Source organism: Polyodon spathula, chromosome 27, assembly GCF_017654505.1.
Source record: "Polyodon spathula isolate WHYD16114869_AA chromosome 27, ASM1765450v1, whole genome shotgun sequence".
In the NCBI taxonomy this organism is placed as follows: domain Eukaryota; kingdom Metazoa; phylum Chordata; class Actinopteri; order Acipenseriformes; family Polyodontidae; genus Polyodon; species Polyodon spathula.
The window spans coordinates 4,884,577-4,952,755 of record NC_054560.1 but is presented as its reverse complement, the minus strand read 5'-3'; the positions used below and the strand labels follow the sequence as shown (position 1 = coordinate 4,952,755).

The 68,179-nt window shown below is 44.8% G+C and overlaps 9 protein-coding genes across 10 annotated transcripts in view; 6 read left to right on the top strand and 3 right to left on the bottom strand.

Annotated features, from left to right (window-relative positions):
- The window catches only part of LOC121301177 (MARVEL domain-containing protein 2-like), a 6,688-nt gene extending 5,370 nt beyond the window's left edge, over positions 1-1,318 (top strand). The window contains exons 6-7 of the mRNA XM_041230316.1: positions 339-389; positions 908-1,318. Coding sequence (XP_041086250.1) covers positions 339-389; positions 908-1,033 — 177 coding nt within the window. The 3' untranslated portion in view covers positions 1,034-1,318. The remainder of the gene's footprint in view (positions 1-338; positions 390-907) is intronic.
- Positions 1,319-2,426: 1,108 nt separating this feature from the next.
- LOC121301410 (occludin-like) lies at positions 2,427-16,697 on the top strand. Its single transcript, XM_041230786.1, has 8 exons — positions 2,427-2,680; positions 6,129-6,876; positions 7,132-7,296; positions 11,347-11,492; positions 11,794-12,015; positions 12,518-12,689; positions 13,965-14,006; positions 14,297-16,697. Exons 2-8 carry the CDS (start codon positions 6,151-6,153, stop codon positions 14,396-14,398), a joined length of 1,575 nt encoding a protein of 524 aa, XP_041086720.1. The 5' UTR covers positions 2,427-2,680; positions 6,129-6,150; the 3' UTR covers positions 14,399-16,697.
- A 1,945-nt stretch (positions 16,698-18,642) lies between these two features.
- Positions 18,643-23,733, bottom strand: LOC121301547 (nuclear receptor subfamily 2 group F member 6-like). The gene is made up of 4 exons (XM_041231035.1): positions 21,838-23,733; positions 20,804-20,898; positions 19,755-20,285; positions 18,643-19,179 (listed from the first exon to the last, which is right to left on the bottom strand). Exons 1-4 carry the CDS (start codon positions 22,101-22,103, stop codon positions 18,905-18,907), a joined length of 1,167 nt encoding a protein of 388 aa, XP_041086969.1. The 5' UTR covers positions 22,104-23,733; the 3' UTR covers positions 18,643-18,904.
- Positions 23,734-33,901: 10,168 nt separating this feature from the next.
- LOC121301538 (BRISC and BRCA1-A complex member 1-like) lies at positions 33,902-38,634 on the top strand. Its single transcript, XM_041231026.1, has 9 exons — positions 33,902-34,011; positions 34,753-35,104; positions 35,497-35,555; positions 35,881-36,001; positions 36,114-36,192; positions 36,666-36,690; positions 36,994-37,123; positions 37,405-37,491; positions 37,944-38,634. The coding sequence occupies exons 2-9, from the start codon at positions 34,769-34,771 to the stop codon at positions 38,142-38,144; spliced, it is 1,038 nt and encodes a 345-aa protein (XP_041086960.1). The 5' UTR covers positions 33,902-34,011; positions 34,753-34,768; the 3' UTR covers positions 38,145-38,634.
- A 769-nt stretch (positions 38,635-39,403) lies between these two features.
- Positions 39,404-46,977, top strand: ankle1 (ankyrin repeat and LEM domain containing 1). Its single transcript, XM_041231025.1, has 10 exons — positions 39,404-39,461; positions 40,060-40,195; positions 40,909-41,061; positions 41,544-41,649; positions 41,756-41,882; positions 42,001-44,853; positions 45,221-45,383; positions 45,572-45,734; positions 46,052-46,184; positions 46,407-46,977. Exons 2-10 carry the CDS (start codon positions 40,089-40,091, stop codon positions 46,577-46,579), a joined length of 3,978 nt encoding a protein of 1,325 aa, XP_041086959.1. The 5' UTR covers positions 39,404-39,461; positions 40,060-40,088; the 3' UTR covers positions 46,580-46,977.
- Positions 46,978-47,174: 197 nt separating this feature from the next.
- On the bottom strand, positions 47,175-56,394 carry LOC121301339 (protein ABHD8-like). Its single transcript, XM_041230647.1, has 5 exons — positions 55,985-56,394; positions 51,886-52,636; positions 51,486-51,656; positions 50,887-51,103; positions 47,175-50,325 (listed from the first exon to the last, which is right to left on the bottom strand). The coding sequence occupies exons 2-5, from the start codon at positions 52,626-52,628 to the stop codon at positions 50,155-50,157; spliced, it is 1,302 nt and encodes a 433-aa protein (XP_041086581.1). The 5' UTR covers positions 52,629-52,636; positions 55,985-56,394; the 3' UTR covers positions 47,175-50,154.
- Positions 56,395-57,277: 883 nt separating this feature from the next.
- Positions 57,278-58,417, top strand: LOC121301624 (39S ribosomal protein L34, mitochondrial-like). Its single transcript, XM_041231176.1, has 2 exons — positions 57,278-57,440; positions 57,960-58,417. Exons 1-2 carry the CDS (start codon positions 57,379-57,381, stop codon positions 58,291-58,293), a joined length of 396 nt encoding a protein of 131 aa, XP_041087110.1. The 5' UTR covers positions 57,278-57,378; the 3' UTR covers positions 58,294-58,417.
- Positions 58,418-63,381: 4,964 nt separating this feature from the next.
- LOC121301623 (DET1- and DDB1-associated protein 1) lies at positions 63,382-67,064 on the top strand. 2 transcript variants are annotated; one of them, XM_041231175.1, is made up of 5 exons: positions 63,382-63,720; positions 64,659-64,739; positions 65,327-65,378; positions 65,786-65,847; positions 66,140-67,064. In XM_041231175.1, the coding sequence occupies exons 1-5, from the start codon at positions 63,712-63,714 to the stop codon at positions 66,242-66,244; spliced, it is 309 nt and encodes a 102-aa protein (XP_041087109.1). In that variant the 5' UTR covers positions 63,382-63,711; the 3' UTR covers positions 66,245-67,064. The 2 variants fall into 2 exon arrangements, with proteins under 2 accessions (XP_041087109.1, XP_041087108.1); XM_041231174.1 differs by lacking the exon at positions 63,382-63,720 and having other exon boundaries at positions 64,149-64,739.
- Positions 67,065-67,476: 412 nt separating this feature from the next.
- Positions 67,477-68,179, bottom strand: part of LOC121301473 (anoctamin-8-like) — a 22,186-nt gene continuing 21,483 nt past the window's right edge. The window contains exon 17 of the mRNA XM_041230915.1: positions 67,477-68,179. This exon is cut by the window's right edge and continues 4,950 nt beyond it. The gene's annotated coding sequence lies outside the window, so the exon portion shown is untranslated.

Below are 68,179 nucleotides of genomic sequence, written 5' to 3'. Positions count from 1 at the left end.
ATTAAACCCTTTTTGGGAGTGTGATAGCTAACAGTATGACAGGCTCCAATGAATGCCTGCTTTAGATACATTCTATTAGTAAGACCCATTGCCCTGGTGGTAATACCAGTGGTAGTTACAGGTCACTTGAGGTTTGCATTAGCAGTGAAGCCATGAGAATATAATAGGAATTCCACTGGTTGCATCTGTAGTTAGGCACATGCTATGCAGCTCTGCTTCGGTTTTACGATCTTGTCTTTTTGTCATAAATGGTTTCTTTTGTTTGTTTGTTTGTTGTTATAAACTTCAACAATAATTCTTCCTAATTCATTTTCTTAATTCTGTCTCCGCTGATGTAGGAGCACGAGAGAATCAAGAGAGTGCTGAAGGAGTACCAGAAGAAAAAGAATGTCAGTTGTTTCACGGTTACTCTTCAGATCTACTTTGTTGGAAAAGCTGGAATTCTTGGGGGGGGGGGGCATTACTGAGTGGGTTTAAAGCAGTAAAAATGTTTATAGCTTTGAAAGGAGGACTGTGGAGAAACGGCTTTTGGCCAAAAACGATCCGAAAGAAATCTTTTTTTTAATCATTTAAACCTTTTGTGTACATCCCAAATTTTTTCCATATATATAACTCCAGTCAAACAAAACTCCACACAGGGTGAAAGTCAACAACAAACAAAATATTTGGGCACTTTTAGTTTGTTTTCAAAAACAATAATGACCGTTTAATATCTATTTAAACACTACTTGGCCTGTGAACTCATAAGGTAGGTTTTGTCACACTTTACTTCCTTCCTTGTGGACATTATTTTGACCTCAATAAGCACTGAGTCGTTCGTGACATTTGGACACCCCCACCCACCCCCCCCCCCCCCCCCCCCCACACACACACACACACACAATTGACTATATCTATTTGTGTACAGGACTCTGTTGTGATGGAGAAAAAGGAACGCTGTGAATACTTGAAGGAAAAGCTGAGCCACATCAAGGGGCGGATCCAGGAGTTCGATCGGAAGAACATGGATGGCAGTGCCGCGCAGTCACTGTGACCCGAGATCTGACTGTCTCAGCCAGGCTCCTCGCCCCAGGGCCGTTTATTTAAAAACTACAGTAACAACATCCACCACTGACCACAGACATGCCGAGAACCAGCAAGCGCGCCCACTGCACACGCTTATGTTAGAAGCCCTGCATGCAAGCGCATTTGATGTAAAGAAGAGCTGTCTGAAAACTCCACAAGATTTAAGTTTTTATGAACAATCAAGCTGAAAAATAAACTGTATGACACACTGCAATGGCATAAATGTTAGATTTCTTTCATTGTTATTGTTGATGTTTTATATTGTAGCATGTCAGAAATATATATATCTATATATATATATATATATTATCTAAGAAAGTAACCAATAACAACTTTATAGTAGATATAATATATATAATATATATAGATATATATATATATAATAAATTTTTCAGACAAACTGTTTTGCCGTTGAGTTCTCAACGCTGCTTGGTCGAATCAGCAATAGCTGTTGGATCTTTTTTGGTTTGAAAGGTTTAGTTTTCCAAATCAAAAAATACCTGGAGCTGGATCTCGACGTAGAATTGCATTGCACCGTTTTGTTTTATATGTATATATAAATTATAATACATATGTATAAATTATTTAAAAATTTTTGTTCATGGTTTTTTTGATGTTCACAACAGTTGCATTAAACGGTGAATTTGCCAATAATACAAAATTATGTCTGTAACAGTACATTGTAATTTTCATTAACATTTGTATTATAATAGTACTGGGCTGACGATTTACCATTAATTTACGTCCAGGATGCATACTTAAACAATTTGTTCACACGCTTAATATATATAATATATAATATATATATATATATATATATATATATATATATATATATATATATATATATATATATATATATATATATATATATATATATATATATATAGACAGACACACACACGCACACTGGCGTTAGGATCCATCGCAAACTCTATAACGCATTCGTGCATATCAAACCGTTCCATTGTTTCATTCTATCATGTTGAATGAGTCGCGATACTTCAAACGCTGAAAGTACCGTCACCTTGCCCGGTGAGGACGTGCTGCAGTGGAAATATATAGAAAATGTCGAGCCTGTCTCTCTCTAACACACACACACACACACACACACACACACACACACACACACACACACACACACACAGAGTAGAGTAGAGTAGAGTAGAGTAGAGTAGAGTAGTAGGCAGGCAGAGGGAGTGATCGATGCAATGCTGTGCAACCTTCAGCCCCGAAGGCACACATTGAGTTCCTCGTAGCGTGTCATTGGTGTACACAGAGGCCGTTGTTTCCAGTTATGCACCCTAGAGAGAGAGAGAGAGAGAGAGAGAGAGAGAGAGAGAGAGAGAGAGAGAGAGAGAGAGAGAGAGAGAGAGAGTGTAACAGCCACTTGTTGCTTAGCTGAAAGCAGAAAGTCGTCGAGTACCGAAAATAATAATTTTGTGAAACTGTTGAGCTCCGTCGCGTGGCTCCTCCGGGGCTGTAAAAAGGGATTTCACGTCGAGGTTATAAGAAGTAAAGTCATAGGAAGTTTTTAAATGCTTCTGTAATCCAGAGGAAAGGAGCCTAACCTAACTCGCCTTGTTGTGTCACAGACACTGCTGCATGGGAGCAGGTGAGTGAGCGGAGACTTCTTGCGTGTTAATTATGATCGCCAGCCCAGCCAGCCTCTTCCAAACGCGGCTTCCCGTGGCTCCGGTGACTGAAACCGAGTAAAGATGCGTTGGTTTTGAGTACATTTTGACCCGGGAGTTTTGAAATGCCGAGTTGTAATTGTGTATTATTTGACCCTGATGTAATGTAGGCTATGGACGGTGTAAAGTGACCGTGTTGTGAAATGTAAAGAAACTGTTTAGCAGTTAAAAATGATGGCAAGGCACACACCCTGTCCTTGGAGACCAAGAAAGCAAACGATTCCCCGTTATACTGTACAACAAATAGCAACTACCCAAGAGACTGAACATCGTGCAGGAATAATGCAAACAGATTAGAGTTTTTTCAGAAAAGGGTATTACTGTTGTTGTTGTTATAAAACATGGACATACATATTATTGTGGCACAGCCCAGTTTGGTTTTGAGAGGCACAGCAAGTTATAACCAATTACCAAAGAAACTTAATAATGCTCAGTTTAACATGTTCTGTGTTACTGGAAAGAGGCTCACTTCATCGCAATGGACACACACCTCTAAGAGAAACACCTCAAACAGTGGATGTGTATACAATACTGTGTGTGTATATATATATACAGAGAGAGAGAGTGAGAGAGAGAATATATGGATAAACTCAATGCCAGGGGGTTTAAATTTAAAGGGATAGTAGGTTTTTACATCTTTACTATGTAGTAAATGACGTCACAAACACATTGATAGATTTAAAATGAAGTGAGTATAGTTGCCATGGCATTCCAAGCCTGTAAATACCTAGTTTGTTTTCATACACACTTTCCTTTACAAATGCATGTTAAACAAATATATATACCGAAATATTTATATATATATATAATAAGCTGTATCTCTCACCTTTTAAAAAAGAAAGCCATCATCCTTTTATATACCTATTTCCTGTAAAGCGAGGAAAGGTTTTGTCCCTAACCTATGTACACAAACACACTGTTTTTCATAACACACTTTCTACTTTATGCATGTTATATGTTGATATTATATATATTATAATCATATATATATATATATATAAGAGTAAGCCAAGGACTAGATATACGATGACTTTCAAGACGGCCATCATATATATATATATATTCTAATATATAATATATATATATATATATATATTATATATATATATATATATATATATATATATATAATATCTATAATCGACCAGGTGTATATCCTTTTTAAAATCTTTCTTGTTCTTCCGTTAAACATCCTTCTTGTCCTGGAGTCCACTGCATTCCCACTCTCACAGCCCAGCATTGAGAGAAGCATGGAAATGGCAAAGCCACTCAATTATTTATTTCGAGGGAGATCAGTTACAACTTTCATCAGACAGAACCCTTATAGTGTTATACTGCAGCACACCGAGTTCCTCTTCTCGTGCAAGCTTATCACTTACTGGGGCGTTCCACTGTATCGGAAAGAACCCGTACATGACTTGTTTACTAGTTTAGGGACATCAACAGTTTTATTTTCCAACACCTTGATTAAGTGGGATTTTTCACAGTGCATTTTCACAGTGCTTCCTCCCTGTGTTCCGACAGCCCACGGAAGTAAGAAATATCACAGTGAGCCATTCCCAGGGAGGTGAGCACATGTTTGAATAGTTCAGCCTTTGTTCTTCTCTGAAGAATGTCTGCTCAGCTATGACAAATTTTCTGTGTTTGTCTGAGAGCACAGGTGGGGGTGGGGGGGCTGTTGCTGGGAGGGGAGGCAAATAAGGAGGACGTTTACTGCTGGTAATACGACTCCAATTGCATAGCTGTTTCACTCATTCTATGTTTTACTAGGAGCCTGATTAGCCACAGTGTATAGGTAACAAGCTCAGGTGTGTCTTATTAAACTCGTAGTAAAACCAGGAATGGATCAAACTGCTATGCAGTGGCAGTCTTATTTCCATCCCTGAAACACAAAACCAAATTACCCTGCTTTACAAAAACACCTTCCGTTTATTTAAAAAGTTTCTGCTTGTGAGGCCCCACCTTAATAACTTTTTAAATGTCTCTGAGTGTTCAAAAGGACACCCTTAGAGATACAAAATAATAAAATACCTACCTGGGCCTAAGGTCTTGCATAGCGTTTTGCGTCCCCAGGCTTTGCTTCAGCTGTTTAAATAACATGCCTGTCGTTTTTCTTTTCATTGTTAACAACCTGACAACTTTTCACACTGATAACTTAAAAAGAAAGTCTGTCTCAAAGCTCTTTTTGGAGTGTCAGCTCTAATGCACTGGGGGTTGAGATCTGTCCTCTAAATCACTGCAGGAAGAGCGATTAAAAAAAAAAAATAAAAAATAACAAGTGCTCTGGCTTTGCTGTGTTACCTGCTTGACACTATCGGTGCACTAAAACGTACATTTTGAAAAGAGCTTTGAAGCAGACTTTAAAGTTATAATTGTAAAAAGCTGTCAGGATGTCCACCCATAGCTTTGACTTTCCGGACTCAAACAACAAGCACAAGGAGGAACCTTTTTTTTTTCCTCCAAGTGTAGAAAGCTTGGAATTAGATATTGTTAGGCCCCATAATGGGACATTGTTAGAGCGCCCTAATCTGTGTGTGTGTGTGTGTGTGTGTGTGTTTGTGTGTGTGCGTGTGCGTGTGTGCGAGAGGTAACTTATCAGGGGCCCAGGCAGGGTTGTGAAACAGCTAAAGGAACCAGAGTACTGTGAAAGCAACAAACTAGCTGGTGGTAGAGGTGCAATGAAAAACCAATCTCCTAATCAGTCAGGTAATAATCGACAGGGGTTGATGCATTGAGAATGCTTTGTCATTCAAAAGCACAGATGCCTTGCAACAGAAAGAATGCCTGTGCTGGCTCCAATTAATCAATCCCCAAATGTTTGAGGCAAATTAAAGTCCATGGCGATCAGCAATCAGTTTATCGATTTAAGTTGGGATTGTATTATTTAATGAACTAGAGCACCAATTACCTTTAATCTCATGCTAACTTTGAAAGAACCAGGTCACCCTGCAAGAGCAAAGTATTCAGCATGCATTTAGCCCTGCAAAGGAAATGTGACATTTTGGTGTACATTTATAAAAGAATCAGAATTTTAGTTTTTGACAGAATTGCGTATAGCAGCATTTAAGGGTTAAGACAGTCCCACAGCCTGCATTGTTTTCTGTTCTCTACTTTATTTACTCTGAGACAATAATAATTTGTTGACTTTTTAAAGGCTTGCACTGTACCAGGCACCCAGAATACTGAGGACTTCATGCTTTTATGAATTAGCTGGCTCTTTTAATCCCAAGTATGAAGCAGAAAACCCTGAAACGCTGGTCATTGTTTGCATTGTATTCCCTGTAGGAGGCTGTAACAGGATCTGAAATTCAGCCGCCCTGTATGTCTTGAGGGGGGTGTTTATTGTTCTGTATTGTGTTCCCATTTCAGGTCATCCTTTCCCACAACCTGAATGATGTCGCGCTACGACAGCCCGCCCATGTACAGCCCCCCTTACTCCCCGAGCGGATATGGACCCCCGGGGGAGCTCCTTGAGCCGCGCTCCCTCCCTCCCGATTCCTTCTACATTCAGGAGAAGCCCCAATACTTCTTCAAGTGGACCTCCCCACCAGGGGTCTTGAAGATCCTGGAGGCCATCAGCCTGCTGCTGTGCTTGGGGATATTTGCCTGCGTGGCGTCCACCCTGGCCTGGGACATGGGGTACGGCGGGGGCATGGGCCTGGGGATGGGCATGGGGGGTTACGGGATGGGGGGTTACGGGATGGGCGGGTACGGGATGGGGGGGTACGGGGGCTATGGTATGGGCTATGGCGGGGGCTACGGTATGGGCTATGGCAGTTATGGAGCCTCCACCAGCCCCCAGGCCTCCAAGGGCTTCATGATCGCAATGGCGGCCATCATTTTCATCGCGGCCCTGGCGGTCTTTGTCGTGATCACCACCAAGTCTCAGAGCTCCCGCAGCCGCAGGTTCTACCTGCTGGTGATGGTGTTCAGCGGCCTGCTGGCGGGGCTGGAGCTGATCGCCACCTTCGTCTTCATCATTGGTGTCAATCCCATGGCCCAGAGCTCCACCTCCATGTACTACAGCCAGGTGATGATGATGTGCCAGTCCGTGTACAACTCAGGGGCCTTCGTCAACCAGTACCTCTACCACTACTGCGTTGTGGATCCCCAGGAGGTCAGCAACCTTTGTTTCGGGGGTTGGGTTGGGGTGGGGGGGGGCTGCGAAAGTACAATCATAAATGACATGATGCAGTATGAGAAATATTTGGTTATTATGAAAGTTGGTGCAGTAAACCTGAATAGCACAAATACCAGGCCTCAGAAGATTGAAATCAGGAGGGATATTTTCGAGACACTGGGGTTGACTGCAAGTCCAGGCGCTGTAGGAAGTGGGTTTGACTCTAGTTGTTGTCCCTTCTCTCACCTCCAGGCCGTGGCTATGGTGGGTGGTTTCCTGGTGGCTTTTGCACAGGCTCTTATCATCTTCTTCGCCTACCAGACGCGCAGCAAGATCTGGCGCTACGGCAAGCACAACATCTACTGGGACAAGCCTCTAAGCGCAGACCCGGAGGAGGGGCGTGATGTGGAGGACTGGGTGAGTGTGTCTTATTGCAGGCTGGCTCTTCTGAGCTACTGTGCACAGTACAGTCCAACTGAGATAAGCTTGAGCAAGAGCTGGTGTCAGTGTTGGGGTTACGGCAGGAGTTCGGGTTACTGTATGTACTCTTATGTTGTGAAAGCACCAATACCAGCTCTCAGGAAACACCGTAGAGAATATGCTGTAGAGCTGCATAATGTGTAAACATGGAAACCTGTTGTTCCATTCTGAGTCTTTCAATTAGCCTGACGGGTTGGTTCTCGCGAGGTTTGTAACTTTGCCAAACAGGTCCAAGTTGCAGTGAAAATAAAAGCGTAGAAGCACAGTCCGTTGTGTAAATGCCCATGTTGGTGTATGCAAACAGTGTATGCAGACAGATGGCTTGAATGTAACTGATGGTGGAGCAGCAGCCTTAAAGAGACACTCTTTTTTCTCGCTGCTGTATCTCCCACAGTCGACACAGTGTAGAACATAGAGATTCACAGCACTGGTGTAAAACATTCACGGGGGCCTGAAAGTCGCAGTAGCCCATCACTCCTGTTTCGTTGCATTGTTGAAATTACCAGCAGGAGTGTGAAACTGTCAGGCTCCTGGTCAATCTGAACTGATCTCACTTTTCACAGCATGAGTAAAGCTGTCTGTAAGTTTTCTAATGGGAGTTGTGAACGCAGCTATATGGGAGACTATATATATCTAGCTATATATCTCCAGACCATTTCAATAATACACTTAATTGTAGGTAGCTGTGAATCCCAGTGCTGGGTGCAGTGCTAGTATGATTGTAAAGGCCAGGGTTTAAGCATATACAGATGTATCTAATCCATCAGTACAGACATAGCTTTGTGAAAAGGGCCTAACGTCACAAAACTAATGGCAAACTAACTTCAAATCAAACTTCATATTTTTGTGCTATTATTTTGGAACACCTGAAGGTCATTTAGGGTCCACACCCTCTTTTAGCAGTTCTGCCAGGACTGTTAGACTGTGGGTGTGCCTATTGTATGTCTCTGAATGAGAGTCAGATGGCTTACGGCTGTTGGTGGCTGATGGATTATTTGCTCATGATATGATTTGGTTTCAGTCTATGCAATTATTAACCAGGGAGACTGTAGCGCTTGGTTTCTGCATGGAAATCCAATACCTGCCTATGTGTTTTTTTTAAACCTATCCCACTTTGTAATAGTATTATAAGAGGGGGTGGGGGGCAAATAAAACAAATACATAACTGTGCATCTAGCGCTCGGGGCGTGTGAGAGATTAATATTGTTTGCACAGGATGGCAATACATCTTATTGAATTCAGAAACAAGAACTTGGCTGCAGGAGGCAACTTTAAAAGTTTTCTGTACAGACACAGGCCGTGTTTTTCCCAAGAAGGTCGTTTTTGACCGGTAACCCAAACGATATCTCCTGTAATAGTCTATGCTGATTCATTCTACAAGAGCACATCCCGCACAGTTCTGACAAAGCCTCTTCCCATCTATGACAGTGCTGCAAAATTTATACTGAATGCAGATTACACCCAGATTACTGAGTCAATGTGTCAGATTCTGGCCTCTCAATCTCCAGCTACTGTAGGTGGAAACGCAGCCTCAGTAACAGACCAGCTCTGTTTATATCACTGCCGGTGGAATATTAACAGTCTACTCTTCTGGTTTATTTGCCTTTTGATAATTTTTATTTATTTTTTTGGCTCGGTTTAAGTTGCTGGTGTGGTGGAATGTCAATTTCAAGTCATAGCTGTGCTTCGTGTTCCTCTTACTAATTCCGTGGCAGTCAGTTCCTTGCCACCTGCTGAAAACATCCTAAACATGTCTTGTTTAACATCTTACTGCCCTGTGTAAGAAAGGTGTGTAGTACATACAGTGTGTTTGCCATTACCAGCAATGGAAACTCAATGGATCTTTATCAGATATTCCACACAGCCCCTGATATGCTTCCACTGGATTGCTTGTCTGTATTAATATCATTGCTACGTCACAACCTCATTGCGGTACCATGCTAGTGGCTTGTACAGTTATAGCTGTGCTACCATTGCCCCTGTAAGGAAGAGAAAGGCAATAAAATGACCTCACCTGACCAGGTGCAAGATGCTCCATGAACACACACCAGGGCCACATCCAATGCTTCCTCCACAAATCAGTAACTGATATCATTGCTTATTTCTGTTAATAACTAGTGGCCTCGTTGTTGTGAATAATGATAATGATTAAGCTGTGAAATTAAGACTTTTGATTATTGGAATCAAAATAAACATGTACCGTTCTGCTTAGATCCTTGTCGTGTGCGCTCCTTCACACACAATTACAGACATCATTTAGTTTCCTTTCACTCCTTAGTACAGAACTATGGCATTGCCACTGTGCTGCGTTACTATTCCAGATCATTTCTGAGGCGTTCGGGTACATCAATCCAGCTGCTCCTTCATGCTGCAGTAACTATTCACTGCCATCTGTATTCTCTATTAAAACCCCAGGAAGCCAGACAGAAAGCCGGTTTCCCTTTCTTCGCATAACTTCTGCTTCTGCTCTGATAACATCAGCAGGAAATTCCTACAGATCTGACATTTCCAGCATGGCTTCATAACCTGACCACCTTCTAACCCTTCCAAAACCTTTATTGCTGTAATCAGATGTCTTCATTGTGAGCAGTTGTGTGATTTCGGGTCCAAAGTACAACGCACCCCCTTGTTATAAATCCTGTATCGGTTTCAGGCACTATTTTAACCCCGTGGTACCCAGAGCGCCGCCCCAGACACAGAGAATTCATCATTTGGAGTTAAGCAACATCATTTTGTTCCATCCTTCATGTATACAATTAGGCAGGGAAAGATGAGACATCTGAGCAAAAATAACTGAGACGGAGAATTAAGACAAGTAGTGTTCACTTCGACTGGCTGAGATCACAGTGTGATTACAGGGTGCTGGTGAAGAACAGGCTTGCCTGTGCTGGTCCTCAGGACACACTTGACGAAGTGTTTGTGTGCTAGGGGTTTAACAAGGAAGGTGTCCTGACCTAAATGCACAGGGGAACGCATTGCATAAGCACGAGGAAAACGTGGTCAACTGCAAAATGCATTTACTTTTCTAAGAGGTTTCGATACAGCTAAAACAGCCATCATGGATCATAAACGAACTGCTCAGCTGTGCCGTTCGCACTGAAGGCTTCAGTTTGGAAGAATGAAGTAAACAGACATCGAGGTGCAGTAAAATCCAAAGGGAGACACTGCTAATCTAAGAGGACCCTCACATCGCTAACATGAGCAATAATGCCTTCCTGTTCCATGAAACGGATGACAAAAGTCTACTGTAACGAAATGTTTTAGGATGCGACGAGTCAGAAAATTATGCCCCAAACGGCAAAAGATTAAAAAAAAAAAAAAAAAAAAAGCTCTTAACAACAACAATGTCTCCGCTCCTGCTCCTCAGATTAGTCGGCCCACCGCTGGTATTGTTCAAACAGCAAGGTACGAAAACTTGAAGCATATATGGGAGCTACTGTATATCAAGGTACGTCCATTTGGTCTGTAAAGTGTGCGTTAGTAACAGTGAGTATTGGTAACGAGGGCCCCTTGCAGAGTCTGAAACATTCCCGGGGGAACGTAATTAGGATGACCTACAGAAATGATGCTTCTCCGAATTTTAATTGCAAGGTGGAGTCCTGTGAGGAATTACAAGGTTAATGTAGGTCACAGACAGGACATCACAGAGCAATTTCACACTCCGCTGGGCACCAGAGCTGGACGTGACCTTTAGCTGTGCCTGAGCAATGTGGAGGAAAGGTGGAATGAGCCTTTCAAGTCCTTGAAGCTTAAAGGACCAGGAGACTTCGTTGGACTAACCCTTTCACTTACTCTTTTCACTACCCGGGGCTTCCTTCATCTCTCGTTTCTGCCTGTTAAAAAACGAAATGCGTCATGATTCGTGATGACCCCGTACTAGTTAGTCCGACAGTTACACGTGACATTTATTCTGCAATCTTTGTTTTAGCTCAGAATTTAAAATGTAGTTTGCAGCCGAGGTGCCTGACCGTCCATCTCTCTCTGCAGGTTAACAATGTGCAGGGTGGGAACAGCACTCACGCCGAGACAGTGGAGTACTCTGAGAAGCCAACCTCTCAGGTCAACATGATCAGCAACAGCAGCCCAGCTAAGGCAGGCAGCTACTTCAGCTCTGGCACCTACACTGACCGCAGGTGAGAGAGGAGTGAGGGACAGGGTGTGGGCGTGATCCTCTACAGCTACAGACACAAGTTTTGCATTTTTGTAAACCCCATGCCCAAGTCAGTCATACTAGAAATGTGTGATCACAAGAAGGGATTAGTGTCTTGATTAAACAGTGTAAACCATCGTCTGTTAAAATTAGCTAAACCAAACGCTGTGCTATATATGGCCTAGCCTATTTCAGATGGCAGGGTATAAGCATAGTCTTCTTGTTAAAAAACTGTAAACCTTACTAGAACCTTCACGTCATTGGTCGGTCTGTCTTTCTGTCAGTTTCCCGGCCGCGACTCCCTTGGACCGCCCCCCAGAGTACACAGGACCGGTGGTCAGCTCCAGCCCCTCGGAGGAGGAGGGCGGGGGAGTGAGGCGCCCCGCAGCCAGGAGAGGAAAGAAGAAGCGACGCAGGAACCCCGAGCTGGACGAGTCCCAGTACGAGACGGAGTACACCACTGGAGCAGACACCTGCGACGAGCTGGACCAAGGGGAGTGGGAGAGGTGAGGAGACACATCCCAGACTTGAGAGAGGCAGCGTGGCCGGGTGCATTGGGAAGGAGGCTTTGAAGAATAGTGGTTGAGTGGTGTGAACGAAGCTGGCTTAGTGTAAAGCAGGAAATATCTGCGGCAACTTCATTTTGTGGCTGTCTCACTATGGGCATATTTAAAGCAACAAATGTTTGCGCGTGTAAACTGTACATATACTGTACATAAACTGAATTGAGTAATCGTGCTGCATGCTATATTTAGCAGCTGTTTAATAAAAGCGAAATTCAGGAGTTTTTCTTGCCGGCAAACTTGTTTTACAGTATTTGTTAAAGCCGAGGGAGGGGGAGGTAAGCAGCGTGACCTAGCGGTTAGAGTTGAGGGACTAGGAGGTGGGCAATGTGGCACAGTGGTTAGGGCCAAGGGACTGGGAGGTAAGCAGCAGTGTGGCGTAGTGGTTAGAGCTGAGGGACTGGTTAACGTTTCAGAAGCTGATGCACACTCCTCGCTCCCCCAGCCTGTACCCCCCGATCAGGACAGACCAGGAGAGGCAGGAGTACAAACGGGAGTTTGACTTGGATCTGAAGGTGTACAAGCAGCTGTGTGCTAAGATGGACGACGTCAACGACCAGATGAACCAGCTGAGCCGGCAACTGGACAGCTTGCAGGAGGACAGCCCCCAGTACCAGGTGAGCCTGACTCCCCAGCCTGCTCACTGGACAGCATGCAGGAGGACAGCCCCCAGTACCAGGTGAGCCTGACTCCCCAGCCTGCTCACTGGACAGCTTGCAGGAGGACAGCCCCCAGTACCAGGTGAGCCTGACTCCCCAGCCTGCTCACTGGACAGCTTGCAGGAGGACAGCCCCCAGTACCAGGTGAGCCTGACTCCCCAGCCTGCTCACTGGACAGCATGCAGGAGGACAGCCCCCAGTACCAGGTGAGCCTGACTCCCCAGCCTGCTCACTGGACAGCTTGCAGGAGGACAGCCCCCAGTACCAGGTGAGCCTGACTCCCCAGCCTGCTCACTGGACAGCTTGCAGGAGGACAGCCCCCAGTACCAGGTGAGCCTGACTCCCCAGCCTGCTCACTGGACAGCTTGCAGGAGGACAGCCCCCAGTACCAGGTGAGCCTGACTCCCCAGCCTGCTCACTGGACAGCATGCAGGAGGACAGCCCCCAGTACCAGGTGAGCCTGACTCCCCAGCCTGCTCACTGGACAGCTTGCAGGAGGACAGCCCCCAGTACCAGGTGAGCCTGACTCCCCAGCCTGCTCACTGGACAGCTTGCAGGAGGACAGCCCCCAGTACCAGGTGAGCCTGACTCCCCAGCCTGCTCACTGGACAGCATGCAGGAGGACAGCCCCCAGTACCAGGTGAGCCTGACTCCCCAGCCTGCTCACTGGACAGCTTGCAGGAGGACAGCCCCCAGTACCAGGTGAGCCTGACTCCCCAGCCTGCTCACTGGACAGCCTGGACCACTTCAGGCACACAAGGAACTAGGCACCTGCTGTTCAAAAGAAGAGGAAATTGACCGTTTGTTTACCTGTCAGTAAATTTGCACAAATAAGAAAGTTTGCATTGCTTGTATTTGTGGGACACATATGTCCCTTGTACCGTAAGGGATTAATGGGGCATAGTACATTAACACTGAAAATACTGCCGGTTACATCATACTGTGAGTCCCTGTGTCCCAACACTGCCCCAGGACCTGTCAGAGGGTAGTTTCAGTTAAATATGAGAATTAGTAAGTCTAATAAATACATAACTTTTTATTTTATTTTTGTTTTTATATTTCTAAATAGAGGTAAGAGAACTTGACTAAATTTGCATTGGTTTTGCTTTCATTCATCGTGTCCTTAGTTACAGCAGCAGCAGCAGGGAGTTCCAATTATAGTGCTGAAGTGTGTTACCACAAGATGGTGCTAGTGAGCCAGTCTGATCTGATTGTGGTGCCTTTGTATTGCAGGGAGTGGCTGAGGAGTATAACCGACTGAAGGACCTGAAACAGGTGAGTTGAGAACGTCGCTAATATACTCCCATCTATCATTTGCATAAATGTGCTTTACTTTAATTAAATAACTAAAGATATAAGACTTTTATTAAAGCCCGTGAATTATTTTACTGAACTGTGAATCAAATTAATGATTTTGATTGTTGAAATGTGAAACCAAAGATTGGTTCACTGTATGATTAGTTTTTGCATCTATGCAAGTTACCCTTTATTTAATGTATGAAAGAGGGTGGTTTGGGGGTCTAGTGACCTTGCACTCACTGACTGGTATCCCCTTCCTTCCCCAGACCCCTGACTACCAAGCCAACAAGCTGCAATGCAGGCAGCTAAGGAGCAAGCTGTTTCACATCAAGAGCCTGGTGAACAGCTACGACAAACAGCGCCCCTAGTGGGCACTGGAGGAACCAGAGAGACGCAGCTTCAAACCCACCTCTGCCAGGGGGTGGCAAGGCTTTGTAAATAGATAGCGTTGAGAAACTCTTGGGGTGTTTCTGACCCAGCGTGCCCCTTTGGCTCCTGTCAAACCGATCCAGCCGCTAGTCCCGTTCACTTCTCTGTGTGTGACCGCGTTCTCTTGGTCCCGATGAGGTCACGACATCAGAGCCACGCCCTTTTAATTGCAGAGCCCTGAAATAAAAAGCACTTTGACCTGTTTTTTAAATTCACCCCCTCGCCCAGTTGTGTGTCCGACTATGCGCAGTATGCATGTTTTTAATCTTGTTAAAGGAGTCATTTTTGGTCACACCCACGATGTCTTTGGCTTAAGAAAAGAAAACAAGGCTGGAGTAGATTATGAGCCTCGCTCTTTTTCAGTTTATCATGTTTTTCCGATGCTTGTACGGTGCAATCACCGTGCTTATCTGTTATTCACCATGTATGCACAATGCATTACCATACTTTGCTGTGTTGTACTATGCAAGCAAAACGAAAACGTGGTTGTTGACCCAGACTAAGGACTTTTAAAATGAACAAGGATGCAGTTCTTCTGTAATTCTGTAACATTAAGCTCAGCTGCTATCCTTCAGTCCTCAAGCCTGCAGCCGCCAAACATGTCACCATCGCGTTAGCAGGACAGGAGCCAAACGATTTCACTTCCAAGATGCACGAAGCCTGCAAAGGGGTAATGAAAACACGCAAAAGTGTAATGGGCAAAACAGCTGAACAAAGTTTGAGTTCAGATTGCATCCTATCCAGATCAAACTCCACACACACAGAGCAGCTGGATTGCCAAACTGCTGCCAGTCTCGCTGTCAGTTATCTTCATTACAGGAGTTCTGATCACGTGGGGGGGCTGTTTTGATGAAGGAGGTTAAAGTCATGGTTGTTTTGACTGTGGTAGCTTCTATTTCTGATACTGGGGCAAGGCTGCCATCCTTCAGATTCATGCTCCTTATACTTGATCATTAATTTACTGATCTAGCCAAACTTTGCTTATCTTCTGAGATCATTCAAGGTAAATTACTACTGTAGTTAGTTCATTGTACAGCGTGCAACATCCAGACGAGGCAACTGTAATTCATTCTCCTATTTCCCCAAGCAAGAATAGTGCAGAGATTCTTATAAAGTGATCTTATTATAAATGATGCATTTGTGAGATAATTTTTCAAGATATTTTCCAATCCACCGATATTTGTTGGGATTTCAAGGTGCAACGTGCACAAGTGAAAAAACGAAAGCGCGTTGCAAAATGTTACGCAAAGCAGGCTCAAAACCTAAAGGTATTTTTATGTTGTTTTATCAAGATATTCGGACAAGAGACCAATCCTATGCATTGCCTAGCACTTTGAACCATTATCCAGGTTTTGTTACAAGCCTTTGTTGTATGTTTTCTATACAAATGCGGTATGGGTTTTGTTATGTAAGCTCTAGTAGGAGTTTATTGAAGTTTGTTTTAAAACCTGGAATGGCTCAAACAACCGCTATGCAATGGGAATCATGTTGCCAACCCTGGGTTTTTTTTAAAATATATATTCCTTTTTTCTGTAGTCCTAGAAAAATCAGTTATAAAACATAATTCCAACATCAAAAAGATACTAATACAATAATACAGTAAACTTAACTAATGTGTAAAAAAAAAGCTAGTATTTTGTATTATTATTATTATTTTTATAATTGCTTAAGAGTTGAAGACAATATAACACTGTTTAGACATTACACTAATATATTGTATATTAGAATAGTGGGCTATTTTTATATTATGCAACTTTCAAAGCTGCAAACAGGGATCATAAGATTGAGTGATTCATTTGTTTGACATGCATGTAGTTCAATGATAGAAACAGGTTGTGCAGGGAGATCGTTTTTTTATTGTTATTGCTGATAAGATTATAGCAATTTGAGTGCAAATGTTGTGTTTTGATCACAGAATACAATAGGTTGGATTCTATTTTGCCATCAAACTCTAGAATGTTCTTTTTTTCAAAGCCCCCGGTGCAATTATTATGATTTTTGGAGATGAAGAAAAAAAAAGGTGAAAATGTGAAAATTTGATATAAAAAAACATCTCACAAATGAAACTGTTCCGCAAATATAAAAGTGAACACAAGACAACACGTGCATTGTGTAAGTTGAAGAAGCCCAAGCGTTACCTATTGAGGGTGAAATTTCGATGTACATTTTCAAGCTGATCAACGCCGTGTTTCACCAAAGATCTTTGTAAATAAAACTGTCCGTTTTGAAAAATGTTAATCGTTTTTGTGTGGGGACTTTGTTTGTGAGTCACCAGGGGGGGTTATGCATATCCAGCAGTGCCCGTGTGTCTTGCCATTTTAGATCTTGAAAGCCATTGTGCAATTGTGATTACACTTGGTACTGACACTCCTTAGCACCAGGCCCAGGGCATTCTAGCGTAGCCCATAGAACTGCTGTCTAAACTGTGTTAAGCCAAGCACAAGTTCTTTCACATGTTCCAGCTGTAGGTTACAGCAGCCCGTATTTTTACAATACAAAGCTATTTAATGAGGCTATATCTTAGCAAGCGCCTGTGCATGATCCATTCTTTCAGCTCTCTTCATAATGATCTGCTGCCATCTGTAATTTATATTCTTGGCTGGGTTTTATCTGTATAGTAGTTGTATACCTTCAAAATGATGTATTCATTACTGGAGTAAAGTCACACATTACACGTCCTTCCATGTAAAATATTTTTTATTGCTTTCAATCGTACGTCATTAGTTGTCGCTTTTGAACAATGTAATTGGTCAGTACCTCACCACGCCCCTTCGCTTAACGCCAGTACTGAGCAAACTGTAGTGCAGTAAACCATAGTAAAACCAAAGCAAAGTGTAATAAAGTATTGGGACAGGATGATAACAGAGCAGTAAAGCATGGTAAGACTATGGGAAACTGTGATAGATGCATGATCAATGGCACAATTCCTGTGGAAATTTCATGGGTAAAGCTACAGTCTAGTTTTAAGAGGGAGTCTTTTCAGTAGATGCTAAGGGCGTGTTTTGGTGTCCTTGAATCTAAATATCGTTATCTAAAATGAAATAATAAGTATTACTAGTTGGCGGGGGGAGGGGGGGGGTCTGCATTTGACCCATAACCCTGAAATCTGAGTCACAATTTACATAAAAGAATAAGAAACACAAGAACAAGAATTAAATCGAATGATTTGACACAATCATAGCAATAAACACATGAAATGGTTTCATTGTGACCTGGTGATTTAAACTCTGAGCTCATTCCCCTGATCGCTTCAAAGTCATTTAAAAATAAAAAAAAAACTTTAAAAAATCAGTCTGGCATTCCAAGCATTTCTCCTCTATGAGCCTCAGCCTCTATATTAAACAGTCCTGACTCGGCATGCTCTCTCTCGGAAGGGACAGGGGACAGTTAGTCCATCCGCCCTTTATTTTCTGCTAAAGCCATCCAACCATTATTTGAATCAAGCAGCCAAGCAACAGCTAATCAAATTCACTGTCCTGAATATGCAAAGACCTTCACGTCCACCGAGTTGGGTGCAGACCAGGGAGGGTGAGTTTACAGGTCCCAGTGCAGTGTGCAGTGCAGTATTAGAGGCGCAGGGGCTGCTGAAGGGCTACAGATTTAAAGAAGGTCAGCTCTAGCACAATTTGTTGAATTACATGAAACGAACAGGAACTGCATTAACTGAATTATTCAATCAGAAACAATTCCCAGTGTTCTTTTAATCACTCCCGGGGGTGCTCCTGCCTACTTCTTGCCTCTTCCACAGTTTTTAAACCCCAGTCCAATCTGTGTGACCCGGTGAGTTTGGACAATAGCAGATCCAATGTTTTGTCTCAATTTCACATCGGCAGTTCTTTTGCGGTCGACACTGTCCCTGATCCTCCAGGATCAGTGTCATGAAAATCCCCAAAGTTTCCCTTTGTGTTGCCCTTTGGCTCCAACTGTATTAAAGTCTGTTCAGGGAGCTGCGTGAGCCTGTTTTATGACATCATCAACATCACTTCAGAATGCAGGGATATTAACTACCCTTTAACTCTGCTGCAAATTCACTTTGTACTTTTAAATACAAGCATGCAATCAAGGAGCTGTTTCTAATTTAAAGGTGATGGTGATGGAATATATATATATATATATATATATATATATATATATATATATATATATATTATATAGATATATATATGTAGTAGCTACTCATCCGAAGTGAGGTAGGCTTCAGAAAGTACAATTAGGGAATGTAGCAGACAAATGGTTTTACTGTTAGTATTGAAGTCTTTCTGTCTGATACAGCTTAGAGCTGACAGAAGGCTAAAGAAGATGCGATTAACACAAACCAAGGAATTGCATTTATAACAGACACTCTCCTCCACTATAAACTAAAAGCAGTGTAGTTAATGCACCGCTGTGCCGAAGTGTATCTATATTGACATTGCCCTGGTGCAGCTCCTCCCACCCCCCTCAGGTTACTGCCCCGGGGCGTAGGGCCAGCTGATGGAGCTGCCAGACAGCTGCATGTCTCGAATCAGGGTCTCGATGGGCGTCTTGCCCACCAGCCTCATGAAGAAGAGCTGTGAGATGAGGGATGCGGGCACGGCTCGAAGCGCGGGCAGCCTGAGCAGCAGCCGGCCGAAGCGCTGGGGCTGCCCCGGGTACTGAGCCCTCACATACTCCGTCAGAGCGACCTGGGCCTTCTCCTGCAGGCTCTCCACGTGAACCGGGTCTGTGAGCCCGCAGGCGTCTGAGATACAGGGAGAGAGAGACGGTTACAGCACAGCGAAACACAGCTTTGTGTCAGAGGCAGCATAAGACTCATTGGGACACTAAGATAGATAATTATATATAGATAGATAGATATATATATATATAATATATATCATATATATCATTACGTCTGCCAGACGTTCACAGCCTGTGTATTAACCTTGCAGGGGAAAAAAAAAAAAAACATTTTGTGTTGTTGTAGCTTTGGACCACTAGGTGTCACTGTGTCACCTGTGCAAGGAGCTGCTCTCCTGTCTGTCATCATCATCGGGACCATTTTCAGCCCCACCCGTTACATTATGTAGTTTTGAGATTGTCTCGCTTAAAATGCGTCTCCCTGCCAAAGGAAGCAGCAGGCATTGACTAGAATGGTCTACCGCGAAAACTTAAGAAATGAGGAAAGAAATATTCCAAAGCGATCTTCTTTAATGGCTATTTCTAATAAGCTTTAATGTGTAGGGCGTCCATTATTATAACAGAAATCCTTGCGCATGCTTTGACAGCCTGCAATGCCCCCAAGTAACATCTGTAACAATGAAAGCACCACCTCACCTGGGGAGAAGAGCGCGATGGCTTTGAGACAGCTGTACTCGGCCGAGTCAACCTGCAGGCGACTCAACTTCTCCACCTGGTCCTGGAACACCCGCACCTGGTCCATGAATGACACGACACGCTCCGCGGACATGGGGGAGGAGTGAAAGCCGGCCGCGGCCAGCAGGGGGGCCATGTGCAGGGGCAGGGCGGACTGGGCAGCGTTGAGGATGAACAGCTCGCTCCAGCTGAGTCGCAGCAGTGCCACCTGCTCTGACACGGGCAGCTCGGGGAAGAAGGGAATGCTGCGCGCCCACTCGATGGTGCTGAAAAGCAGCCGCGCCGCCAGCTCGCAGATGCTGTCGATGCCCATCACGCTGCCCCCCTGCTGCGGGTTGTACTGGGAGCCGTAGCGCCCGCTGGGGTAGGGCTCGGCCCGCAGGAGCTGGGAGATGAGCTCCGAGACCGGCTGCCCGTTCAAGAAGTCCCCCCCTGGGGTGGATGTGGGGCTGATTCCCAAGTGGGACGGAGGGATGCGACCCCTCTGGACGGCTGTGGAATAGAGAACACCACAGCAGGTTAACACGTTAGAGGCGGGCCATACAGAGCCATCTTTCTGAAGCTTTTTTAAATCAGGTTCTGTGAATTACCAAGAGATTTGTAACTAACCTTGGCAAATGGGCGTATTAAAAGTTTTAACTAATGAAATGAACCGTTACCCTAAAGTAATGGGAATTTTGAAAGAGAAACTAAATCCAGTATTTGAGAGAAACAGGCATAAGCTCAAACAGCACGCAAGGTCTCTCTGTCTTTCATTTGTGTAACAAACAGGCTTGGGTATTTGGCAGAGCTCTCAGTCCAGCCAGTTAGAATTGACCTTCAGGTAAGATAAGCCAGTCTGGCCACGTGTGAGTAGCGAGGCCACGTGTCAGTCAGTGTCACAACAAGCCCCTCTCCAGGGACAGCCTGATCAGAATATACAGGGACAATTAAACAAACATCAGAAAAAAACAAACCAACCCAAAGCAGTGAGCCGGCCTGGGCACAGAACCACGCTTTGGATTCAGTACCTTCTTTGCGCATCCCAACCCGGAAGCACTTCTTGAGCCGGCAGTACTGGCACTGGTTCCGGTGGTGCTGGTCGATCTGGCAGTCCCGGTTTGATCTGGGGGCGGAGACGGAAACAGATTCAGCGTCGACATAGCAAAGCTGCATTGAAGAAGCTGCTGAGGTGGTGTTTTAATACCTGCTCTTTTCACTAACATCTTTCCACTGTTTTCCAATTGAGTAATGAAAATAAGGGAGTCAGGAAAGCACTAGCATTTAAACCAGTGACTGTTTAGATCAGTACATGACGTGCTGCCTTGCAGGTAAAGCCTACTTCTTCAGTCCTTGCTTGCGGACTGCGCTGTTACAGCAGCATGCCTCTGTCGTTTATTCATTTCACTACCCAGGACAGAGGACACATCTCACCGCCTGTGGCAATAACTGTCTGGTTCTGATCTTATCAGGTCTCAGAGGCTAAGCAGGCTGGGGTCTGGCCAGCAATACAGTGTATACAACACAGGCACAGGATTTGCACTGCTGAGATATCAGCTGATGCCAGACTTCTTTGATTCTAGGCAGCTTTTAGATTAAGCAAAATTATCTTCAACAGCCGTGATGCAGCGACACTGGTGCTGTAATAAGAGGCAGCTACAGGAATGCTGGGGTTTCTTCAGCAACACATTTGGATTAGAAGCAGCTTGAACACATTCTTATTAATAAAGATCTGCTTCTCTCAGTCATCTCCGAGTGAAACATTAAATAGAACAACCAAGACTGGCAATAAACCAAAAGCAAGGCAAGCAGGCAAACGTTTGACCTAATGACCATAAATGGTTAAAGAAACCAGTAACACAGATGTCTATCAAGGCTTGCGGTTGAATTACACCTCAGTCTGGTTTACCGTCCTGGGTGCTGGAAACTACCCTTCTAAAAAGACTACCACGGTAACTTTTATTGCTGTCACACCCTCCCTCCCTGTGACCACCGCCCCGGGCTTCTCCAAGGCTGTGCATGGCTATGCCTCCTCCGTGCCTTGCTTTGCAGCGAGGCTGCTCACCTGCAGGTGTAGCTGAGGTTGCGTCTGATGCTCCTCTTGAAGAAGCTTTTGCAGCCCTCGCAGGTGAACACGCCGTAGTGCTTCCCGCTCGACTTGTCCCCACAGACTCCGCAGTCCACCGCACAGCCCCTGTCGTCCACCACGGCCTCCGCATCGCTGCCCCCGGCCTGGGGGGACCCCTCCTCATCTTCCCGCACGTAGCCCTTCTCTCCCAGGCCGTTGGTCTCTCCGTTTGGGTCGCCCCATCCCCCGCTCACCATTGCCATACCGCTCTGAGTCCAAACTGGAGGGGGGGGGGGGGGGGGGGGGGATGTTCCCTGCAGCTACTGGGCTTTTCAGTTCTCCTTTTAGTTGCTGTCCAAACTAGAGGTGTACAGCACCAGCTGAAGTCTCAGTTGACCCAAGCTAGTGTCTAATCCTGTGGTGCAAAATGTAAGACTGGCGGTACTAAACTGCCCTTGTGTTCAAATCCCCAGATGCTCTTAATGCACCATAGTTAAGAGTCCTCTAACCTCCCCCTAGCTTACCGCTGGTGCCTAACTGCACACATGCTGCTCAGATCAGGAAGAGATCACTCTGGATAAACAAAGCTTGCAGTCTTTAAATACCAAACACACCAGGAAGCCAGACACGCGCACTCACACGCACGCACACATACACACACAACAGCTAAAAACTATATTTAAGGGTAAGGCAGAGCAGTTTCCCTAAAGCCACATGCTTTTCAGTCTTGCTGCCAAGAGTACACACAAGCAAACCACCACTTAAGCCAACGTCCTTATTTTGCCAGATCCAAAGTGCAGTCACTTAGCCAGCCTCCTTTGCAGCTCACCGCCCCTAACCTCCGCAGTTCAAGCACAACAGGTTCCCAGTGTAAGGAACAGGCATAAACTGCTTTTCACAGGAAACAATAAATTACACTAAATTGCACAACCCCAGCAAAGTTCCTCTCAACTGAACAAAAGCAAGAAAGGGTTCAACAGGGTTAAGCCAAGCTCTGACGAACGAGTCAAACCAGTTCCTTCTGTGAGAGGGGGAAAGCAGTATCTTGAAATCTGACAGAAGACAGTATCGGTTTACTACACCCCTTTCTCACTCAACAAGAAAGGCTGTTTTTTCCACAAAAATTAAAAACTTTTCTTTTTCTCCAGGAAGTTTTTGCCTTTAGAAAAACATGAAGGACAAAAATTCTGCCTCCATTTTTCCACTGTGGTTTATTGTCAAAAAATCCTCTGTGAAAAGTTGCACTGCAGAGCAGGACCCAAACTTCCTCTCCCCTTTTTCAGTTTTCTTTTTGTCTTCCAGGTCAGTTCTGAGAACCACAGAACAGAGCAATAACTGAAGACTGCCTTCTTTTAGTCTCCAACGAGCACAGCTCTCTCCGGAAGATTGTAAAAAACAAACAAAGCTTATCAGGGCCTCAGAAATCCAGCGAAACAGCTATCTGTGTGTGTGTCCAAACAGGAGCAAAGTTCAAGGAACTCCTTTCTGTGTCCTAGGGCTTGTTTGTAATAAAACAAGGCCTAACGCTGCGGCAACCACTCCAGCTCATTCCACACAGCAGGAGAGTCTTCTGTTCCTTCCCTGCAAAAAAAAACAAAAAAAACGAAAAAACAAGACAAACCCTGTCTTGGTTTCTCAATTAGAAAGGAGAAAGCTCACTGTTTATCGAATGTGTCTGACACCCTCCCTCTCTCCCTCTCTCTCTCTCTTTTCTGGTTCCTGTTAATCAGACAGAAGCAGCACTGTAGTGCCGGCCAACCAATGTTGTGATGTTGTGAGCCAGCCAGTGGCCAGAGAATGCTAGAGAAATTAGTTGTTGTTGTTTTGGTTTTTTTTTGCTTTGGGAGAATAAATTAAATGAACTGAAAAGAACAGGGCTGCTGTTGTGGCCAGCTGGTTAACCTCTCCCTCTCTCTCTCTCTCTCTCTCTCTCTCTCTCTCTCTCTCTCTCTCTCTCTCTCTCTCTCTCTCTCTCTCTCTCTCTCTCTCTCTCTGTTTGTGTGTGCGTGAGTGAGTCTCTCTGCTCAGGGATTTGACACTGCTATTCAAGCCCTCTGGTTGCCATGGCGCTCTCTTCCTTATATGGACGGTGGAGTCAAAGAGCAGCGAGCGGGCTGCTGGGCTGCACACACACAAAAGGAATGCGGCGGCCTGAATCTTTTGCTTCTATCCCAGGCCCTGACCCCTGAGCCTGCCTGCCTACCGGCACATTGTCTGTGTTAACCCCTACACTGCTGGGCCACTGGGTGCAGATACTCAACCCCCACCTCCCCGCCCTACTGTGAGTCCTGGCTGTGCTCCAGTGTCTGGGCTTGGCCTGGGCGTGTGTGTGTCTCTCTCTCTAATCCATGTTTCTGGATTGCAGGGTCTCCTCGAATGTTGCAGCAGATTTAGAGATTTGTGTTTGTAATGTAATCAGGAAAGTGCTCCTGAGGGTACACCTCAGCCCCAGGGCAGCCCGGAACGCTTCTACAGAAAATAAATGTATCTGCAAATATGAAAATGATTTGCTGATTGGCCCTGTTGCAATTTTTTAATTTAATTTTTTGAAATTTTAAAAACAGTTTGGGATTAGAGTTGTTGCTCTGCCATAACCTTGGAATATCTAAAAGGAAAATTATCCTTGACAACCAGTTTGACTGTTTTTCATCCACACATCCCTGAGTGCTGTTGGGTTATTTAGGAGCACCTAGCATCCCAGGCAGTGACCCCCTTATCTGCACCAAACCCGTGGCACAGAAATCTGTAAAGTCAGTAACAGCTTGGGGCTACAGACACCCTATCCCCTTGAGCCAGGGGGCCCAAGGAAGGAGTCATGTGTCCAAGGTGTGGAGGCTCTCTAACTAAACCCCTGTTTGCTTATTTCTCAATCCATGCTTGTTCGCCTGCCTTTATAGTTTTGCATTATATCTATACTGAATTATTAAGAAAACCTCTATTTGTAGCCTGATCCACGCGTTAATTGCAGAAGTTAACTGTGATTAATGACAGCCCTAAACTGAACCCTTTATAACGTACCACTGTAAATTTGCACAGCAGTGTTCCCAGGTGTATATTATGCATGTACTGTACCATAGTTCACAGTGGTAATAGGCTTTTAATATGCTTTGCCAGCTTACAGCACCTCTGCTTGATTATACGTCACTTTGCTTTTACTATGGGGAACTTACTGATAAAAATTTTAATTGTTTCGTCTATCACTTTTAGACAAATCTTTAAACCAGACAGCAAGCGCACGGGGTATTATAAAGGGATTTCCAGATTAGCCCATGTTACCCCCCTCCCCAACCCTGTTCTTAACCACACTGAGCTGGCTGTCCTTTCCAAGAGCCAAAGGTCCTTCGGGGTTCCCGTTGAACTCAATCTGTTTCTATAGAGATCTGCGTCAGCAGCGAGGGCTCTGTGAATGGAACAGCTCTCAGCCGTCTTTTAATTTCCAGGAATCCACGAGGCTGGCGTGACAGGTCTGAGCTTCTGTCGGGAACATTTTTAATGTTTTTTTTGCATCTGGCGTGTCTGTTTCGCTGGTCAAAAAACATCTACTCAAAAGCCCCTATTCATAGTCAAGGTTCTGTGTGGTGTAATACAATACATATATGTGTGTGTGTGTGTGTGTGTGTGTGTTTGTGTATGTGTGTGTGTGTATGTGAGTGTGTGTGTTTGTATGGAATTCACAATGGGTGTGATCCTTCAAATTTACAAAGGGTTTTAAAATCCATTTTCTTACTTGTTATTAGCAATACCTTAGCAAAGTGTAATAAAGCACAGTGAAAGCATGGCACAATGTAGGTTAGCACTGTGAAGAATTGCGAGGTATGATAAAGCATATCAATAAACATGGAAAACCAGGGTAAACTACAGCATATGCATAGTAAAGCCACAGGATTAAGCATGGAAACTGCAGATTAAACTTTCATAAGGGTATTATCACTGCCCATCACCTCCTGCCCACTCTAATTCTGTATATATTTTGCATCTCTACGTTTTTCTATTATAAAGTTTCACTTCTACGTTTTTTCACAATATTGCTACGTTTTTACACATGCGAAGAATGAAGTCAAGTCCGATGTCATCTACAGTACATGTCGACGTCCACGAGGATATTGGTCCTGTCGAATAACATCGGGCCGTAAACTTTCCTGGGAGGTATCCATACTGAATTTGTCGGGGGGGGGGGGGGGGGGGGGGGGGGGCTGGGGGGGGATCCTCTACTGTTTAAAAATGTTACAAGAGCTCAAAAGAGGTAAGAACATTTATATTTTGATGTTTATCTTTGAGCTTCAGTTAGGAAAGCAAACACATACCATCAATAGAGTGGTGCTGCTGTATTGTTGCTTGCATGTCTAAAAGCAATCAAGTGGAGGCATGTTGCAAATACAAACAGCAGTTTACGGCTTGCCTTTACAAGCGCTAAGCCTTTCTTTCACAAGTGCATTTTTAACCAGCACTTTGAACCAGCCCACCGCCATTTATTCCATGAAGATAAAGCTTGCAAGTCAATGCCTGTGAAATCAATGCAATTATCACTGGAGTGGAAAGCTTGGCTGACCTATTAGGACTCCATGAACAATCAGCCAGGCATCTAATGTGGCAAAGTGGACCTGAAGGCAATGCATCTGAAGTGCTGTATTCGGAGAGCGCGTCTCAGAGAGAGTGTTTATTACACAAGCATAAGAAAACACTGTAATGCTTTACTTTGAGAGGCATGGTATTGTACTGATGTGCAATTAACATGTTAAGAAGCAGTCAATAGACATGGCATGCATGTATGTGTGTCTATCATTAAGCTGCCATTTCAGCTCCAATTTCATATATCTTTAAAGCTGCATACCAGTCTGTGTTTCCTGGATTTACTATGGGCTGGAAAAAACTCACCTAAGCTTGTTACCTATACACACCGTGGCTAATCAAGCTCCTAGTAAAACCTGGTATGGGTGAAACAGCTATGCAATAGGAGTCTTAATTCCATCTCTGGAAGTAGCTTTGCACTGTCAGTCTGTCCCTAGATGGGGTATCCGTGGTGACAGTGTGAAAGAAAGCCAACATTTCCTGAGAGGAACAAATGGGTTTTCAACCTCTTCTGGGAACCAGGAGCAGCTCAGAGTTCCTGGGTGTTGGGGCGTAAAACGAGAAAGGAGCTCAGTGTGGCGTGAGAGGGGCGTGGGGGGGGAAGCAGAGTACAGCTCTGCAGGGCTGATGGGGGATGGGCCAGGGCAGGAAGATAACCCCGCCCCCTCCTCTCTGAGGAACAGCACAACTACCCAACCACCCTCCTCCCGTAGAAACAGCACAAAGCAAGACAGAGAGGCAGGCAGAGGGCTAGAGACGCACACAGACCCTGTTTACAACAGCTTGTGGTCAGAAATCCAACAATGAAGCCCTTTCAGGAACAATAGCGTGAATACAGCATGTGTATACGGGCCCTTATCCCACACACCACCTATCGTAAATCACAAAAAAACGAAACCAAGACTTATGTCACATGTTCTCTACCCCAGAAGACATCTATACACAATATAAGATGCCTTCTAAATGAGTTTTAATATCTAGCGTTTCTAAATTCAGCTGTTCAGTGTTCAAGAGTTTAAGACGATACGAGATGGAAATTTGTAACAGTGATATATAATAATGAGTACCAGACAGTACCGAACAGCGCTCACTCTGCGATGGAGTCTCGCAGCTCTCTCTGTGGGGTTAGGGGCTGTGATGTCTTCCACATTGTTCCACATGGCTCTGCAGAGTGCCAAGCTGGGAGGCTGGTCCTGGTTGTGAGAGGAGAGCAGGGCTTGAGTGCCACAGTGTTTGTTTTTTTACTTTGCTGCACAGCCAGGGGTGCTGTTTGATCTCCACTTGGGTATGCAGTCTCTCTCCGTTGGGAATCGCTGAGCTGAGTCTCCTTTCCCAAGGGGGTCCTTTGTCATTTTCTTTTTCCAAGTAAAGCAGGGCTTTATTTCACACGCTCCCCCAGCTGCAGTACATAAACTGGCAATTCAATGGCTAATGCTATACTATTACTATTAGCAGTCTTTGTTGTAGTAGTCAGTCATTCAAAAATCAATTTTTGCACTGTGTTCATACTGCAGTGAGCACTGATGCACACAATCCTCTTCGTTATCTATCTGTCAATAAGTGTATATGGTTCAGCTATCAAAAAATGGGTAGGATCTCACCTGGAACTTATCCATTAGTGTGCATGTCCATTGAGATCCTATACTGAACTCCAAGCCCTATATACACACACAGGGTGATTAGACTGCAAGTTTACCACATCACTTTGCTATACTGTCATTATAGTTAACTTGCATGAGTAATGGTAGTATTAGGTATTTATGAACTGGACTGGGCTGCTGGGGAGTTTCTTGCTGTGATAACACTGTGCTTGCTCGTTCCTGCCTTTGCCTGCTGGGTCCAGAGTTAGATTGACTGTCTTTGTTGTGGCATCATCGCTGTGGCTGACCTGAGAGCTTTGAAACCTGACCCTGACTCTCCCAGCAGCTGTTTTCTGTAAACTGGAGATTGTGAAATGTCACCCCCCCACCTGCCTCCCAGTCTGGGAGCTAGCGTTATGCAGGGGTGCGGACCTGGGCGTTAAAGCAGAACTGATAAAATTAACGTTATTGTAAGGATTATTAACCTGACTGTGGCTATTGTGTACAGGATTATTTTTGATAGAAGTGCAGGTAATTCCTTTGCAGTAAGTGCTGGAAATTTAAGTGCATTCAAATACAAAGCTTGTGATGTTTTATTTGATCATTGCCTACATTCATATAGATATAAAAGAGTCATTTGTATTTGTTACACATTTGCTTTTTGGCCTGTTAGTGTTATATTGATTGGGGTTGACCTATATGTAAAGGATACAGGCAATGAGAATGAGAGAAAGGGCTCTATCCCTTTAGCTCTGTGCACCCTCATACCCGCGTCTGCAGTGCACTGAGGTGCTCTGATCCCATAACTCCAGGCTTGCCAGGGTAACGCCGTTCAGCTAGCGATCGTAAAAGATTGTGAAGCGCTCTGCTGCTGACAGCCCTGCAGCGCTGGCTGTGTCATCTCTGGGACTTGAGGGGTTTCAAGAGTGCAGGAATGTGAAGCCTTGGAAACAGGTTTAAACTCTAACGGCAGTTTAGCTGTTAAAAGAGCAGCCAGCGATCTCAAATGAAGACCATTAGCCTTCATGACCTTAGACCCCACCCCACCCCCCCGGAGAGGTTGGTTCAGTGGGACCCGGTTGACTTCTGACCTTGCTGTGCCTGACAGATCGAGAAAAATAAACAGGAGGGTGAATGATGTGGAGTGAAAGCCATCTGCTGGGTGACAGAGGGCTTCATGAGAGATGGAGGGTCACTTAATAAGCAGGAAAAAAAGATCTGAACGAATATAACTCTAATGAGAGAGCTTCCCCACCGAAACCTGAGATAGAGAAGCGCCAGCTAGCCCGGTGGGCCCATGGTTCCTGATTCTTATTACAAGCATGCAGTTTAGCGTACTTCCTCAAAGGAATCTAGTTAAGGATCAGAGACCCAGTGAAAAAGGTGGAAGGAGTTTGTGTGATGCTCTGCAGATCCGGATTCTGTTCCCTGTTGGTGAGATGAGATGAGGTTGAAAGCTTTAAAACCACAAATGCAGACGAGCCCAGCTGTTTTGCATAGCGGTTTTGCAAGATGCTAGTGGTGTGCGGGATTGTTGGTTCATGCCCAGCCTCTGCTTTGTTACCAGGGCATAAGAGATGCCCCAAAAATGAATATGCCCTTCTTTGCTGGGTATTCTTCAGTTATGATGTACTGATGCAGCAGTACTATGTCATATTGTGGACAGGAATATACACTGTCCAGCGAAATAATGATACCATTTGTGATTTGGTCCATCACCCTCTTTCTGAAAGGAAAAACTCAATAAAATCTGCACTCTAAAAACCAGCAAGATGTTCTTTTATACACACTTCTGAATGCAATAGAAGTGAGTTGGATAGTCTGCAACACTGCTGCGCAGCTACTGTCTCCAAACCGCTGCATTGCTGCTGCAATTTTTGTTTTGTTGTTGTTGGAAGAGCTGCGGCACCAAGCTGCCCTCTCCCGCGACCTCACAGAGGTGTGTGCGTGCCAGCATGAGTGAGTGAGTACCCTAAATCAGGGCCTCTCCTGACCTCTTCTTTCACAGCGACGCGGCCCTGCTTGCCTCTGATAGACATCTGTGATAGCGACGCGCAGAGAGGGACACAGGGGAGAGAAAGTGCCCTGAAAGTGCCCCGTGGAACAGCCAGGCCAGGCACTGACCTCTTCACACCCTTCACACACAACAGAGAAGCTCTGAGAAAGAACCGCAGAGTAAACGAGTTCACCTTAACCCTGGGGTCATGACCCTCGGCTGGGCTGCAAAGGGGCGAGGGCGGGGGGGGGGGTCTCTCCCAGGGGAAATAAAGATTTCCCCGCTTCCCTGTAGCATTGACGGGAAAAATGCTGTCTTGTAAAACTATGACACACTAAGTCAAGCAGACAAACGCTTCACAATGAAGATGGAGCAAGCCAAAATCTCTCGCTCACTTGTATTGATCTTTGTATATTTCCTCCAGACAGGCAGACAGACAGACAGGCAGGCGAAGCATTTCGGTGCAGTCAGTCCACGGCAATGAATCAACTCCCATTCTGGCCTGTTTTGATCATTGCTGTAGGATTTCCTTTGCATTTCAAAGCAATAATATGAAAGTCACATGGATCCCAGTCCCTTTACCACTGCTGAAGCACAGACTGGCAGTGGTGACGACTTCGTGTTACCGTCAGCACAATGGTACATTTTACATCAATGCAAAAAATCACGTTTTTTGTACGTAGTTTAGAATTGTGTAACATTATCAGATCTTAAAAACATTTTTTTTATTGATTATATATATATATAGATATATATATATATATATATATATATATAGGTATATAATAATACACTTATTACTTGAGAATAGTTCATGTATTCTACTGGTACTAATAAAACAGTATGAACTATAACTATACTGCTTGCATTTTGCATATGCGATATACATTTCCACAAAGGGTACACATTGTACCAGGCTGTGGCAGGCAGGGTTTAACCCCTAATGAGCATTTTGTTTGTTAGCGATGTGAAATAGAAATGTGGGGACAGCAGCCTTGTCGGGGCACCCTTTGACCCAACACCCTGACACTTGACCCTCTCCGTGGTTTTCCTCAGGATTCAGACCAATCAGCGGAGCACAATGATGCACACATGGAGAGCAAGGGCTCCGGCCACAATCACTGCCCTACAGCTGGGGGGTCATTTCAATAAGAGGCGAGGGCTGCTGATAAACTCCAGTAGCTTTTCCAAAAGGAATCCCAATGAGATGTTTTGACAAAGAGACCATCAATGTGTTCCAGCGATTGCGAGCAGAAACCAAATGGCGACGGGCTGTTTGTTTGCAGAGCTGCCCCAGGCTCCTGGATAATGCATTCGATCACGCTTGTTGCTTTGAGAGTTTGTTCGTTAATGTGTTTAGTTAATTACCTCATTTTCATGAATTAGCCAATTATTATAGCCATTATTGCTGGCAAACTGTATCAGTTTAGATGAATCCTTTAAAATAAGAGTAGACATATAGGGATTTATAATATAAATAATGTAAACAAATATTTAATGTACATATAAAAACCCATTTTGAATCTGGTTAAGTGTAAAATGGCCAATGATTACAGCTGTCACTGTTCAGATAGTGATTCATGTCTGTGTTTGTTATAGCTGTTTAATGTGTAATATTCACATAAAGGGAGGGGGTCATGGAGTTCAAATACCCTTCGAACGAACTGTAATCCCCACAAGCCTTATATTACAATACAATGCTGTATAAATGCATTATCAATACATTTTATATGTGTCAATGAGCATCTACACAGTGTTAAAATGTGGCAAAGAGACACCAAGGAATTATTCTGGAAGAGTAAAATTAAACAGGATAGTGGGACACGGCGGCTGAAATTATAATATTTGTGCGGAAAAATACTAATTGTAAAGAAAATAATAATAATCTAGCGCCCTCTTGTGGGGAGCCTGCAGCAGTGCACTCTAGAGTTGTTTATTTATTACAATCAAACCTGTACAGAAAAGTACTGAAAATCTAATGAATGGCAAAACAAATTTAAGACCTTTGGTTACACACTAGATCCAATTTACATTGCCCTTACTGAGGTGAAGCACAATGAAACTAATGGGTCTGCTGATTCTTGGGCTCTGAATTGATTTTCAGAAGCCGTTAAATTGGCAGGGTTCTCAATAAATCCATTCATTAGCGTGCCGATTTCAGAAGCTGTCCTTCCCTCGCGTTTACAATTGAATACCAATCAATGTCAATTAGCTTCCACAGTGTTAATTAGTGTCTCAAAAGCTCTGATCCGAGGGCTCTGACATTTTCACCCGGAACGTGCAGGGGACAGCTCTGGCCCTTCTGCAGTTAATGGAGCTTTCCAGGGCGTCCAGTAACCTCTGCGCCTCCATCCACAGCTCAGTGCTGTCACCTAGAGGAACACAGAGGAATGACACAGCTAGCAATGTGATATACTGTAGGAACGGAATAGCCCTCAGCATAGCACTGACACCTAGAGGAATATAGAGGAAAGACACAGTCACCGCCTTGTGGAATACACTGGAACTAAACTGCACCAATGTAGTGTACAGAGCTCAGCGCTGCCCTCTAGAGGAGCACACTGAAAAGACACAGCGAGTCGTTTCTTCAACGCGCTAGTTTCACCGGAATGGAATTCATGTAAGCTGTAAGCTTGTTTACCTTGTCCTGGAGTCATTGTGCTGCTCTGTGGTTCTTCTAGCGGGCTACACTGAGGCTCTGAACACTGGGCATCTCTTTAAGGGGGACTGCATCAGCCTCTTTGTCACTGCAGCGCAGAGCAATGAATTTGGAAACAAGAACCAATGCGAAAAACAAGAAAAAGCCATTTAAAATACAATCCCTAGGCGTCTCTACATTTCCTGTAGTTTGCCATTCTACGCCATTCTAGGGACACAAGCTTCCTAAATATTGTGAAATACTTTAAAAGCTACCACACAAATAAAACTGGTGCTAGCTTTCTTACTGTTGCAATGAGGTGCACAAAATGGGGTTTCAAATTTACTGACAGGTTGGATCCACCAAATGGTCAGTTTCCTTCTCGTGATACTGGAGTCGCTCTCAAATGTATTTGAATGCCTGCTCAATTCCTGTGCACCTGTAGGGGTTAAAAAGTGACTCCTTTTCGTTTTGTGATAACGGATCAACGCTTATGGATCCTTGAAATGTATTGCTCAGTAGTTTGGCTACAGTTTTCATAAAATCAACAGGTGCTTTTCTCCTTTCCAAAAAGTAAGAGTAAATTAAAGCAACAGCTAAAAAATAAATCTGGCTCAGCTTGAAGGGTTACCCTAGCTTGTGGCCTCTCGCTTGCCTCATCCGAGACAGCCTCCAGATCAGTCTGGCCCTTCTCCCCACCTGCGTCTGCAGTCCATGGGGGGACCCTGGATGGCAGACTCCCAGAGCCTGCGGTTCTGCTGTTTGTCTTTGAGGAGTTTGTTCCAGCAGTCTCTCTGCGTGCTCTAGGAATTCTACCCCAGTAGCGTCTAGGCTCTGCCCCAGTGCTAGTGTGAGTCCAGTGAAGGTTCAGTTGAGAAGCCACAGTGTACCTTGGGTGGCTCTGGTCAAATAATTCCAAGCTGTGTGCTGTGTGCCATCAGTCCTCCCTACACCACCCCCTCATAACAGAGGGATTCCTGCCGGATATAGCTGACCACACCCCCCCTTCCTACGAGCAGCACAAACACATAGACACATGCATGCATGTACCCAGGACCTGCTGCACACACACACACACCCTCTGCTGGTAAATATTATACACACTTAAGTTTAAAGAACATTCTAGAACGAAAAACCAGGGGGTTATTAATTCTGAAGTTGACCTGCGTTTCAACTTTTACATTTGCAACCAAACATCAACTCCCGGTATACGACATTTAGAGAACTACAATTCCCAGAATCCCTCACAAGCTTCCTGTTGGGGTTTTTTTTTTTTTTCTGTTCCCCCGTTAAAGAAGATGGCGGTCTGCATGGAATAGAAGTATTTCACTTTTTTTCTGGACAAGTTTCTGCATTTCCTCAGTTGTTCTTGTTGGCATATTAAACGCGTGAGTGAGTTTGTGCTAGTTTAATATCCTGTGTGATAGTGCAATGTTGAAAAGGCGTTTGAGCTCTGTTCACAATTGGTCAAACCTGTGTGTGTCCGTATAGTGCGCACAGGTGAGAGAGTGATGCTGAAACCGAAGCACGGTAATAACTATCGCCACTTGTGTTGATGATTAAAGAACGAATAAAGCGGCTGCAGTTACTGTACAGATGTGTTGTACCTCGCTGTCCAGATGTATGGCTTTGTTAGTGTTGTAACCCCGCTGTCTAGTACAGTACAGACAGTAAATTTGACAGCAGTAGAGGCTTACCTGGTACTTACATGCATTGGGAATATGCGTCCTACACTGTCCTGGTGAAGATGAGAGACAGGTTGTCACCTTATTCGCAACAGCCAATTTACAAAAATGAATTATGTAAAATTGTGGCGTGCATCCGAATTGACCCAATTCCGTGGGGTTTGCCCTCCAGCTGCCAAATTTTGGGGGCAGGGATATTTCACTAATGGAAACAATGGACTCCTGTTGCATAGCAGTTTCAGTCATTCCGGGTTTTAATATGAGCTTGATTAGCCCCAGTGTGTACAGGTAACACGCTCAGGTGTGTCTTATTAAACTCAGAGTAAAACCAGGAATCAAACTACTATGCAATGGGGGCCTTATTTCCATACCTGCAAATTAAATGCTCACAGAAAATCGGGAAACGTAAACGGTCCCCTTTTTGTGGTCTCGGTTCCCCCTCAGAGGTTGTGGTTCAGCAATGGAGGTCCCGGAGCCTGGGCCAGCGGATGGGGCAGAGCGGTTGGTGGAGTTGAGACCACGGACCCGCTCCAACCCGGAGGGGGCAGAGGACCGGAGGAACAGCAACCCCCAGACCAGTGTGGGCAGCAGGAGCGAGGGAGAGGGGGAGGCAGCCAGGAGCGACAGCCCTCCCAGCTCAACCAGCAGCACTGCGGCCACCACTACCGCCACCGTCACCACCACCAGCACCAAAGACCGGGCCAAAACAGTGCCACCACCCTCTGTGACCACTGCTGCCTCCCCAGCCACAGAGTACCAGCTGCGCACGCCCAGGGTCAACTGTCCAGAGAAAGTGGTAGGTGACAGTTAAAGCAGAATTGTTGACTGAAATTACAATTACAATTACAATTACAATGCTTGTTTAATCTGTTACAGTTGTGCTGCAGTAATTCCAATTATAATTGCAATCAAGTTTTAAAGTAACAGAATAAATATCTATATATATATATATCAGACTCGCTGTAGTGAATAAGGGAAGCACATCTTTTGAATACTTCCATCAGTCACAGGAGCGCTCTGCTTCCCTAATAAGGATTTTTCTCGTTTCTCTCAGCTAAAGCTGAAGCCTAGCATGGCTACTTGTTTCATTATAATCGTATACTGTAGCAAAGGACAACGCTACACGTCCAGGGAATATAATTGGTTCACGCTGGTATTGATGTGTTTGATCTTGGCTTTCTTTTCTAGATAATCTGCCTTGACCTGTCGGAGGAGATGTCCCTGCAGAAGCTGGAGTCCTTCAATGGGTAGGGAAGGCGGTTACAACACAACCCAGAATATTAACACAGACGCCTGTGATCCGTGTTACGCATTAGGGACTGGCCAGTGGCGTGTAACTAGTGAGTGGATCTTGTGTAGACATCTCAGAACAACTGTATTTTGTATTATACATCTTTTTAAATTGTTCAGGTATTACAATTTAAATTAGTATTTCAGACAGGGACACACACTTTGGCTTTTGGTTATGTGTTGAGAACCGTTCATCCAAATAAGGTTCGACTCTCGATTGGTTGGTAACCCTCAGCCACACCAGATCTAGCATGTTGTATTTTTCCGGCACCTGGTTTTCAGGTCAAAAACAAATGCGCTGAACGTCTCCCAGAAGATGATCGAGATGTTCGTCAGGACGAAGCACAAGATTGACAAGCGTCACGAGTTTGCGCTGGTGGTGGTCAACGACGACGCCCTGTGGGTGAGTCTGGCAGAAAGAGAAAGGGCAAATTTATTTGATCTACAGCCTTGCCTTGGAGCCTTCAAGTTCGAAGAGCATGTTAAACTCTGGTCCTTCTCTATCCCCTTCACAGCTGTCTGGTTTCACGTCTGACCCCCGGGAGCTGTGCAGCTGCCTCTACGACCTGGAAACAAATGTCTGCGAGTCTTTCAGTATCCTTTGAAACACAGAGGCCACCACAAGGAAGACTGGCTCAGCTGACTCAGGAACAGATCAGTGCAAACATTGATGCCGCATCTGGATATTTCACTGATGTTAACAGTATAGTTGGCACAATTTTAAAGATACAAAACAGAATCAAATCTCATTATCAAGATTATCATTTAATGTTATCAGTTAACTTTATTATTTATTTGGCAGGTGCCTTTATCCCAGGTGTTACAGGGCAGTACAGGGTTATAATGCAACATCAATATTTAAATACAGTTTAGTTTACAGAAACTGCAAATTATACTAGTGGAATATGTAATAAGATGCCAAAAGTGTGCTGGTTGCTGAGGATTCAGTATTAATATTGTCATTAGTATTAATAGAGCATCACACTTTGACATGCTTTTAATAGTCAACCAATGTTTTAATCATTAAAAGGATTCCTGCTCATTTTCCCTTAACACTCTGTCTCCAGATCTTGAAGACCTTTTAAATCTAATGTAAGTTTTTAAATTAATATAAACCAATAAACCAGTATAAACCATTATCTTCTTGCAAGGTCTGTAGGTCTGTGTTATTATGGATACTTGTTGAGTTGCTAGATATCGCAGACTGTGGATAGAAATACGGATTCTTACTACAAGAAAATAAAACACCCAACATATTAAATCATGTAGTGTTTCTTTAAGCAGGAGGTGCACTCCCCAACAATACAAGATCAAGTCATGCAACACAACGGTTTGTTACCCAAAGTGGCAACACCATACCAAGGTTAACCCTGACCTGTGCCCCTGTCCCTACAGCCGCCAGAAGATAGAACTGCCTCAGACAGAGAACATCCAGACAATCCCCCCCCCATACGTGGTGCGGACCCTGCTCATCTACGGTCGGCACACTGGACAGCCGCAGTTCAACCCCTCCGACGCCATCAGCGTGAGTGCACGTCACATCAGCTCTAATCACGAGGCAGTCCCAGTCCCCTATCCCAAACCACTGAGCTACACCGCTTCCCTCGCAATCTCTCGCCTCTTCCCACTAGCCCACACTGCCCGGCATGACAATCTTGATTCAGCCTGAAAAATGTACCGATCGTCAGTCCCTAAGCTGATGATAGAGAAGTGGTTTTTGTCATGCACTCGTTTGTTACGGTGAGCCTTAGTGTTGCAAGATCCATCTTGACTCTCTCTCTCTCTCCTGGTTTGTCTCCCCTACAGAAGATGCTGCAGTCTCCCTACTTCTTCTTCGACGTGGTTTACCTTCACAATGGAGCCGAGGAGCAGGGCGAGGAGAGCAGCTGGAAGGTGCTTTCTTAGCTCTGAATTTCTGTTTGTTCCAGTGACTCTTTGAAGCTAAGCAGGAGGCATTTGTTTTGAAAATGCAGTTACAATTTAATAACTTTGAGACTTAATCAAAGTGCTCCACTGGTGCAAATCCATAATGATGCTGGTGGAAAACTCTGGAAGTGGGGGTCGTTTTGATAAAGGGGTTTTACTGAACCACATCTTGCTATTTACCAGAAACATTAAGGTCATGTGCCAGAATAACAAGTTAAACCCATAGGGGTGTAAAGCTGAGGGAACGGTTAGCCACTATGTGGTTTGGCACTTGGTTTCAGGAGACTTGGTTTCACACCACCGGAGGCTTGGGCAATGATACAGGAGAGTTGCCTCAAACTAGGTCTCCTGGAACCAGGATTCATGCAAAAGTGGCTTTGTGTTGCCTCAGCTTAATGGGCTTTGCTCTTGGCCTGCAGGATGTCTACACCTCGTTCTGTAACCTGGACTCAAAGGGGATTTGCTACCGGTTCGAGGTGTCTCTGTGTGGGCCGGCCGTCGAGCTGCACAACTGCATGGCCAAGCTGCTGTCCCACCCCTTACAGAGGCCCTTCCAGAGCCACGCCTCCTACAGCCTGCTGGAAGGGGAGGAGTCCCAAGAGATCGAGGCCACTGTCTAGGAGGGAGAGGGGAAAGGGAGTGTGGACAGTGACGGTTCTTCCACTGCCCCACCTGTATTGATTGCTGGAGGGGGAGGGGCAAATATAGGTCAACATGGTGGGGGCAGAGTCTGACCGTCAGAAGTCACGCCCCCTGTTGACTGCGAAAGGAGGAAGAGTCAGATGCTACCAACTTCTACAGCCGATAGAAATGACTGCAGCTGTGAGACAGCTCCCTCCCATCTGTGTGTATGCAGTATGCCTTGTCAGCAGAATCTTTGTATTAGTGAGTGTATATAGCCACTGTGTATAGTTTGCGCAGACTGAAAGCTCCTTATTTGAAATGTACAGTGCTGTATGCCAGCACAGTGAACGCACACACACTGGAATTGCAGATTTCTGCAAGAGGTTTTAAGAAATGCCCCTGAAGTGAGGCACAGGGTGATGTCAGGTGATGTTAAATAACACATTTTAAAGTTGTGTGAGATTTGAATCGGCAAATCATATCTAAAAATGCTTTTTTTTTTTTTTTTTTTTTTTCGGTTTTTGGAAGCTCGAGACAACAGATTGTCTAGCCAGATGTCTCTATCAAGACAGATTATTCTATCAGATCACTAGTACCCTGATATGGGACTTTAGAATCTATTGAAAAACTTTTCTAGTCGGACGAACCCCACCCCCCCTACCCTCAGATTAAGTCTTTCTAGTGTCAGATTTACAAACCCTGTTTCTCCCGAGTTGGCTCAACTGTATTTTGTATAATTGTCAACTTCATTCTAAATAAACAGATGCACTGGAGAAAGCTGAGTTTGTATTTGTATTGAGTATATATATAACAAATATATATATATATATATATATATATATATATATATATATATATATATATATGTGTGTGTGTGTGTGTGTGTGTGTGGTATACTAATAGTAATAATAATAATAATAATAATGCAATAAAATGAAATGTACAAATAAGCATAACCATGAATTTAACAAAGGTATACCATTATATTTGAAGGTAAACACGTAAGCAAAATTCAGCCATTAGTAGTTGGGGGTTATAAAATATTAACACTCCCGGATTAGGCGATCGTAAACAAAAGCAACGTCGCATCCAATCCTCGGTGACCCGCGTTTGATTTAACAAGCGCGGCAGACCGACCGATTCGCAGCCTGGACTGCCCGTCTTTCGGGATTGGTTCCCGTCGGGGGGGGGACTTGCTTGTGTTGACCCAGCAAGCGTCACGGATAGGCGGTCTGCAGCTGCTGGAAATCAGGGCGGGAGCGGAGCGCAGCGGATGGGTGAATTTTAGCTGGCAGCAAGGACGTCGCTTACAGGTTTGTAGATTTAAAGTTGCAATTTCTATATACTTTGATAGGTGAAATGGTAGCTGTGTCAGTCCAGAGAAGAGGCGAGGCGATACCTTTTACTGGGCTAATTAAACTATTATTAGACTTATTATTAGGTCTGAGAAGAAAAGGAGAGATGGATGTACACATTCAAAGGTGGCGTCAGAACTTCAAATACAAATTTAATAGTGTAAGGAAAAAAAGTCTGTGTCCAAATGAACCGGACGTGTGGCCATGCAATAAACAATAACAAAGACAAAATAAATGCATTATATGAATAACATGTAAATAAGCAAAACTGTTTCACAGTATGTACTAATAACAATACAAAGACAATTCTGCGTGGAATATGCCCGTGTCAGCGTCACTGATGCCTCGTTGACAGCAGCATGGAGATAAGCAATACGAGTTGTTTGTGTCTGCGATTAACCCAAACACGTGTGCTGGTGATCCAAAATAAATAAACACGTGTATTCCCTAATGGCTGGGTCGATCGTGAGAAGAGAATGTCACGCCACCATGCAGCAGGAGGGTAGCCAGTCTGCCATGTCGAATCAAAACGCTGTGTTGTTGTTGGTTCGTCCAGAGTACCCCGAGACTGAGGCACAGACCAGGATGCGAACTCCGGAGCGCTGGGAGCAGAAGAAAGAATTTGCCATGAATGTTAACCGCAGGAATCTGGCGCTGCAGCTGTGCAAGGCCGTGTGCGATGGGGACCCCAGGTGAGTGTTAGGAGGGAAGCAGTGCGTGCAAATTATTATTTACAACTGATGCTACTGTGTTGCAAAATTATATTCAACAGTGTTCTGTTATCAGCTTTCTTGCACGTTCATATCTATTTTAAAATGCTACTGTATTGCAAAATGATATTCAATACTCTTCTGCTGTTCTCATCGTTATTGCATATATATATATATATATATATATATATATATATATATATATATATATAGTTTATTTACAATGCTACTGTATTTCATAATGATATTTAATAATTTGCTGTTATTTTAGTATGTTGAAAATGCACACAGGCTTTGCAGGAATTGCATTCATACACAGCTCAACTAAACAACAGTAATTACAGAGTTTACAATATGTATTGATCTGTTTATAATAGTATTAACAGAATACTCAAGTTCACTGTGTTTTATTTAAGTCATTTTTGGTGCAACAGTGCCACAAGATGACCACTGTGTAAGTACAGTGCAGTGACTTTTCTATTTCCTCTGTAACCCTAATGAATCATGCATGGTGTGCAAGTCTGGGCATGTTCTACTAGGCTGCTTTAGTGGAGATACGGCCTCAGTGTCAGTCGACTGTAAAGAATACGATTGTATCTCCGAGTCCATTTCTAGGTCCGTGGGTATTGCTGGGGTTGTGTATTTCGGTTGGTAAACCACTGGTTTGAATTAACCTGTGATCTCTCTTTGTGCAGGCAGGTGGAGGTGCTGCTCAAGCGGGGCGCAGACCCAAACCTTGTGTCCCCCAAGGGGGTCGCAGCCGTGCACCTTGCTGCAGGGAAGGAGACAGAGAAGAGGATTTGCTGCCTCAGTCTCCTCCTGCAGCACCAGGCTGACCCCAACGTTAGGTGGGACGCCCAGCATCAGTTCCCCTAACCCAACATACTCTAATGCAACAGGAGAGAAAGTGCTGTAGTGTGCTGTTCTCTTATACAGCTGTACTCTGCGTTTTATGTAGAGCGAGAGCTAGTGGCTTTGCCAGGGCCACATCCTCTCAGAAATGTACAGAGGATGGGTTTGGTAGAGAGTTCAAAAGTCATGTTGTCACGTGATTTGAAAGGAACACGGAAGGCTGTTCAGTCCCGGCACTTTCGGTTCTCCAGACAAGGTTGTAACGCTTTTTGCAAAAAGCAGATCTTTGTATAATAACCCATTACTGAACCAGAATGAGCAAGAAAGAGAAAAAAACATTAAAATGAGATTTGAAGCTGCTTTGAGAAGGGGTGTGGAACGGACAGGATTGTTGTAGATGCTGTACGTCAGGCAGGCTGTCGTTGAAGGAGCTGTTTCTAGCACGCAAGCGTTGTTGATTTTGCTCTGTTTGCTTCAGGTCTGTAGATGACCTGACCCCTCTGCACATTGCTGCCCTATGGGGTTGCTACCAGAACCTTCACCTGCTGCTACAGAATGGAGGAGACCCCAGCCTAGTGGACCAGGTGAGCTGAGCTGTGTGTTTCGAGAGCAGTGCTGTGGATCACTTCGCTGCTGGCTGGTTGGTCAACGGCACCTTGCTAAACTGACTACTGTCCTGTTCCTCCGCAGGAAGGGAACACGGCAGCTGATTTAGCGATCCAGCAGGAAAACCGGAAGTGTGCCCAGATCCTACAGGAGTATCTCTCCTACAGCCAGCTGGAGTCGGAGCAGGAAGACTCTCCCAGATGCCAGTTCTGTAAGGAATAAGCTTGCATGCTTATTAAGTTTTTATGGTGTTTTTTTTCGTAGCGTAACATACTGCGTGGTTCCTTGTGAAGGCTCTGGTGATCAGTGCTCTTTGTTTTTTCCGGCAGCGTTTTATCGGAGCTGCGATGGAGACGGCTCATTCTTTCATGAGCTTGTAGAGGACGGTGTCCTGGACGACAGCAGCGAGTCAGTCCTTGGTGACTGTCCCCTCAGCAGCACCCGGAGATCCCTGCAAGATTCGGACCACTTGGATCTGTCCACCATCAGTGCCAGAAACAGCTGGGGAGGCAGGGGCAGTCTGTCAGGACAGCCCATCCAGCAGTGGAGACGGGGCTCAGACCAGGGTGGCGGCGTGGCTTCGGTGTTGTCCAGCACTCGTGTTTCAACCTCGGGCAGAACGGATAGCCAGGCTGTCCGCTTGCTTCTTCCTGTGCTTCAGGAAGATGTCGCCTTGTCCGATTCCCATTTCCAACCAGGAGCCACAGATCGAGGCAGCGTGGAACCTCTCCACGAGAATGCGGGTGGGGTGTCTGCTGTCAGAGCCCCTCCCCCTGCTAGACGGAAGAGCGTGAGTTTCAGAGAAGTGGATGAGTATTTCCCAGCCTGCCGCACAGAGTCGCCCGTGTATCCCGGCTCTGAAAAGGACCAGACCGATTCCTCGGTGGACACCACTGTTGACTTCTCCACGTACTCTGATTTCATGGATTCCGAGCGCATGGTGACCATCAAGAAGTTTCAAGGCTTGGATGTCACGTCTCCGGATCACGTATTTGTTTTCTGCCAGCAGGACAACTCGACCTCTCCCAGCTTGGATAAGACAGTGGTGGAACAGTATTTCCCAGAGGAGGAGGAGGAAGAAGAAGAAGAAGTAGCAGTAGTAGTGAAGGTTCAGCAGGCTGCAGATAGGGGGCCCCCCATCCAGGCGCTAACTCGGGGCAGCAGTAGCAGTAGCAGTCAGTACAGCAGCTGTGAAAGTGAGTACTATCATAGTGTAATGGACACTTCCCTCCAGCACAGAGCTGCTTCAGCAGAGGAAGCGGTGGAGGGGAGTTTGGCGAACGGAAGAAATTCTCCTCTGCCTCTCGCTCCTGGTGTTCAGCAGGGCAGCAGTGCGCCAGGCTGCTCTGTGATGGTCACAAGCCCTAATCCACGGAGCAACCTTCGCTTCTCCCAGGCAGGAGACGGGGAAGCCAAGAACAGGTCCCCGTCGACTGGGGGAGCAGCCACAAGAGGAGAGGGCTCCTCCCAGGAGGAGGAGTCTAAAAGGGATTCCCCCTGTGTCAGGGGGGTCAGCCAGGCATCCCTCAGCCCTTCCCAGGCAACGGTCCCGGTTCAGAGGTGTGTGGCCCCTCCAAGTCTGGGCTCCGAGGAGGCCGGTTTCAGGGAGATGCTGAGGAACCTGATGTTGTCCACCAAAGTTCCCCAGCCTCTTCCTGCTGCTGACTGGCCAACTGAGACACGGGAAGACACAGGAGGAGAGGAGACCCTTCCACATATGGTCTCCATCAGCTCGTGTGCCTCCAGTACAGCCAGCCTGCGAGGTGGCAGCGATCATCAGCTGGTGAAAGAGAGCCTCATCTCCTCAAAGTCTTCCTCTGGGAACAGAGCGACCCCTATAGGAGTGGAGGTTGCAGAGCAGAACTCTCCTCCGCGGTCGCTGACCCCCTCCTCCTTTGTCACGGGGAGGTCCAAGACCCGACAGTCCCGCTGCTTGCTCAGAACCAGCAGCATCAACAGCAGCACGGCCTCGTCCTCCTGCGCCTCGCTGTTTGAGGAGACACTCCCCACTCCCGTTCGCCTCCGTCGCCGTGAACGCAGCCCCCCTGGAGACCACCGGGGGACCCCTCTCCAGGAGAACCACAATGGAGAGGAAACGGAATCTGAAACGGGCAGACTCGGGACTTCTGGAGAGGCATCTAGCACAGGATTATGGTCTAGAGGCTGGGAAGGGAGTGAGGGGGCTGGAGCCAGCCAGGCTGACACGGTTCTGATCGGTGGGCCTGGATACAGCCAGGCTAGCACTGTGATGATTGAACGGAATCCGTACACCGAAGGGAATCGATACAGTGCTGTGATTGGCACAGAGAATAGAGGCAGTCTGGTCGCCACAGTGGTCCTTGAAGAGTCTGCCCGTGGGGAGGACGTAAATGATGTCTTTCATCCCAAGGGTCTGTTTCAAGAAGATGAGGTGACGCTGCCTAACGGAGACGGTACAGACGTCACGGGGTTCCTGACGGATGATTGCTCGAGCACCAGTGGGGAAGGGATCAAGATCGCTCCACAAGAAGCTCCCCAGTGTCCCCCTGCCACCGACCGCAGTGCCCAGCGGGATGAAAGCTGGATGACTGAAGATGGAGAGAATACTCGACTTGACTTTGCTGCCAGGGATAATCCAAGCCCCCTTTACCCTCCAGGCCCCTCCAGTTCTTCAGACAACGGGAGGGAGCGTTGCGCTGCGCCAGCTGCCCTGCCCGGTTCCCGAGTCTCCTCCAGGTGCGGCTCAAGGTACAGCATTAGCCGGCTGTCTGGAGCCCCCCAGGGCCTGCACAAGTTTGAGGCTAACCTCTCGTTCACACCTGGTGGCCGGCCCCTGATCATGGGCGTGGCCGAGCCCGTGGAGTTCCTGTACACAGACGAGGAGGGCCACGCCCTGATAGAATGCCACGTGCCTCCCACCGCCAACACCTCCATGTGTTCGGACACCTCTGCGAGCGAGGAGACGGTCTTGTACGACTGGAGGTCCTTCCACGTCAGTCCGAGGAAAGAGAAGGAGAACCGCTCCCCCGACAGAGAGATCTCCCCCCAGATCCGCAGGCTGAAGGACGGAGAGCTGAGGCAGAGACTCCAGGAGCTGGGGGAGGAACCCGGACCTATAAACAGCATGACCCGGCCCATCTACCTGCGACGGCTCTCCCGTCTGGAGCAGGAGCACCGCGGGAAGGACACCAAGCACAACCCAGGTGAGACTGGAGCCTTGTGATCCACTCGCATGTGTTGTTATATTTCTTTTTGCTCCTAGTGGCAAATATTTCTTGGTTTTAAGAAGTTTACAAGAAATCTTAGCACCTACTCTTAACTTTTTTGTGTTAGTTTTAATTTTAAAAATTTGCTCATGACAAAAGTTTCTTTTTCTCTTTTCATCTTTTGTAACTTTCATACTGATTTATAGTTTAATAAAAAAAAATTAAAAGGTATGTCCTGATTTCTCGGTATAATAGTACAGTTGATATATAAAAATATAAAAATATATATATGTATATGTTTCAAAATTAAACCGCTGATGTCAGTACCATGCTTGTGCCTGCACTGCCCCTTGCCCCTGTCTAGGGTACAGTCAGGAGCTGGCTGCCTGCCTGAGCACTTTCACACTGCCCGACTGCCAGGCAGACATGATGACGCTGTGCCACCAGTTCGACCAGCCCGACCTGAGCAGAAAATGGCGAGAAGGGGTGGTGAAGTCCAGCTTCAACTACCTGCTGCTGGACCCCAGGTGAGTGAGTCAGAGCTACCTGCTGCTGGACCCCGGTGAGTGAGATGGATACAGTTCATTTATGGTTTTAAACTTGTCAGAGCTGCACAGTGTGCAGATCAGCATTGAGCTTAAAACATGGTTTCACTGCTCCATTAAAAAAAAAAGAGAGAGAGATTTTAATATGGTGCTCTCCTACCCCTCCCCAGGGTGACAAAGAACCTGCCTTTCCGTTCCTCTACCATAAGCCCCGCGGAGCGCTTCGAGACGTTCGTCCGCGCTGTCTTCTACGTGGGCAAGGGCAAGCGATCCCGGCCCTATAGCCACCTGTATGAGGCACTGGAGTACTACAAAGGAGACAAGACCAGCAAGGTTAGTGAAGGGAGAACGATAGGAGGGGGGATCACTTAATGGTGGGGGTCAGTTAAGAGCATCCAGGAGACCGCACTAGAACCCCTGATCCATGAACCAAGTGGAAGAGGAGAAAGGGTCCCTGTCGAGGTGGGAAGTTCCAAACTTAGTTCACGTCAAATTGATCAAATAATGTGATCAATGTAGTTAATGGAGAGCTTTAATTGAAATGAAAACGGCCCTCGAGGACTGGAGTTTTGACCCCCACCCCCCTGTGTTTCGAAAGTTTTATTTTGAATGCAGCATTCCTGAGTTTTCTTGCTTCTGTTTGTGTTTAGAAGCTTTGCTCCAAGGTGCAGCACATTCTGCAGGTGTGGGCTGCCGGCCAGGGGGTGATCTCTCTGCACTGCTTCCAGAATGTCATCCCTGTGGAGGCTTATACCCGCGAGGCCTGCATGGTAGACGCCATAGGTGAGGGGGGATTGTGGGATAGAGGGGTACAGGGCAAGGGGTGGGCAGCAGGAACAAAGCAATTTAATGTCTTGGGTATTCAGGCCAATTTTAAGGATTGTAATGTTAGCATTTCTTTTTTCTCTAAGGAAGCAGAGCAATCCTACTGCTATACTTTTCTTTGTGTTCTCCCACCCCCCCTCCCCTACTTCGTTTTGACCGTACACCTTTTTGTTTTTATAGGGTTGAAGATGCTGACCAATCAGAAGAAAGGAGATTATTATGGGGTGGTGGCGACCTGGCCAATGAAACGGCGGCGTCTGTTGGGCGTGCATCTGCTCCACAGCGCCATGCACATCTTTCTGGCGGAGGGGGAGAGGCAGCTGCGGCCGACAGACATCCGCGCGGGGCAGTGAAATAGTTTGATCTTCTGCTGCTTGAACCCGGGCAGCTACGCGGAAGCACAGCAGTGAGACAGTGCCACGATGACTGAGCCACCTCGAGCACTACACTACAGCCCAGCAGTTTGAATAACTTTGACCCTGGCACCTTGTAGTAGGACTTCTGGGTTGCACAGTAAACTGAGCAGGATATCCTGGTTGGACAGAGCATTACAGAAAATGATAATCTAGTTGACTTGCTGAAACCGTTCCTGGCTGTTAGACTGCATTTGTGATTTGACTTGGTCAGACGTTTCTAAATAAACTACAGAGAATTTTGTAATTGCACTGAATGCAGAGGCGCTGGCCCAATGTTTTGCATCACCCTATAGCATGAAATAGCTTTGCTTTGAGTGAAACCTGCTGAATAATGTTACGTTAACGTATTGGATTGCATACCGCTTTGTAGTTTTCTGTCTGCTGACACAAATTGAAAAATCTAACATGAAATACTGTGCTACTATTATGGCTTCAGGTAGACTTTTTTATTACACAATGTTAAGTAAAATATCAAAATTATGTTATTTTTTGTTTTATTATTATGTCTCAATCTTAAAATTCTAGGAAAAATCTTTTGCCCATAGCTGTATTTACATCGAAAACTACAAAGTGGTGTGTAATTCAACATGTTGATATAACATTACTTCAGCCGGTTTCATTCGACTTTATGAAGCAAAATTGGTTAATTCTACAGGGTGATGCAAAACCTTTGGCCAGAGCAGTAGGCATTCTTGCAAGGATCCCTTCTCTAGTACGATCTGGGCACTAGCGGTGTAGCAGCCGTGTACAATGTTAGAGTCAGCATTCTAAAACGGGATCTGTATTTTACTGAGCTGCTTTGGTTTTGTCTGATTTGTTACGTGTTCTTACAAAGTTTTATTTTTTCTCAAAATAATTTTCATATAAAAAAAAAAAAAATAGAAAAATGTGCTTTAATTTGAAGCAGATCATGTTTTGCATTCTTCTGCCTTTACTGTTGTTACTCTGAGCTTTTGCATGAAGGTGGAGGGTTTGGTCCTCCCAAGCATACTGACATTGAGGAAAGCTTGTCCTGTGACACAATTCATAACCGAGATTTCAGATTTCCCGTTCTGGAAAGAGGTGGAGAGTTTTGTGATGAAGCAGCACGTGGCACGGTGACCCAAATCAATCGTGTTTCAGTGTAAAAGGAAGCAGGATCGTGCAGCGCTTTAAGCAGGCATACAAAAACATGCTTACCAAAAAAAGACTGCCAGCACACAGGGCGAGAATATATATTTTACTTTACTGCTGGAAATGGCACTAATCCACATTGCACAACAGTCAGCTCATCTTGTTGTTTATTCATTATTATTACTTAGAATAAGTATTATTAGTTCTGAGTAATTGCTACAGACATTTACATGTTTCCACCACACAGGGGCACCACAGTGGATTATTGACATTTTGCACAAATAAAGCAGAAACCAAGGTGCATGTTACAGGGATAAACCACCAGGGATTAAACTAATCCTAGTTTAATCCAGGTAGGTGCAATCAACCCTAAATGTCTCAATGTGAGGTTGTATCATTTTAATGGAAAAAGTACTAAATACCGCTTCGAATTTACTGTGGTAAACCATGCACTATGTGACTCCTGATTTCTCCTTCACTATAATTGCAATTTCTCATTATGAGACACACAGTAAAACGTTAGCAAGGGAGCACTAGGTAAAGTAGGGCTCCTGAACCAACACTATAGAAACACATTACAAGTACATACAGAATTTTTTTTTTTTATAGCAGACCAAGAAGGAGAGGTTGTTCCTAAAGTGACCAGTTCTGTTTTTAGGATGTTGAAATTTGGGGGAACTTCCCACATTTGTTGGATCAATGATGGATCCTTCATCCGTTATTGCTTTGCAGCTGGAAACAGCAGAAAATAAATAAAAAAGCATGCACTGGTCTCAACCCTTGTTCTGTCCAATATTACAAGGTGTACAGTGTTAGCTATGCATATTGTATCTTGTTACTGTGAAGATATTGTTCAGCAAGTCTTACAGATTTTATCTTGGCGTGAAGGTGTCAGGCTTGCTTCGTATTCACCAGTAATGAAACATTTTTGGTTGAAAATAAATATTAAATGTAAGGTGATTCATGCACACCACTGTACACTGAACTACCAACCACATTCACTGCCAGTCTGCCACAGACAAGTACTGTCACATGAGTAATATACCCATTCAGGGCTTCCAAAGCAATGCTCGTCCCTCTGTCTATCAGTATTGCACGAGAGGGGAGCTGTAGAGGCATTGCATATCTGCAGGTAAAAGCAAAGCTATATACAATACACCGACACTGCTCAGCACAGCGGCCCTTCCACTATATAGGCTGACCGTTTTTTCTCATTTATGTTTTACTTTTTTTTTTTTTTAATATAAAACAAGGAATTTGAATCACAAACCCGGCACAAACAACACCGATGCGGATTTTAATAAATAATTTGGAGCCGACAGTCGCAGTCTCGTTCTGGTTTTTCGGAATAGCACTCATAAAAACGGAAGGGATCAAACTTCCTGTGTCCTCCTGTCATGCCAAGGCTTGCCGACCTATCGTGGCTTATCTATTAATTTTTTACTATTTATGGATCAGATCAAGAGGATTGTGGCTGGATTACCCTGTGCTGGGTAATTGTCAGACACTTGAATTCCACAAGGATTATTGCTGAGGACCTGTTTGGGTTTCCTCAGCATTCCTGAGACCTCTTTCGGACAGGCAGAGCCTCTCTCCTTGGAATCCAGTGTCTGCCAAGCGCATTAATTAGCTGGCCTTGGTTTGCTGTACAGTATAATACAGCTAGCACACACACTTATAAATCCATTATATTCCATTGAGATGACTGCTGTGATGTTTGTTTGCTCATGTCCATATCAGGGTAATTCCCGAGTGGGATGAAGGGGGTGAACAAGCTACCCCTTTCCCCAAACCTGTAAGCTGGATCAGTGTAACAGATCTAAGGTTCCCTATATACTATTTACTGAGAGTGTCAGCCTTTTAAGCAGTTCACATTTTATTATTACAATAGCACTGCACATCATCCAATTAGAAAACTCCCTACCACAACTCCAGTCTAGCCATCACCTCCTTCCCCACCTCCCACAACAGCTGCTCAGAACCTACCCAGACACAACAGATAGCAATTCATCCAAAGCCACAGCAGGATGTTACTGGGTAAAGCGTCTTCCTGAAATAAACAGGGTTATACAATTGTATTAGCAAATTAGGGGCGTGGTCAGAATGCTCAAAACCCTCCAGAGTGTTGTGACTGTTCCGGACTCCCGTGTTCTTATTATAAATGATTACAGAGAATAAATAAACCACCTTTTTCTTTTACTTTTCATTTAGCTGCCTTCGATTCTCTTCCTTCCCTGCTTCTCTCTCGCAGAGAGTCCGAGACGCTGGGCCCGGCTCCACCCGGGAGCTCACAGCCCCATCGGCGCTAAAAACAGCTCTCAGCCCGTGGACAGGCACGTCCGCAGCCAGCTGGCGATCAAGCCCTTGGTTTGGTTGGAGTTGGAAAGGTCCTGGTTGTTCTACTTGTTGTCCTGCGAGGGCGGGGAGTCCTGGGCGGCAGGGACCTCACTGGGCAGGTCAGGCTCCCACAAGAAGAACTCATGCAGGAGGGTGTTCACTGTCTCAGGGCACTCCATCATCACCATGTGGCTGCCCTCGTCAATCACCTTCAGGAAGGCTATCAACAGGATCTGCAAGAGGACGATAATCATCATCATCATCGTCATCATCATCATCATCATAAAACAGCAACCTACTCATTTTTTACTTCTGTTAAGCTGAAGGAACACAAAGTCACTTGGTGGCTTGGAACTTGGTTCCAGGAAACTGCAGGGCACACCAGAGAGAGTTGGGGTTTGATACAGCAAATTTGCCTCGAACCAGGTTTCAAGCCACTGTTCATGAAAAAGTGGCTTTTTGTTCCATCAGTTTAAGACTATTTTAGCTGTATTGTCATGGCCAAGTTGAAAGTGGTTTTACAGACCAAGATTAGCCCCAATCTTGGACTACCTATATTACCGAAAGTCCAAGTTTAGTGCTAATCAGTCTCTGATGTGTGTGTGTGTGTGTGTGCAACTCTTCTGCAGCTCTGGTTATAACTGGTACCTGCTTCTTCTTAACTGTTCCACATGAGAACCTAAGAATTCTGAATGATAACAAGAACCTTTTTTAATGTTACACAAGTAGAAATTTCCACTACACTAAAGTCTAAAAACAGTCCCTGATTTAGTGCCAGGAGGGTTTCCCTGTACCTCTGCCATGCGCTGGTCCTCCTCAATGGGCACAAACTTGTCATGCATGCCATGCACGAGCAGGATGGGCACGGTCAGTTCTGCATGGTACACCTCGTCCCCCTCTGGCCAGTACTGACCGCTCATCATGGCCCGCAGCACGAAGGACGACACGTTGAAGGCGTTGCCCTCCTTCAGCAGCTGCTTCTCTTTGGCACCTTGACGAGCGAACCCCGCCCTGACCAGACAGAGAGAGAGAGATGGCCTTAAGAATTAGCATTTTTTTTATTTTAAATCCTGATACACCGTTACCTGAACTGACATTAACTTTTTCTACGCCTAGAAACAGGTTGGGGTTGAGAAAGTAAAGGAAGTTTCTGAACAAAAGGATGACGTAAATAACCGTCCAGTTCCTAGCAACTGATTCATCTCAAAGCTTTGTCAAGTCCTACCCTCTCTGCCCTAAGTCTGCCTCTCCTGAGTTACCCAACTGTGTCTTCTGGTCCTGCTGTTGGTTAGGGTTATCTTTGCCCCCTCCTCTCCCAGGGGCACCGTGTCCTTGGGAAGGGTTTTGCACTCAGTGATGTTACATGCAGTTCATGGTTTGTGCAGACTCTTACTTGAGGAAGCTCCAGGCCAGGCAGGGGGTGAGGCAGTGCAGCACACAGGTGGGGAGGTTGAAGATGGAGCAGAGGCTGGGCTCCAGCGCCGTCGGACCCCCGCCATTTACCATCACCACCTTGTGGACCTGATCCGGGTACTCGTGGGCAAGGAAGGTACAGAACGACACCCTGCCACGGAGAGAGAGAAGTAACACTAGATGGAGCTGCCTAGGTACAGTATACTATTATGAAATGACTCAAGTCGGTAATTGCTATTTCCTTCCAGAGTTAAAGGTTTAACTAGCATGCCTGTAGCGATCAATGGCTTTTATGCACTGAAGAACAGTTTTGCATATGACAAGTATTGACTCATATTGGTGCCTTAATCGAGGATATACTACAGAGTCCACACACTAACCCATAGGAGTGTCCGATGAGGATGTTGCGTTTCCGGGCGTATCGCTTGAAGATGGCCCGCATGTCCTCGGCCAGGGCGTAGAAGGTGTAGGCGGCCGCGATCAGGGGGGCGGTGCTGGCTCCGTGCCCGGCCAGGTCGGGAGCGATGACCCTGTAGCCCAGCCGGGAGAAGAAGTCCAGCTGGCTCCCCCAGATGTCCATCGAGCCGCCCACGCCATGGATGAAGAAGAGGGCCACGTCCGAGTGGGTGCCCTTGCAGCTGGAGATCTTCCTGTCGCAGTCGATCACCACGGTGCGCTTGGGCCTGCGTTTGCGCCGCCGCTCCCCGGCGGGTGGAGGCTGGGCTTCGGCGCCGTGCGAGGGTTTGGGTTCGGTGGCGGAGCTGTTGTAATCGGACAGCTCCACCTCCACCGTGCTGCTGGGCTCTGTGTTGCCGTTCTGGCAGTGCAGGATCTCCGAGCGCACCACGTCCCCCAGGTTCTCGATGACCAGCTGTCCGTTGCGGTAGACCGTGATCTTCCGCTTGCAGTGCACGACCCCCTGGCCGGGCCTCTGCTCCTCCTCCCCCGAGATCTCACAGCACCCGTGGTCCGGGATGATGTGTCGGACCCGTAGCACCCGGCCCGGCTTCACCTCCACGAACTCAAACCCGTCCCCCGGCTCTGAGTTCTCAAGAGGTGCCACCGTGTTGGCAGACTTCCCCGTCAAACAGCACAGGATCCCCTCTGTGATGCTGGTCAGCATGGCTCTACCTGCCAGAGCAAGAACAGTGAAATGTGTGTTCAAGAAGACGCCTTGTTAAAACAGTAAAGTCTTCAAGAGTATTTCAGAGGCCTTCAGTGGCTCGGACGAATTTCTATAACTTCATGCATTTGAAATCTAATCTTCCTACAGCTTTAACAAAAAAAACCCTATTCGGTGCGCCATTGGAAACTGCAGGTCTTCAGATCAATTATAAAAACAGATTACTCCTTCAAATAAGACTGTGACATGTTCAAAACAGCTGGGCTTTTTATTTGTCTTCCTACCTAGATGTTAAACCCAGAGTAACATTCACAGCGATATAGGATTACAAAGTTGAATGGAAAACCCTGGAGGGGTCCTTCAATCCCATTGCTCTTAGAATAGCACTGTCTCATGTCACAAGCTTTAAATACAGAAGCAGAATGACAAGTGGAAACTATCGATTTAATTAGACCTTCGTTCATGTGCAGTGAAAACAAACAGAAATAGATTAACACGGAACTGGTCTTAAAAAAATAAATGAATGACCTACAATTTGTCGCTTTTAGAATAAATAAAATCATGGACAATGCAGGAGAGTAAAGGAAAATAAATGGATAAATAGACCGACGCCTGAAGGTTTAAACAGAAAGGACAGCAGACTGTTACATCTCTTAGTAAATTACATCACAAGCACATTCGTAGATTTAAACAGATATAAGGGAGTGTAGTTACCATGGCTTCAAAAGCCTACAACTGCCTCCACTGTTTTTTTTCAAACACTTTCCCTTGACAAAGGGATATGTTAAACATACACGGTCCTGTTTGACTTTTTAAGCAGCAGTAAATGTAATGGGTGAAGGCTGCAAGCAGGTCCTTGCTGTTTTCAGCTTCTAACATTACCCTAACTGATCCAGCTGCTGTTTGTTTTGGATGTTGGTGCTGCTGTGATGTTGTTATGATTGGCTGGTGAATATGTGATTCCTGTCTCCTGGGAACGTCAAACACAATGCTCCACCGAGCACGGCTAGCACAGCAAGCAAACATTAAAGAAAAAAGAAAGAAGACATTTCTAGAGCCCTGTGTCACTTTCAGACCCACGCCATGCTGTTTCCAACACTCGGCAACCTTTAGTTGTATTTGTTATTAAAAACCCTGCAGCTAAATTATTAATATTAGGCAGGCAGTTCTCTGTCCTGGATTGGAGTCTCTACTTGTCTCACACACTAGGCAGGGTCAAGCCTGGTCAGGTCTCAATAGTCCCACTCATACTGCAGTGTATGGAGTGATGCTGGTGGCTCAGTCTCTCTCGCAGAAATTTTAGAAACTTAGTAAACCAAGGGCTTTTTTGTAAAAGACTATATTTAACAAAACTGCATGACAGAAGATTTGGAACTGTGTAACTAAAGCCCCTTGATGTCTGTATCACATGACGTTCTCCAGCGCGCACCCACAACCCTGCTGTTTCTGCAGCTCATTCAGGGTTTGTGTTTGAAAACGCGTGGGTGTTGTGGAGCCTGTAAAAAGCCTCCTTGAGATTGCCGTGGGCGATTGACTGAAGGTTATTTTTATCAATACGCAGTTACTGTCAGGATCACAGGGGACCTCACTCTGAGACAGCTCCTGAATGCAGGGATTGAGCAGAAAAGGCATAGAATAGTACCAGAGAGTGAGCCAGGCAATACAGCAGCAAACTTGCGTGCTTTTAATTCAATATTTAAAAAAAAAATTACAAAGACGCAGGTGCAAGCAAAGACATAATACTGAGAGAGGACAAATCGCTGTCTTGCACATTTCAAAAACTATGCAAAACGGAACAAACCAGGAGGCTCGCGTCTAGCCCTTGCTTAAATAATATCATTAGATTCATGCTTCACAGTCCAGGTGCCTCTTTGCAACACCTCACCCATCCACAGGATCTGCAGAACCTGCTGTATAAACGCAGAGGGATATAGATGACGCTGTCAATCTTTCAGACAGAACAGCCCGGATTCTGACTGGGAATAAGAGGCGTGTGTTTTACACTCTGCGCTAAACCCAATTTAAAGAGAAACATTCTGCACTGTTTAATTTGATAAAGGATGATAGTACAGCAGATCATAATGAGGACAAGCCTGCAAAACAAAGAAATAAAGGCAGCACCTTTAAATGTGTTCTTCCATATTCTGGTAACATAAAGAACTTCAATGAATTAATAAAAATAATAATAATAAAAATAATAATAATAAAAATAAAATGTATTGTATTTTTGAGACCCTGTCACTTGTTAGTGTTAGACTCCCTGCGAGGTCAACCTTGCCCGGTCAGTGAACAAGCAATTCGTCGCGTCACGGTCAAGGGTCGAGTTACCGACAAGCTTGGATAAAGAACATATCTCATGCGGTTAACATCTTGCCAGCTCAAATCAAGTGTTTTGCGGCATCCGTGGAAAAGTAAAATACTGTAAAGATCGCACGCGTGTCCGTTTTTAACCCATTCAGAGCCATTTGAGGACAGCCTTTAACTATATTATTATAACGTTCTTTAATTACTTTACTAAGCTACTCATTAAGAGATATATGTACTGTACTGTCAGTCTGTTGGGGTGGGAAAACAGAGACTCGTTGGTTTGCTGATGAAGAATTGGGTCACAGATTCACCAGTCGTTTTCAGATTCCCGAGCCTGCTGATTTACAGCATGCATACATTATTATTATTATTATTATTATTATTATTATTATTATTATTATTATTATTATTATTAATTAACAATGTACTGTACAGACCCTTTAATGTATGTGTTCTTGTTTGTTTGTTTTGTTTTTCCAAATCGTTGCCTATTGATATCTAATATCTGCAAGTTTAAAAACAAATAAAATACAAACCCCCCCTGTCGATTCTACAGTGTATTTAACGACGTTCCTGCGTGATTGTAATAAGCCAGGCTGCAACAGTGCGTTTGAATAGCATTTAATACTGTATAACACACAGGCAGCAAATTGTAGAATAGTGCATACTTCAAAAGCCTGCTGCGTGCAATCTATGGAGATGCGATAGGTATTTCTGTACCTATTCATACACACTGGCATTGCAGCATTTAAATAAAAAAGAGAACACACACACACACACACACACACACACACACACACGCACACACCGAGTTATGCATCCGCGGGGAGAGTGGCAACAATTTTTTTTTTTTTTTTTTTAAATCTCTCTGCAGACCGACTGACCTAATTCTCTATCGCATCCTTAGATTGCCATAGGGGTATGCTTGTCTTGTCTATAGCCATTTTGTGTCCAGTGCATTAAAACATTAAATACAAATTCATATATAATATATATAATAATATAATTATATATATAATATATATATATATGATATTATATATAAATGCCTCATTTACTGTATGAGCAAATCAGGCTATTATGATATTTTGAGAAATGTTGCACGTCTGTTTTTCCAGGTTCTTGCAAACAACACCAGTATACGGCATTAGCGTATGACGATCAATAACCTTTCGCAGCCAATCCAATTATGTGGTTAGTTGGAATCTGCCGCTATATCCTTGCTGGCTTCCTCTGGCGTATGCATTACATTTTACAATCTGAAGTGAGCGGCGGTGTGGGCATCGCACTGCCGACTAGCAGCGAGACTGTGCGCAGTGCTGTTGTAGGTGCCATGCTGGGGCAGATGTGCGCGTCCAGATGCCCGTTCTAAACCCCTGTCACTATAGCACCGAATCTCCGCACCTGCCCCTTCGCCCTTGCGTTCGGTAACCATAGAGCTCTGCATCCCCGCCCGTCCCCTCGGATTGACAGGGGCTCTCGCCAATTGTTGGAATACTGCTGCCGCCGTCGAGCCAATGAGGTGCCCCCGCTGCTGCCAAGGGAGGCGGGGCTGCTGTCTCCATAGGAATTCTGAAAGAGGCAGCGGTTAACACAGCTGTCAAATACATATCGTTTTAATAAACCACAATCTAATAACCCTATTATTATTATTATTATTATTATTATTATTATTATTATTATATACGTATTTAAAAAGTGAGTATTAAAGTGGAACTTGTTTAGTGTTTTAACTCTGTTCGGGGGGACAAACTTGGACAGTAATTTAGTCGATAAAGACAGTTCCCCGTCAGTTCTCCCTAATTTTAGCCAACGCATTCACGCTGTTTCTCGCTCTCCTCCCTCTCATCCTTTTCTGGTGTTCCTGTTGCTAAGTAACCGTTTCGAGGTGGAAGGTCTGTGTGTTTAATTTATTCGTGCTGCAGCTCAGCGCCTGGAATATTCTATCAATTTCCAACACCGCTGACAACAAAAATCACAAGACAAATACATCTTAAAAAGGAGATTACATAAATCTATCTATCTATCTATCTATCTATCTATCTATCTAGAGAGAGAGAGAGAGAGAGAGAGAGAGAGAGAGAGAGAGAGAGAGAGAGAGAGAGAGATCAAATACAAATAGCGAGAGAAAAAAAATAAAAAATCACTAATGGCATGCAACTATCACTAATGGCATGCAATCTTGGAACATGGAGCAATGTTGCTGTGGGGTTTATTGATGCATTCAAACAATCCGCAGTGAGAATGACGAGCGTCTTTTTAAAATGTCAGAGTGCTGCAATAACTACAATCCCCAGAATCCACCAGGCGTCTATAAACTGGAAGACTATTGGCGGGTCTCTCTCGACCAATAGCCGCGCTCCGTATCGTTGTTGTGCTCGTGTTGTGGTTGCGGCGTGACATTGCGGAGTTTCATGAAGTAAATATTGTGTGCGAGTTTATAATGCGTTTCTTTTTCAGGCAAACGCAGTTATTGCTGAGAGCGGTTAAGAGTAACCCGGGCAGGTGAGCTATGTGTGTTTTATAATGATGACAGAGCTGTTCTGTGTTTTTAGTTACCGGGTTCAGTACTAAGTCTGTTCTCAGTCAAGTCGTCAGCAGGGTACTTAGATGCGAATAGAGGATCGGTTATTTGATACCATGCTATGTATTAATATCGACTAATTCAGTGTTTTACCAACTGTTATGATTGTTCATAAAGCATTTCATTTTTCTAGTCACTGAAATGTTAAAATACAGATCACAGGGATCATCTGAACCCTGCGTTCTACATCCAGCCTGTAGCATTTCTGAATACTAGTAATTACCACTGACTTTGTTAACACACCGGTTTGTTTACATTCCCAAAGGGTTAGCTATAGTTAAGAAATATACATCTAACAGGCACGCCCCCACACCCTTGAAATCTAATCCAGACAGACACAAATCTAGCTGTCTGCCATGTATAAATATATATATATATATATATATATATATATATATATATATATATATATATTTATATAGTTTTTTGTTTTTTTTCAGGGTTCTCCTGCAGCAGCATTTTGCTCCCGCTCCCTGCCTGCCCAGACCAGCATGCAGCTGGATCCTCACTCGGGCAGCAGCAGAGCGCCCGGCTGTGCCGTGCGGCAGGCTTATGGGGCACCGTGAGGGGGGAGGGGTGCTCCAGCAGCTGGGCGGGACAGCGCTGCCCTGGAGCCATCAGCAGGTCCGCACCCGCAAGAGGGGCACGGAGTACCAGCCGAGCAACATTAAACGCAAGCGCACCCACGGCTGGATCAGGAGGATCAGCACGCAGGGGGGCATCGAGGTGATTCTGCGCAGGATGCTCAAGGGCAGGAAGTCACTCACACACTGAGCTCTGGACTCTGCAAGGTTCAGATCCCGCTGTCCTGGATCGTCCCTGTTCAGATTCCTACTGTTACGCCATGTACTGTAAAGACCTCTTTTGTAAAGAATAATAAACCAGTGTGCATTTCTTCTCCCAGTGTCCCAATGTGCATTCTGCTTCTGCTTGAGAGCGAAGCGACGGTTTTGCTTACTTTGCTGGATTAGTTCCTCCATGCATTTCTAGTGGTGTCATCATTTTCTTTGCACACTTTTATTGCTCGTAAAAGCTACCAAGTTCGGAAAATAAGCAGTTCCAGGTTTTCACTGCGAACACTTTTGAATTCGTGAGAATGACAGGAGTTGTGTGTTTACCAGCAAGGCGACGCAGGCACTGAAGAGACGCACGCACGGTTGAGACTGCAAGAACTGCATCACCCTTCTCCAGCTCGGACCCTTCAGTGCAATAAATCTCAAGATAGCATAGTCCTGTAAGGCCATGACTTCATCACTAGGCACAGAACTGAAGCGTGTGTGTCGAAGCATTCTCTAAAGAGGGGTAGACTTGCGACGCATTCATTCTCGGCATCAAAAAACTTACCAGGTACTTGCCCTGCTTGTGTCTGTTATTTGTGCTTGCTGAGTGGAATTGGCTAAAGGGGCTGATCCATATTACAAAGCCAAGTTATATTCCTTTTCCCTAGTCGATTCTTCTATATCCATCTGTGTTTCTGGCTGGCATTATGAGCCTGATGCTAGACCCATCAGTGTTTCTCTGTGCGGACGGGGAGGCGAGCCAAGCTACTGCCAAGCGGGGCATTGCCAGGAGCTGGAGTTGAATTTCATTCAGCGATTTGAGAATATCCAGGGAAATCTGAAAACCGGCTTGTCCTCTTAGCGTGAAACTCAAACCTTTACTAATTAGAAGGACTGCAGCCGGATCATGTTTCCCATTGGAAGTGCTGCCCAGTTAATGCAGTAGCATTTGCAGTTCCATCCAGGGATGGAAATAAGACTCCCATTGCATAGCGGTTTGATTCCATTCCTGGTTTCGCTATGCATTAAATTCAGACACACCTGAGCTTGTTGCCTATACACTGTGGCTAATCAAGCTCCTAGGAAAACCTGGAATAGGGGAAAGTGCTATGCAATAGGAGTCTTATTCCCATCTCCCATGCTCCCCACCTGTCCCATCCCTTTTTTACAGTTTGAACCAATCTAGGTTGTTATGTGGGCAGTATTACACTAAAACTAGTATAACTAAATAAATTAAAGCACAAACACATTTCCTATTCTCAATTACAAATATTTGTAAACCCCCAGTAAAGAAATTTGATAAGCTAATGGGCCAAGATAGCTGTGTTGGCAAGATGATACTGTGTGTGCAATGCTGGAGTAAACATCTTTGATAACAGCAGGCACTGATGTGGCTTATGGTTTGAAAGGAGGTTGTCTGACTCCGGCTATGATATCGAGAGGTGAGTGAGCAGTGGGCAGGGTGCCTGTTTTTCAGGGCCATTGCTCCCTGCTCAGAATGCATTTGAATTCTGTTTCGTTTTGCCCTGAAAGGCCGGTCACACTCGACAATCAGCCCGCTGCAGTTAACTGCAAACTGGCTTGGCTGAAGAGATTCCTCCTCTTTGGCAATCCTCAGCCATTCTATCCACAGTTTGTTCCGAGATGAGCCCAGTTCAGTTTGATAAATGTCTAGATCTCCAAGTCCCTTTTGAATACACTTCAGTGCAAATGAACTCACTTCCCCTGGCTGGATCACTTAAACATTTCAATGAAACAAACGCTGATTCCTACTTGCAATTCATATGCTTTTAAACTAACAAAACTGCCCATGTGTGGATGGGTCCTGCCAGGCAGGTTTGCTCTTTCCCAGAGCAATTTGACAGTTTAAACGCTGCCTTCTACTTTGTGTGACCCCTGTTACCTAAGGAGACCTTTCAATAACTGATAGGCTCTGTATGCAAATATTTGGCTAACAATATGCACCAAGGACATTTCATTGCAATGAAATCACGACTATCCTTTTAAAAATTAACAATAAAACTATATCAAAGGACTGATGCTGAGGGTGACAGTTAGCAGTTTCTGCAAATCACAATTGCAGGTTTCTTTCCGATAGCTTTTAAAGGTGTGGTATTTGTTTAAAGTCACTATTAGAAAAGACTGGTGTAATTCAAACCGAATCCTTGCCTGTGCCATTAAAAAGCTCAAGAGCTATCTCTTCTATAATTTCATAACCAAGTCTACCCTTGAAATGCGATTGTAATGGTGCATGCCTTTCAGTGGGAGATGTGTGTGCTGCCTGCAGGCTGCCCTGCACTGCAGTAAATGAGACCCTCTCTCAGTAATCAGGTCAGTGCACTGCACTGCACTGCTCGAACGCACAGGGACAGCTTCTGATAGGTATCCCTGATAGAACAGAAGCTTGATAAATAGTGCTGAGCTGCACCGCTCTGCAGCTTTACCTTCAGTATGCATTTCAGTGCTCAGCTCCACCACAGCTTACAAAAAGCTGGCTTGTTGAAACGCAACCCTGTGTTTATTATGATCAGTCATTTAGCAGACACTTCATCATCTGCTGATGATTAGCCCCTTTCTTTAACTACTGGACCACCAAGCCCACTACCCTTCTGCTTTGTAGAAGTTGACCTTGACTGTTTTCTCCTTCAGTAAGGTTTCTTACTGGTCCTTTCAACACTGGTATATCACCACATCCTGTGTACTGGTCTGTCTAAAAAACCCAAACCAGACAACCCTGCCTCCTTACAGTAACCTGGAACAGCGAACTGCATCAGTATTCTGTGCTGGCTCCCTACTGCAGGGCTGTGCCTGCCAGCTCTGAAATGCTCTCAAAGATTCACGTTTGATCTGCGCTGTCCAAGGACGGAGTAACGTTTCATCAAGTGAAGAGAACAATAACAAAACAGCCTTCATTTTACATGACAGTTTGGGGGGAGGATTAATGTTCTGAGATTGGAGGAGGCTGCAGACTGCCAGCCGCGGGATCTGATACAATTGTGATACGGAAAGGTGAAGAGATAGCGACTATCGCTGATACTGTGTGTCGGTCCAGTAGGGTGTCGGGCCATTGATTTGACCCAACCCTTTAAACTGTATTGTATTAGAAAGTGTGTATTCCAGCGTTACAAAGAGGCACTGCTGGATCACAATGCCTGCTGGTTATGGTACATGTTTGTAGCTTACATTTAAAAGGATGTTTCAATGACTGTGTGATTTAGTCACAGTCCAAGATATCAAATTGTCACTTTTGTCGAGAAACGTCAGTAAGTCCGTGCAGTCTTGGATAGGAAGCACCTGCCAACCAAGCACCTACAACTCTACCAGCCCCCTGTCAAAGCCAGTCTAGCCTACTGTCTTGCCCATTGTGACTGAAACTGATTTGTCACTGGCAGATTCGACTTTTATACATGTATTATACATTGAAGTATTTTTTATATAATAATAATAATAATAATAATAATAATATATATTATTTTTATATAGCGCCTTTCATAGTGGACCACCGTCACAAAGCGCTTTGCAGAGGTAGGCTGTGAACTGTATGGATTTGATCAATTTCTGAATAACCTTGTGGTTTCCAATTATTGTCCGGGAACCCAAACACCAAACAAAAACCCAACACAATGTCTCTTTGTGTGTGTAGAGTCTGGCGCTCAGGGTATGCATAGCACTGTGATAGATACATAAAAATAAAAAAAACCTCTCCCAGCTCCACTGGAGTGCATCTGGAGGATAATGGAGCTGTTTCTACTGCCGCCCGACTGTCTGGAGGGACTGAGGGCTTTAAATATTCATTATCTCACAGACAGCCAGCTCTTAGAACAAGCACTCTGCAATCCAGAGAGACTCAGTGCATGCTGTTTAAATACAGGAGCATCTACAGTACAGTACAGCGGCCCCAGCCTTGAGAGACAGTCGGAGCAGTCTGTGCGCGCCTTGCTTTCGAGGGGAGTTACTGTTGTTTAAAATCTGCTTGGAGAGAAACTCCAGAGAAATTCTGGAAGAATGCAATGCTGCTGGTACAGCGCAAGCGCACAGTTTGGTGTGTGTGTGTGTGTGTGTGTGTCTATCTATCTCTCTCTCTCTCTCTCTCTCTCTCTCTCTCTCTCTCTCTCTCTCTCTCTCTCTCTATCTATATATATATATATATATATATATATAATATATATATATATATGTAATCCACAGTTACTGTTTGACTATAAATCATATTGTATATATATATATATATATATATATATATATATATATATATATATATATATATATATATATATTAGATTTGCGTATATATTAACCTAGGATCTCAGTGATTATACATTCACATCAGTCAGCACGCTACACTGTATAAGAAATATAACCGAATGGAACCAACAGCACAGAACTCATCAGAAAAGGACAAACAGTGACCCCTATTGGCGGCAATATGTAATAACTTTTGAAACTTTTTTTTTTTTTTTTTTTTTTATGTAATTTTATTCCGTTCATTAATTCCCGGTACTGCTGTAATTCATTATGTCGAGGTGAAAGTCCTTGTGACATGACCCGGTTGCGTGACAGCTGAAGCAAGGAAACAATTGCTGTCCTTTGCACGTCACTCTCATCACTCATAACACGTGGTGCATGCAAGTCTCGCTTTAGGGGAAGCGAGGTACCCACTCTGTATTCTACCAGTGAGTCCGTTTATTGGAGTTTTTTTGGTTTTATTCAACGCCCATAACGTCGATTTGAAAATAATATACTTTATACTTTGATTTTCAGATTCCACCAGAGGGCGCTGCTACACCCACTGTCGCCGCCACCGCCCCCAGCCCTCTGAGCGCCAGACGAACTACAAATCCCAGAAGGCGCCGCGCAGGGAGTCTCCCGCCGCCGACCTCTCGCGATACGTTCTCTCCTCGACCTACCATGACGTTTGGGTGGGGCTGCAAATGAAATGTTTTTTTTTTATTTATTTATTTTTGTCCAATAAGAGAAAGAGAATGTTGAGGCCACGCCAGCGTAGCCACTCAGCGGAGAAGGTGCGATCGGAGCTCCCGTTAGAAGCCAATGAGAACTGTCCAGGGGCGGGGCACATGGCGAGCAGGGTTAGTGTGACTCCCTCTGGCTGCCTGGTCTGATAAAGAAAGATGGAGGGCTTTAGCAGGAATGGATTTTAATACGAAGTGTTTGAGTTCAGCGATAACACGCTCGTATCTTAACAAGCCGCTGTTTATTTGACCGACATTAAGCCTTCATAGACCGATAAAACAAACACATGTGTGTTTCTCGTGATTAGTTTTATTTTTCGCTGGGCTGGGGAATATATCGCTGTATTATACTATTATATTATTATATTTTTGCTAGCTGCAATTTGCAATTTCAGTTTGATATCCTAGATTTTTGTTCTTCTTTGAAGTTTAGCTGTGGAGACATGGACAAGGTACAGTGAAAAGCTTTAGATGTTTGGTCTTAGTCAGTAAACTGTGCAGGGGGTAGCAGGACAGCTAGTTTGTCAGTTAATATCCCCAGTATTATTATCTTGTGAAGTTCTCGTATTATGAGTTGCCCGGGTGATCTGGTGGCATTAATGTTCGCGAGAGACCATAATAGTCTTATGAATATGCAATGAGATTCCTCGCTGGCTGACTTCTTTACCACCACGTGTTTATTACAACAACAACAAAATCTCAATATATATTATGTTTTACCTGCAGGAAAATACTGTTTTTCCCGTTATATTAATTACCTTTCAATATTTTTTCTTGTTCTTCATTTACATCTCTCTCTCCAATATATATATATATATATATATATATATGTAATATACTATATATATATATATATATATATTCTTACATGCCGGTGGATTTGTGAATGTATGGAAACATTCGTTTATTTGTCTGTATATGAATTTGTGAGATTGATTTAGATGCGAGAGCTGTCGCAGTGTCATGAGTGGGATTCGGCACAGAAGCCTGCTGGGGATCACTCTAGAGTGGCATCAATACTTGCGTACAGTAATTATGTATAGTAACACAAGAGGCGTTTTGTATTTCAGGCTGTAAACCTTCCTCGCTGTTTTGTGGTTCAATTCTAATGTTTTCATTCTGTCCCCTTTTTATTGTGATTTTTACCAAGAGACTTGTATTCCCTCATCACTCAGAAATTGATGCTGATAAAGTAGTTTTGGGGAAAATTACCATGGCAACGTTAAGTACGCCAAGATTCATGTTAATTGAGGTCTGTGAAACTGGCCACGTCTGCCCCAGGGGAGCCACCTTGTCTGGAGGTCATGTTATTTCTTGGTTGCAGTCTAAACAGTGGCAAGGTGCTCGTTTAGGATGTAAAGAGAGAGCTGCTGTTTTTTTTGTCTTCCAGGCGGATTTCTTAAAAGGTCTGCCTGTTTACAACAAGAGTAATTTCAGCCGGTTCCACGCAGACTCGGTGTGCAAAGCGTCGGTAAGTGTGGACAGCAGACTCCTTCTCGTCAGACCGCACCTCAGAAGAGGGTGCTTGCACCAACCTGTTTGTCAGGGGAGGGGCAAAGGAGAAGGTCCAGCTTGGCTGTAAGCAAACGCTTGACAAACAGGCAATTGTTTCCAGGAACATGTGCAAGAAAAGCTGACAGCGGGCGCGGGTTTGTTCTTCGGGGCTGACACGTGCTTTTTTAGTGATTTAATTTTTTTTTTTTTCTTGTATTTGTCCTTTAGTACTTTGTTAGATCTGGGATTGTTTTTGCTGAAATATTTAAAACTTAATAAAGATGTTTAATAAAGGGAACAAAGTTAGTATGGAACAGTCGTGTGCTCACTGCTTTCACTACAGGATATTGTGATAATGCTGCACAGTATTGATCGATACGAGTTTTAAGCTCATTTTAAATGAAAATTCTCCAGTAAGTTTGGTAAATTCTACATGTTGCAGTATGTCTGTGCAGTGCCAGGACCTGTTTTGCAATGTCAAAGAGAGGCTATGCTTTGTGTGTTTTGGCGTCATCCTTCCTCTGCACTTGGCATCCTCTCTGATTTGAGATCTTTGTCTTTCAGAACCGGAGGCCGTCTGTCTATCTCCCCACGCGGGAGTACCCGTCTGAACAGAGTGAGTGCTTCTCCTGGGTTAGGGACCCTCGTCATCTTTTAATATCCAGCCGCTTTCTGATGTGACGATGTTTCATCCAAACTGCAGGGCTGTACACGTACGCACGCACACACGCACACACGCTCACACAGACACACGCACACGCACACACACTGCTCCAGCTCAGTCCTCCCTCGTCATGCGTTGCACTGCTGCTTGGTTGTTCACGATTGCAGTTTAGAGTCTCTCCTTGTGGCACAAGACTGCTTTCAACTCTCGCATTGTAACACTGTTTAATATGATTTCTCGCTCTTGCACGCTCTCTCTCTCTTTTATATAAGCCTACTGTCTACACCTGTCCCTTCCCCTCTTTCTTGAAGTAGACTTTTGGCAAAAAATAAACAATTTAAAATACTTTTGTTTTCCAGTCATAGTCACTGAGAAGACAAACATTCTCCTGCGCTATCTCCATCAACAGTGGGACAAAAAGGTAGGAATTGTCCACTGTCAGGGCCCAGCATGCAGGTGATCAAAACAGGCCTGTATTATGTATGAATAGGCAGTTATCTAATAGAGCTGACGTTTGCCATAATGGAATAGTTGATTAGAACAATGCAATGCAATGCCCTTCGTGGCACATTGCTCCTCACAGATGCTGTTCATATTTGCATGGTAGCGGGGACTGTTTCCGCTGATGCCAGCGAGTTGAAATGAACTAGGAATCTCTTGGTTGAGTTTGGGATCAATAAGCTGTTTGGTTATTGTGTCCATTTTTCCAACAGAACGCCGCAAAAAAGCGGGAGCAGGAACAAGAGCAGGGAGAGAGCCCGGCGCCACCGAGGAAAATCGCCCGGACAGACAGCCAGGACATGAACGAGGACAGTTAGACAACACGTCCGCAGTGCGTCGGACAGACACACAGACAAACAGAATGTCGGAGAGAGAGCCAGGACTTGGGCAAAGCCACCTAGAAATAGTTCTTTTTTTTTTTTTTTTTTTTTTTTTTTTTTTTTTTTTTTAAACATGTAACTCTTTGCAAACACTTCCCCTTGCCTCGGCTCTTTTTCCACCGCACTGCTCAGCCTTGGACAGAAGGGGGCACCACAAGCCCTTTCTGCTGGGACTCTTACTGTGTTTGATTTGAAGGGGTCTGACTGGAAGAGGATTGTTGGAAACACTTGTTTTTTTTTGTTTTTTTTTTTGAGTAGCAGCAGTGCCCAGGCTAGGTTTAAGCTGATCAGCAAACAAAGACATTTGTATTTTTTTTTTAAATTGGGCTGTTATTTGTTGTTATGAGTTTGTTAACCTGTAAGTGTTGGATTTAAATGTTTATTTTTAAACTATGGCAAGCCACCTGCCTGTGAGTGGCGTCCAAGTTCTGGTTTTAGACCCGGATTTCATTCCTGAATGTGGAAGGAGCACTGAGTCAGGATCGGCCTGTGTTTCCACTGGCTATCCATTCCTGCAACACGTAGCACCGAAATTCCATCTCCAGTCTCTGGGATTGACCGTTTTTAGTTTTAAAGATCTCCCAGCCTGTAGTAAGCCCAGTGCCCACATGTAAGTCTGATGGCTGCCAGCTTTCTGAAGGAAGCACAAAAATAAAGACCAGCTTTGATGACGTTTCATGTCCAGATCGGGGGTCCTAAGCAGTACTTAAGATAAGGTGTTTTTCTTGGGGTTTTTTTCTTTTTTTTTTTTTTTTTTAGCAGTTTTTTATTATAGCAGTAAGGTGCAAAACTAGTACTGGAGAGAATCCTTCAGTTATCTTGCAAGTAAGTGAGTTTTGTGTGTCAAGCAGTATTTTTCAGTGGTTATTCTTGTATGCTCATAACACAGTCAAACATCGGAAATGGCACTTGCCAAATGGCACTGAGAGCTTCAGTTGTCCTCCATTCCTTGAGACCCTCGCAAATCTTAGATCCATTTGTGCCTCAAGTTTTTTATTGAGCTAAAAATGTGTTCATGTAAATTTCAAAGCTTGGTAACATTTTGTTTAGTAAAATCTCTCAATAAAGCTCTGACCTTTATATAATATATATATATATCAATTATATTATATATATATATAATATAATATATATCGATATATGCATATTAATCGCACGTGTAACATCGCCGGTAACTATAAAGCATTCAGCGGGATTGTTTGTAGCAACACTAAAAGCGTTTTCACTAGTAAGTCTTTCTCAGTGTCGGCACTGTGTAACATTTCCTTAACTGAGCAAAACAAAAACAGAATAAAAAAGTAACCTTCGAGAAAGTTTAGTCAACCAGCTGCCCCCCCCCCCGTACCCAAAGTGCTTTCCCTGCTGTATCATTGGGTAACTTTCAAACCGTCATGTCTTTTCTGCACTATGAGACAAACTGTAACTGCAAAACCTGAACTCCCCTTAAACAGATTGATTTGTGACGTGGTTGCTGATGTCGTGTGTGTACATACAAATAAATAAAAATGGTTTTGTCATTGGGTGAGTTTGCAGGGTTCAGATAGCTGTCTGTTGTTCTTAAATGATTGATCTGAACTGCACTGTGTAGCGTCTGTGCTTGCTGATAGAGGCTAGTGCAACTCGGGTCTTGTTTACATATACAGTGTCTTTTAGAGTCTATTTTCCGTACATGTCTGCAGCCAGATGATCGATCCTTCCAAGGAAATAAATATATATATATATATTTCTCCTATGAGTGCTGTTTGTGCCCGGAGTTTAACAAGGGGGTCTTGTCCATAGGGAGGAGCTGGAGAAAACAGCAAACTTTTACAGCAGTTTCTCTGAGTGAGTGAAGCTACTTGCACAGAGCTGTCAATTTGACTAACATTAAAA

What these genes read in the sequence shown, in the direction of transcription:
- LOC121301538 (XM_041231026.1), top strand. Translation starts at nt 34,769, where the DNA reads ATGGAGGTCCCGGAGCCTGGGCCAGCGGATGGGGCAGAGCGGTTGGTG. An exon ending in TCAACTGTCCAGAGAAAGTG is followed by an intron (nt 35,105 to 35,496) that starts GTAGGTGACAGT and finishes TTTCTTTTCTAG; the next exon opens with ATAATCTGCCTTGACCTGTC. An exon ending in GCGAGGAGAGCAGCTGGAAG is followed by an intron (nt 37,492 to 37,943) that starts GTGCTTTCTTAG and finishes CTTGGCCTGCAG; the next exon opens with GATGTCTACACCTCGTTCTG.
- LOC121301624 (XM_041231176.1), top strand. Translation starts at nt 57,379, where the DNA reads ATGCGTTTCTTTTTCAGGCAAACGCAGTTATTGCTGAGAGCGGTTAAG. An exon ending in GTTAAGAGTAACCCGGGCAG is followed by an intron (nt 57,441 to 57,959) that starts GTGAGCTATGTG and finishes GTTTTTTTTCAG; the next exon opens with GGTTCTCCTGCAGCAGCATT.
- LOC121301339 (XM_041230647.1), bottom strand. Translation starts at nt 52,628, where the DNA reads ATGCTGACCAGCATCACAGAGGGGATCCTGTGCTGTTTGACGGGGAAG. An exon ending in CTCATCGGACACTCCTATGG is followed by an intron (nt 51,657 to 51,885) that starts GTTAGTGTGTGG and finishes TCTCCGTGGCAG; the next exon opens with GGTGTCGTTCTGTACCTTCC. An exon ending in AGGACCAGCGCATGGCAGAG is followed by an intron (nt 50,326 to 50,886) that starts GTACAGGGAAAC and finishes GTCCTCTTGCAG; the next exon opens with ATCCTGTTGATAGCCTTCCT.
- LOC121301547 (XM_041231035.1), bottom strand. Translation starts at nt 22,103, where the DNA reads ATGGCAATGGTGAGCGGGGGATGGGGCGACCCAAACGGAGAGACCAAC. An exon ending in GGTTGGGATGCGCAAAGAAG is followed by an intron (nt 20,286 to 20,803) that starts GTACTGAATCCA and finishes TCTATTCCACAG; the next exon opens with CCGTCCAGAGGGGTCGCATC. An exon ending in CATCGCGCTCTTCTCCCCAG is followed by an intron (nt 19,180 to 19,754) that starts GTGAGGTGGTGC and finishes CCTGTATCTCAG; the next exon opens with ACGCCTGCGGGCTCACAGAC.
- LOC121301410 (XM_041230786.1), top strand. Translation starts at nt 6,151, where the DNA reads ATGATGTCGCGCTACGACAGCCCGCCCATGTACAGCCCCCCTTACTCC. An exon ending in GCGTTGTGGATCCCCAGGAG is followed by an intron (nt 6,877 to 7,131) that starts GTCAGCAACCTT and finishes TCTCACCTCCAG; the next exon opens with GCCGTGGCTATGGTGGGTGG. An exon ending in AGGACAGCCCCCAGTACCAG is followed by an intron (nt 12,690 to 13,964) that starts GTGAGCCTGACT and finishes TTTGTATTGCAG; the next exon opens with GGAGTGGCTGAGGAGTATAA.
- ankle1 (XM_041231025.1), top strand. Translation starts at nt 40,089, where the DNA reads ATGCGAACTCCGGAGCGCTGGGAGCAGAAGAAAGAATTTGCCATGAAT. An exon ending in GTGTGCGATGGGGACCCCAG is followed by an intron (nt 40,196 to 40,908) that starts GTGAGTGTTAGG and finishes CTCTTTGTGCAG; the next exon opens with GCAGGTGGAGGTGCTGCTCA. An exon ending in CAGGCTGACCCCAACGTTAG is followed by an intron (nt 41,062 to 41,543) that starts GTGGGACGCCCA and finishes TGTTTGCTTCAG; the next exon opens with GTCTGTAGATGACCTGACCC.
- LOC121301623 (XM_041231174.1), top strand. Translation starts at nt 64,377, where the DNA reads ATGTTTTCATTCTGTCCCCTTTTTATTGTGATTTTTACCAAGAGACTT. An exon ending in GGAGTACCCGTCTGAACAGA is followed by an intron (nt 65,379 to 65,785) that starts GTGAGTGCTTCT and finishes TTTGTTTTCCAG; the next exon opens with TCATAGTCACTGAGAAGACA. An exon ending in ATCAACAGTGGGACAAAAAG is followed by an intron (nt 65,848 to 66,139) that starts GTAGGAATTGTC and finishes TTTTTCCAACAG; the next exon opens with AACGCCGCAAAAAAGCGGGA.